Here is a 55,227-nt window from a genome sequence, read left to right as displayed (position 1 = left end):
TTAAGTATTGTCCTACTCGTTATCGTGTCAATGAGTCAGTGAGTGAGTGGTAATTGAGCTATATATAGTATAATATATAAAAGGAAAAGGTGACTGACTGACTGACTGATCTATCAACGCACAGCTCAAACTACTGGACGGATCGGGCTGAAATTCGGCATGCAGATAGCTATTATGACGTAGGCATCCGCTAAGAAAGGATTTTTAAAAATTCAACTCCTAAGGGGGTGAAATAGGGGTTTGAAATTTTGTAGTCCACGCGGACGAAGTCGCGAGCATAAGCTAGTAATATATAAAAGGAAAAGGTGACTGACTGACTGATCTATCAACGCACAGCTCAAACTACTGAACGGATCGCGCTGAAATTCGTTATGCAGATAGCTATTATGATGTAGGCATCCGCTAAGAAAGGATTTTTCTCAATTCAACCCCTAAAGGATCAAAATAGCGGTTTGAAGTTTGTATGAAACTCTGTCAGTTTTGAAGTTAGAATTGCGAAATTTTGCAATTTACACTAATCTATATATATAAAAGGAAAAGGTGACTGACTGACTGACTGATCTATCAACGCACAGCTCAAACTACTTGACTGGTGGTGGGTAACCCTAATGGTGTTAAATAGGTGTTTGAAATTTGTGTTGTCCACGCGGACGAAATCGCGGGCATAAGCTAGTTCAGTATAAATTACTAGGTGATGCCCGCGACTTCGTCCGCGTGGAAATAGTTTTGTGAAAATCCCGTGGAATCGATTCAATCGATCGAATCGATTCCACGGTTCCATTGATTTTCCGGGGTAAAAAGAAGCCTATGTCACTCTCTAGGTCTCTAACTATATTATCCATGCAAAAATCCATACTCAATATTATAAATGTAAAAGTGTGTCTGTCTGTCTGCTTTTCACGGCCCAACCGTTCAACCGATTTTGATGAAATTTAGTACAGAGTTGGCTTATATCCTGGGAAAGGACATAGGCTACTTTTTATTCCGGATAATCGAAGAGTTCCCACGGGATTTTTAGAAACCTAAATCCATGCGGACAAAGTCGCGGGCAACGAGTCTAAATATTTAAAAGGAAAAGGTAATGTAAAGGTATATGATACCCCACTTGATATAGTTATCTTAGTTCTAAAATTGAAAATACTAATTATTAGTTTATGACCACAATTTAATTTTTTTTGTGTGATGTGACCACAAATTCACAGTTTTCAGATTTTTCCCCTAAAGCCAACTATAAGAGCTACCTACCTGCCAAATTTCATGATTCTAGGTCAACAGGAAGTACCCTGTAGGTTTCTTGACAGACAGACAGACATTTCAACCACAACAACTGGTGAATTGTAATGAAATCAAGAGACAGACAGACAGACAGACAACAAAGTGATCCTATAAGGGTTCCGTTTTTCCTTTTGAGGTACGGAACCCTAAAAAGGGAAAATCTTGGACAAAATTGATTTTATTTCTATTTTATTCAATTATTTTCAGAGACTGCTTTTAAATATAAATAGTTATTCAAAATTCATTATATATTTTATCTGAATTTATTATAATATCTTTCTATTTGTACAGCCTGGGGCAAATTTTGTCCATCTCGTTTGGCTCTACCTTTTTGTTTTTGTAACATCTCCACTGTTTACCCAGATTCGCAATAAAGAAATTTGTATTTGTACAGTCCTGCAAGCGCTGTAAGCGTCATTCGGAGCAAAAGTTTAATAAGTTAGAATTTTTTGTAAAAAGGCGAGAATTGACTGTTTGTTTTAAATTATTCATTAAACAAAATTGCTTGGCGACATGGCATTGCTGGTAGGGTGGAAACTAGCCACGGCCGAGGCCTTCCACCAGAAAAATACATAGCAAAATACATAGTACAATTTATACTTTATTAAAAATTAATGAGTTTCATTTTTTAGAAAAGCACTATACATGCATCAACCGGCAGTGCTTTACTGGTGTCATGTTATAGACATCCTCGTCAAGTCTAATTCACGCTCAACCAGAAAATACTTACTTCTCAGTCTCATGCAGTAATGTACTGTCTGTCAACTTTTAACTGCCCATCCACATAACCAACTCTGACAAAATTCGGTACATATTTACAATATTCAAGAGATGGACATAAGCTACTGTTTATTCCATATAATCTAAGAGTTCCCATGGAATCTTTAAAAATCTAAATCCACTCAGACAGTCGCTGGCATTACCTAGTGAACAAGTGGAACAAATTATAAATACAAAATATATAAAACAAAACTCCTACAACACTTACTGCTTATCTTTGGTTTCCTTTTTTTTTTGGTTTCAACTTCTCTGGAACAGAATAAACAAACATACACGTCATATTGTAATCAAACTGACAAGCAAATAGCAATCACGTTGCATCGTACCGCGATGTTGTAGGTAGGTATTTATTTCAAAGATACGGCCGAGTTACATTACTGTATTAACTTTACCGTGCCATAGACTTATTATAGTAGGTAAAGACAAGGGAACCGGCATTGCTCCAAAACGCAACCGAATTTCTGATTTTTTTTTACACAATTTGTATGTGTAAAGGTAGTATGTAGGTACCTACTTACTATTTATACCATCAGCAGCCATATTCCTAATCATTTTTATTTTAACAATATGTTTGCATAGACCAAAAGGCAACCAAATCTTAGATCAGCCTTCACGGGGTTTATATATTAGCATAACTAGAGCTTACTTATCACACCATCACCAGCCACATCCATTCAATTCTTTTTTTTGGCTCCATATAAGCAGATTTTTTGAACCAGCATTGCTCCATAGCGCAACCAAATTTTTAGTAGGTTAAGTTTTTACCTAATTTAGATGTGTAAGGCTAGCACTTACTTTCTACATGAGCAACAGCCCTTTTTCTCGATTTTTAGGGTTCCAAATTGTTACCAAATTTGTTGTGACCCGCCGGACTAATAGTCTATCCTCTGAACCCAACAAAATCCATATCGATGATGGTTACCAAATTTGTTGTGACCCGCCGGACCAATAGTCTATCCTCTGAACTCAACAAAATCCATATCGGTGATGGTTACCAAATTTGTTGTGATCCGCCGGACCAATAGTCTATCCTCTGAACCCAACAAAATCCATATCGGTGATGGTTACCAAATTTGTTGTGACCCCCTAATCTATTACCTATCAAAGATAACTGGATATTATAATAAACAGATATGTAGTCTGTAGATATCAAACTAACGGCGGTAAGCGTACTTGTATGTACTTTGCGTATAATAAATTGTTTTTTGTGCTTTTTAGAACAAGAATCAAATTATTAATTACCTACACTCCAAGGTTAGAGTTTTATAAGTTATTTTCTTGCAAGATAAAGTGTATTATTATTATAAATATTTTGATCCTTCACCAAAGTATCCCTACTTATAAACAATGATCAATTTCAGCAACTTGAATTATTATTCACTAAAAATGGCCAGTTTAAAGAGATACAGCTGTGATGAAGAGACAGGAGAAGTTATAACCTATCATGTAAATGACGAAACAGGAGAGCGGGCAGTGATTAATAAGCTACCTGATATATATATTGTTGACCGATTGTGGAGTACTCACAAATTCTTAGGATTTACTCGTGGCTATGTAAGCAAGACCAAAAAGTTTCAAGATCTCAAAGAAAAAATAATTACAGGAGCAAACACAACAAGTCCACGGATGCTACTTTTAATACCCACGCTTATGATTTTCCCTAGTCTTGTCTGTGTGATACTAATGTTGCTGGAAATATTTTTGCATATCAGATGCCATAAGAAAAACAAAAGTTTGAAGGAAACAAACTTATATTACCGAAGTCCATTCCATGTAATTACTAGCACATTCTGTGGCTGGTGTCGTGAATGTGATATGGCATCCAAAATTGGACAAATACAAGACAAAAGGAGATACAAATATGATTATCTTAGAGGTGCACTTTGAATTAAAAATGCACATTTTATTCAAATTTCATTTAATATATAGGTACATTGTGTCATACTGTATCAAGGAGAAATTTTATAATATTTGTTTCTTGTTTCAATCAGTGGTTTCAATACATTTTATTACTATGAACAATTTAAAGTGTAATTCATTCAGTTCTTGCGAATCAAATGAACAATGAATAATTTGTTTAATAGAATTCTTAGGTTGAGTCAATCATTGCTGTGTTGTTAGTTAGTTGTATACATGTTTTATATTATATTATTTGACTTGATGAGTGTCATGAGCAGTGCTAACAGGGCTTCGTACGTCAATACTTAGGTGCAGTGAGCATCACCAGTGGGGCTTGGTGGTAGGGTTTGATTTTAATAACTACTGTAACCTTGTCTGTACTGCCTATATGATATTAGTATATTGAAATAAAGATAATTTTAATGAAACGCTTATCCTTCTGTTAGTCCCATATATCTAAATTTATAAAAGGAAAAGGTGACTGACTGACTGATCTATCAACGCACAACTTAAACTACTGGACCGATTGGGCTGAAATTTGGCATGCAGATAACTTTTATGACGTATGCATCTGTGGTGTTTTTCTTTAACATTAAATCAAATGAACGACCAGCTTTAAAACACACATATCTAACTCCAAAAAGTTAGAGGTGCGTTCCCGAGGTGGAACCTCGGGCCTCAGACTATGAGGCCGTCGTCTTAACCGCTAGGCTATCATAACAGTGTGACTACTCTTAAAAAATTATAAAATGGAAAAACCGAATCTGAAATGAAAGTAGTTTTCTCTGACTCTGAATCTTTTTATGAATTAAGATTTCATAATATTTTTAATTAAGTTTAATTCATCATCATCATCAACCGATAGACGTCCACTGCTGGACATAGGTCTGTTGTAGGGACTTCCACATGCCAGTCTTGCGCCGCCTGAATCCAGCGGCTCCCTGCGACTCGTCTGATGTCCGTCCACCTAGTAGGGGGCCAACTATGTGCCCTGCCCATTGCCACTTCAGCTTAACAACCTTAACGATTTAAAGAACAAACATTGTGAGGAAACCTGAGAGTAATGTTCTGTGAAGTTAGTCAATTGTCTTTAAATCATATAGTCTATTTTTCCGTTTGAATGACCATTTAGATACGATTTTCAAGCCTTCACTATCCTTGAGTAGTAGTAATAATTGTATAAAGCCTATTATTACAACGAAACAGTCATACATAGACATAATAGAAAGACGACTCTTAGTATAATATATGGGTCCTAAAGATCTTTCGTTCACGAAACGCCGTAGCCGTAGATATGCATTTTTCGCGTATAGATACAGACGGAAAGATGTGGCACAGTCAAGTTGCCATCAAATAAAAAATACAAGTACCTATAAAATGTGTAACTTTATTTTGCAATTTCGTAAAAAACATTTATTATTAAAATATGAACGAGACGAGACGAGTTTCTGTAACTGTAAAAAATAAGCTTTAATAGTTTTGAATAAAATAAATTTATTGTAAATGATTATAATGTAAATCAAGTCAAGTAGTCAGATATATATAAAAAGCTTTGGTTTTGAACTTTTTAAGATGTCATAGTTATTGTCACCGGAAATGTTAATCCTCATTGTATACAAATCCTAGGAAATGAAGGAATCCCTAAAATCAGTAGGAAAAAAGTGTTAAATAAATTTTAGCTACTTGTATTCATATTTATATACTAAATTTCCTAGGAAATGTATGCAATCAAAATCTTGTGACAAGTTGTTTAACTCATTTCCTAAATTGGCCAGGATTGTAGGTATAATATTAATATTTTCTAGATTTCTGGTAACATGATAAATATTTATAGACCAAATTTAAAATTAGATGCGTACAAAATAATGCCGTGATTTAAAAAAGTTTAAAATCCTTGAAGTACGCATATTTTTTTAAGTCAATGAGTTTTAATGCATAAAAAATAATTTTGAACAAGTTTAAACACTTAAAGTTATAGTACGCATGAAAGTAGATGGCCGCACCTTAGGTGACACATGTATACAGTAAATCAAATTTTTTCCTGTATAAAGGGATGAGCGAGACAATGATTGACGGAGGCCCGCTTCGAGGGGTCCAACATAAGCATTCTCTCGAGCAGGTCTTTAAGTTGAGTGATCTTCTTAGCCTCAGGCGCCGGTAAGCGGTGATGGGATGGTGCTAGCTCCGCTTGTAGATCGCGCGTAGGCTTTATACTTGACATTATTACTATTTTTTCCTGCAACAATGAAAGAACTCCTTATTACCTTATCCAAATGCTAACAGGAGACACACCTTTTCAAACCAAAAATCCTAAAAAAATTGACAGAGCATTGCATCAATTAAACTTTTACAAGTACTTCTGACTCGTCAAATGCATTTACCACTGGTTCGGAAAGCCTTTCCTACTGAGAAGAACCATTTTTTTCCACACAAAAAAAAACCACTTATAATATTGGTTTCTTCGTGCTTGTAAGCACTTGGCGGCTTGTCTAAGCACTGCACATTCCTCTGTCTAATATAAACTTAGTCTAATATTCTAGGTTGCACTCATTGAGATTGCACATTATGGCTTCAGTACATTGGGCCCCATGCGTGCCAGCCAATGTGTAAAAGCTGTTTTCACTTTTCAGAAACCAACATATTCAACAAGAATTTAGAACTCATTAAGTATTGTATTATAAAAATATTTTTTCTAAAAATGAAATGAAATGTGCACATTTCATACTCTGTAGATTGGTTCGAAAGTTTAACTTTCCGGACAGTATTACTACTATACAGAAAAGTAAGTATGGAATTTAATTACATATCATAAGTGTTTGAATTTGGAATAATGTTTGTTCCTTACAACTGTCCAGAAATAAGTAGGTAACTATGATATAGTACATTACTGCACGAGACCGGGAAGTAAGCATTTTCTTTTCTAATTCGCGCCTTTTATTAATATGGCCACAAAAAAATAAGTATTTGATCCGAATGACGCTTACAGCGCTCGCAGCCTCCTCGCATCGCTGTAATAAATCCGATACGGATAACCGTGCTGTGTACTGAAAGCGCTATTCGGTAGAGTTCCGAATCCAAACTATAGAAAAAAAAATGAATATTAAAAATATACAAGATATTCAGGAAGAAAGATTATTCCAAATTCTGTTTTCTTTAGCTTAAATAGTTTTAATTACGAACTCTACCAAATACAAGTTCGTTTTAAAACAAGTTAGCTATTAGATAAAATTGCTTCAAGTGAGGATATTATGATTTTAATTGCATACCTCCTAATTTGAGAGTGGAGGTCGAATTAGAAAAACGTATTTTTTTCAAATTATTTACTTGTTAATTTTTTTTAGAAAAGCACCATACATGCCTCGACCGGGAGGGCCTTTCTGGCCTCGTATTATATAGACGCCCAAGGCTCGGCCGTCTAACTCACACTCAACCAGAAAAAGCTTACTTCCCGGTCTCGTGCAGTAATGTACTATTGTTCGTGTCAGATAACAAAGTAAAGGATTTGAACAGACAATTTTTTTTCTACTTACCCTTTCTGTAATTTTGTCCAATTCATGGTACAAGAAATTGCAATTACTATCAAAGTGTTGTTCTTTGAAATGTCCCTTTTTGACGATTTTATTCGGTAGTTTTCCTTTCAAGTCCATAAAATATTTCAACATTTCATTATTGGATTTACCGCTGAACATAATTTTTCCCGTCGATAGCTCGTACACAGTGCATGCTGTGGACCACATATCGATGCCATGGTCGTACGGGACGCCGAGGATTATCTCTGGAGATCTATAAAATCTTGATACAAGGTATGGCGTTATTTCATTATCAGACACATGCGATGCAGCTCCAAAGTCACACAATTTCAAGATCAATTTACTGTCGTTCACTAAAATATTGTCCGGTTTTATATCTGAAAGTAAAATAAATATAAGAACCAAAAACTCCAATAAATATATTAAATATCCACAGTACATGTATACGAATTGCCTTTGTACATTAAAGAAGTTCTTTAAAATAAAAATATTTCTAACACTGGTTCATCTTGGTATAGGAAGATCATTTTGAACCTGTGTTAGACATTCATTTGTCGATTCGAAAATACTTTTTTAGTTTTATTTGAATAAGAACTTTTGTATCACAGTACCCATAAGGAAATATTGTACATCAAACTTTAGAAAGAGATAGCGGTTTCGTAGGTAGGTATAAGTGACAGAGACAACGCTCTACGAAGTCGAAATCTCTTTCTAAAGGTCGATGTATAATACTTCCTGCTAGCTACTGTTTATTGTGTGTGCCCTTCCACAATGACAAAGATCAAAACCGGTGAACTACTGAGGAATAGACATAATCGTTACCTGCATGCAGGATGCCAGTCTTTTTTAACAATTTCAATGCCAAAAGCATTTGTTGCGTGTAGCTCCTCACAGCTTTTATGTGAATTCCGCTATTTTTCCCATACTTCTTAAGCACTTCCCTTAAGTTCATAGAAAGAGGTTCCATAACCATACAAAGATGGCGCTTGTGAAAGAAATGGCGGAAGAGACGAAGACAATGGAACTTGTCATCGGGGTCCGAGTCATTCAAACGCTTGAGGATTTCCAATTCCCTCAATCCAGTTTTATGCCTGAAATACAAAACCATAATGTTACAAAATATACAGAAAATTACAAATTAATTATAAAATAATTAACATGTATTAAAAAGTTACTGGTGGATGAAGAAATCCTATATCCTAATTGGTAACAAAGCAAATATTTATAAAAATGTACATTGAAAATTGACGATGTATAAACTATCAAAGCAGTTCAAAAATGCAATAGTGAAATAGGTATCGTAAAACAAAATATAACCCTTTAAAAAATTAAAAATCCACGATCCCTTAGTTTGGGGCGATCCACTACTGTACACTTCCATTCAGAATAAGCTCAACTCTCGCTAAACGAACTCACATGATTTCATTGTTCCTAATGATTTTGACAGCGACATCAGTGTTCCCGCGAGCTTGATCGCGAGCTCGGATCACGTTGGAAAACACGCCTTGGCCCGTGTAACCGTACACAGTGTATCTGTTGTCCAGAGTTTCACCTATCCGTACCCTGGAAACACAGAAGTTTGTTTTCCATGCTTAATATTTTGAAGAAGCGTTCGATGCGGCTAGATTATTGCTTGAAAACATAATGTATTTTTTCACTGCAGGCTAAGTTGTGTATCACAGCCACAATACATCTACATCCGCGCGTGAATCGTGGATGATCTTTACGCGAAAAATATGTTCCTCTACACTCGAGAAGGTTTCGTAGTCCCATTTGCGCAGAAAACGAGACGACGGGCGGGCGTCAAGGTGGAGAACGCCAAGTACCAAGTAGATGATGAACGCGACTTCAGGACAAAAAGTAACCTATGTCCTTCCCTGGGATGAAAGCTATATCTGAACCAAATTTCGACAAAAACGGTTAAACAGATGGGTCGTGAAAAGATAGCAGACAGACACAATTTCGCATTTACTATGGATAAAGAATTATTATTATCATCAGTTTATCACATACCTATAATAACCTTCGGCGTCATCCCAGTTATCAGTAAGAGACGGATTTTCCAAAGCATTTTTACTTCTGGGTTTTCCTGCAGTTGGAGTCTGCAATGAGAAAACATTATAGTTAAAACCGGCCAATTTAATCACAAATACAATAGATATAATTAAACTATAACATACATTAATATGCAACTCATAATATCTATGTACAATAATAATTAACCTCGAAAAACAGATCAACTTTCAACCCTACCCTAACCCTAGTGAACCCTACTTAGCCATGATAGTTTTCCTTTAAAATTGATTATATATATGTGGGTAAAATAAGGCTAAACGGCCTTCATGAAGATGATGATGATTGATGACTAACCGGATAAGTCAGGATTACAACATATTAGATTTAACCGAGCCTTCATGGGCGCACTAACGATACTCTCGCACTACGAGAGACTACCCTCAATAACTATAGCAACCCTCATTTATGAATCATGACAACAACGTCTCCATGACTAGACAAAGTAACACTACCTAGGTCCCTACCTACACCGGCTCCTCCATCCCCATACCGGTCCCAGACCAACCAATACCTAATTATTACAATATCAACTAGTCCATACAAACAGGAACCTCATTAGGCAACAGCCACAATAATAATAAAACCTGTCGACACACACAGTGTCTACTGAGAAGTGCCCCTGGCAAGAGCCAGACAAATAGTGAATCACTATGCACAGCGTGTTCGATTTTATAGATGATGATATCACAACAACGGTGAGGACGATGACGTGATGTTTAGTGAGCAATCTTTTTACGATTATAATACGGCCCTGCAGACATATACTACTGCTGTGAATTTTTTCACGTTCTATATACTGCCATTTGACTGATAGAGGGGGGGGGGGGAGGACACACTGGACTCTAATAAAAATTAGCACTTTAAAACATCATATTTTACAAACGGAAGAAAAAAAAATCATCCCCACTTTACATGTAAGGGGAGCTACCCTAAAAAAATATTTTCACAATTTTATTTCACCACTTTTTCACATTTAATATTTATAGTAGCACTAATAGTCTCTGAAATTAACCAAGGACGGACAGACGGACGTGGCGAAACTGTAAGGGTTCCTTGTTTACTACGGAACCCTATAAAAGGGATGCAAGCTATTTCTGTACCAATTTCAACCGATTTTAATGAATAAAATCGGTTGAACGGTTGGGCCGTGAAAAGCTAGCAGACAGACAGGCAAACACACTTTCGCATTTATAATATTAGTATATTAATATGGAATGAAAAACTTACATCAACACTATCGAAATTGTCCTGATCCGCAAACATATCCCATTCACTGCCTCGAAGTGATTTTTCCAATTTGCCGCCGGTTTTGGATTCATTCTCAATGTTTCTTATAAATGCAGTGCTTGTTTCAGTCTTCAGTTCGATAACGTCTTTTTTAGACTGTACAACAGTTGTAGGTTCCTTAGAGCCCTTAGTTTCAGAAGTGGCTACTTCAGTTTTCTTTATGTCAGATGCTGCCTGATTCTTCTCTGTTGCAGAACCGCTGTTATTACAAGCCAGTCTCTGAAAATATTTGGTTACTTTAAAATATAAACTTCTGTGAGTGGCATACTTAATCTAGAGATGTTACGAACATTACAGCATACAACAGTATCCACATTAATTGAAGCTGACGTTTGATGTTGTTCGGGTAGCGACATGGCCGCAGGGGGTGGCGCTTAAGGTATGATTCCGAACCACGCTGCACGCGTGCACACTGCCGCAACAGTGCTGTCACCAGCTGTCACAGTCCTGTGATGATGCGGCAGCGCTGCTGCGTGCAGCGTGGTTCGGAATCATACCTTTATGGTAAGTTTTGTCTTCATTACGTTCTCACCACTCATCAGTTTTTGTGTGGCATTATTCGGGAACATCTAAATCGCTTGGCCGCACTGGCTAGTCCACACTAGCCGCTAGCTACAGTAACACCAGAGCACACCTGAGCAAAGTTAGAAATTATAAATTCCCTATCCCGCCAGGAACCAAATACGTAGTCTCCCAATCACGATTTGCCCGTATAGGTATACTGCGTACAAAAACGGGTACGAGTGAATAAGTACTGGCTGCTGATAAGTACTGATAAGTATGCGTTTTGATTCTCTGATAAATAAATACCAGTGTTCGAATAAGGTTCCCATGGTTGTGCTAACAGCTATTGGAACTCCATTACACAAATCTAAAAAAAGACTTAATAATATACTATAGTTACATTCCCCAAAGCGAAACAAGCACAAACCTTTAAGAGTTGTTCCCGCTGTTTCCTTCTCCTTTCAATGATTTGTTCTTCAGTTTCTTCTTCATCATCTGTGTTAATAGATATGTCTAATTCTTCATCACTGGAGCTGGGTACTATTTGAGCTACTTCGTTTGTTGTGGTCTGAAACAAAAAAAAAAGGCATCTTAAAAAGCTTAATATTTAAAGTTATATGTAATTAATAATGATTAGCCTACGAAAATAACTATGTTTTTAGAACTCAGTCAAATTAATGAGTTCTAAAAATACAGGTATCACTAATATAACGTATGGTTACGTTGTATTAGTAAAGCTATATACATATACCTATACATACTGGACAGAGAAGACACTGAATATTGAAAATTGGGTGAATATGGCAGCTTTTAATCACATCTCGTGCTACAGGCGATGTGCGGCATTAGGGCTATCACGCCGGCACCCCAACACGGCGAGCTACGGCGAGGTCGATATGTATTGTACTTGATACTTACTATATGTCTGTCTTTATGTTCTGATCTAAAATCTTTTTCTCGGTCTCGCGAACGAGGTCTATATCTATCTCTACTTCGTTCACGTGACCTACGATCACGATCAGAGTATCGTCTGTCGCGACGCGCAACAAGTGATCTATCCCTGGACCGTCGTGTACGCACAGTATCCCTATCACGACGTTTCAGTTCAGAAGAGCGTTGGTCTCTATCGCGATCCTTATCTCTGTCACGCTCACGCTCTCGTTTTCTTTCGCGATCTCTATCGCGTTCTCTTTCCCGCTCCCTCTCTTTGTCACGCTCTTTTTCTCTCTCCCTTTCCTTCTCTCGATCTTTTTCTTTTTCTCGCTCACGTTCTCTCTCTTTCTCTGCTTCAGCCTTTCGACGCTCTCGCTCTTTGCGTTCACGATACTCTTTCTCTTCTAATCTCTTTTCCATTTCTTTCCTACTTTCTCTATTAATAATTTCTCTCAAATCTTCTTGTCGTCTAGATGGTCGCTCTTTGCCATACTTGTGTTTGTTTCTTTTCATTTCAGAATCAAGGTCTTTTTTATCCTTCTTATGTGTGAGAGTTTTAGTTTTTTCATCATTAATGCAGATCACATCAATACTTTTTTTTCTTCTTGTTTGTTCGTCATCACTTTTGTCTGAGTAGTAAGCAACTAACCGAGCTTGCAGAAGTTCTTTCTGTTTCATCAATTCTTCAAGATCTAGATCGTCCTCTACCGTTAGTTCGGGACTAGCACAATCTTCCTGATAATTTTCTGTTTCGGAATTGGATGATATAATTTCTAAAGTTTCATCCAATTTCTGTGTAACGTCGTTTCTACTGCTGTTACGCGACGTCGTCATTGCTGTGTTACCATTTTTAGATTTAGGAGTTTTTATACTGTCTATCAAGGGAGTATCCAGTGACGATTCTTTTTTCGCTGGCTTGTTGCAACGTCTAGATTTCTTAATTAATTCTTCAACATCAGAAAGGGATGTTTCACTTTCAACCTTAGAGTTTTTGTACTTTTCCTTCTTGGACTTCTTTTTTTTTTTAAAGGCTTTTTCATCCTGTTCATCTGTCACTCTTTTACGTTTTTTATGTTTTTTAGTCTTTTTCTTTTTTCTACCGTCGTCATCATGGACATCGCCATTAGTTGACTTATCTAAGTCAAGTTTAGTTCTGAAACAATATAAATTATAATGTATGGTACTTACAATATATGATGCAATTCTCCCTTTTTCCTTTTCATTTACAATACATTGCACAACTCTGTAATATTATTTGTATATTATCAGCTTTTAATAGTTATGATGAGAATAATGGGTTTTTGTCTTACTATTGAAACACACCTTGTTTTTACAGTTGGTAGATTTTTAATTTTAATACTAATATCGATGGAAAAGTTGGATGCAATCATGTTTATACAAGTAATGTTATTGTTCTTTGTACCACATGTATTTGTAGATACAACAGATAAAACCACTGATGAAGTAGGTGAAATATAAATGTAAACAATTAGCATATTATTGAAAGAAGAAGAACAGCAAATATTTTGCATAGTACTTGCAGTTTTACATGACACAGTCAAAATAATGATATTTATAATAGATTTTTAATAGACTAGTGATAACAATCAATTAACTACAGAGTAAAATAAAGACCAATCAATGGAGCCTGATATCTATTAATTTTATGAATGACATGTAAACATCATATAAACGCGTAAAATTTAACACCTCACACGCCATTTCAACTTTTTGTGTCAAATTTCATGTCGAAGTACAGAAGTTAGAATAGTTAAAATGGCGCGTGAGGAGTCATTTTGTATGACCAAATATAGGTATTATTATTATTACATATTTATGCATGTACATACAGCTATGTATAGTATTGGGCTAGGAGCCTGTATCCGAAATAGTGAGTTGGTTGATAAAGGCTGATAGACTGGATAGCTATCTCTGCATTAACATTTACCTGTTTATGGTAAACTGGTCCTGCCAACCAGCTAGCTTTGTCACTATCAAGGTAAATCTATACTTATAACTAAATCTAAACTTAAAAACAAGCTGTATTTTAAAAATAAGGTGATTTAAACTTTATAAAACTTTATTTTTAGGGTTCCGTACCTCAAAAGGAATAACCCTTATAGGATCACTTTGTTGTCTGTCTGTCTGTCTGTCAAGAAACCTACAGGGTACTCCCCGTTGACCTAGCATCATGAAATTTGGCAGGTAGGTAGATCTTATAGCTGACATTTGGGGAAAAATCTGAAAACCGTGAATTTGTGGTTACATCACACAAAAAAAATTAAATTGTGGTCATGAACTAATTATTAGTATTTTCAATTTTTTAAGTAAGATAACTATAGTCTTCACTTGTCCATTCTAAAACAGATTTTTATTTAGTTTTATGTATCATAGTTTTTGAATTATCCTGCGAAATGTCGAAAAAATACGACCGTAGTACGAAACCCTCATTGCGCCAGGCTGACTCGCACTTGGCCGGTTTTTTCTTCTATTTTTCTCTAAAATGCATTACATTAACAGCCAGGATCAAGTATATTTGCGTTTTATATTTTGTTTAATAATAAGTAATGCCCATGTTTTCGAACTCACACGTTGTGAAATTATCATTTGTGATGGCATGCTGGAGCCATTAAAAATTAAGCTGAAAAATTATGATCCACTCAAACACGGGCATTTACCACATCTACAGATGCCTAATTTATTTTACCAAACTGAACAACTGCAGAAGATCTAACCATTAACTATTATCAAGCACCTTTTCATAATTTCTTTTGTGGCTTTTGGGCTACTCTATTAATTTTGGCAAAAAATCAGATATTCACAGTCAAACAATGGTCAAATACTATTTTGATGCCGTATTTAAATGAAATTAGCTATCAAGAAGACTGTCATGTTTCAGCTGCATTGTTTTAAATTCATTTAAGTTTTACCAAACAAAGAGTATGTAAACACTATGTTTACCAAATATATGCAGCACAAGAACATAGCAAAATTTTTTCTAACCTAGAAACAACTTAAGATCTTTTCAAATGTATAGTTAGTATGATAATCTTCTATAACTAACTGGTGAATTTAAAAATAAAAAACTAAAATAGTGTCTAGTTTGAAACATATTCTAAGTTAAATACTTACTCTTTGCCCATGTTTCTCTAAAATAGACTGGCGAAATCTGGAAAAGAAATTTTTTAAACAAAGTAATATATTATGTCAAAAGGATTACCAATGTATATCTACTACTTTAAGATCATGTAGCTAAGCTGATTCGTAGCTCTATGTTTTAGGCAGACTGAATCATTGGTAAAGCTGTAGATTATTGTTGTTGTAAAAGCAAAATGTCAATTGATAATAACTATTTTTTTACTAGGGAGGTTTTTTTACTTTTACTTGTTACAGTAAGCAGTACTGCACTTTACTAATGAGAAAAATGAAAAGTGCATGGAGATTTTTAACTAAGAATTTAGAAGAGATTTTAAAACTAGCTGCCTCGGCGAACTTCGTACCGCCTAACAGTCGATTCAATTATTTTAAATTTTGCTCTCTGTAAGAACACTAAGAACCGTCCTCGTAGTTCAAGGAATATTATAAAAAAAGGTGTTCTAGAGATTTGCGATCAGCAACACATTTAGCGATTCATTTTTATATACATAATAGAGATTACCATCCAAACTGACTTTTTAAGTGAATATTCCAAAAAACTTCTTTTATACAAAATGTTTTGACATTTATAAAACAACAAAATCAGCCAAATCAGTTGAGCTCTCAAGGTATGATTTTTATACATGCAGTTAGTAGCAATTGATTATTATTTATATAAATTTTAACAATGACAATCATCAGCTAAGCAGAGCAACTTGCCAATCTGCAGTTGGCTACTGTGGTAGACTATGGCTAAACCCTTTTCATTCTCAGAGGAGACCCATGCTCAGTAGTGAGTCAGTGATGGATTGATGATAATGATGACTCAACAGCATTTCAATCATAAATTGTTTAAGGGCAGTATACAACAGATCACATTAAGCATCAAATTCCTCGGTGCTGTTTCACAATTTCCTCTATTAATCATTAACGTTAATAGTAAACTGGGTGATAATAATGGAATAGGCTCCCAGATAATATATGTATGCAACTTTTTTTTTGTTTTTTAACGCATTACAAGTTAGCCATTGACTGTGAGCTTCGTCTGGTGGTAAATGATGATGCAGTCTAAGATGGGAGCGGGTTAACTTGGAAGGGGGTACAGCATTTTTAATAAACCTTATATGTTTCTACAATGTATTGCACTGGAATACTATATTACTTGGCTGCAGAGCTTTGTCAGTAGGGTGGTAAATAGCCACGGCAGAAGGAAGCCTCTGCTATTACATATAACAGACTTGTATTACATCGATGCTTGTATTATTTGTTTCAAGTGTTTGTGTTAATTTTTCAAATTCGTAATATACAGTATAAAGTTATTGTTACATTGTTCAACAGTCTATTATGCCGAAAACACAATTTTTTAACATCTATAAGGCTGTGTTGTGTTTGAACTACCTATGAATCCAATCACGATAAAAACCTTGTAATCACAAATTGCGACCTAGCAAATTTTTACACAAAACGTTAATACTTGTTAGTTCTACGTCGATATACACTAATTTTAGATCATTAATTTAACTATCTAGGTACTAAGCATAGGGGTGCAACTCTAGAACATTAAAAAATCGCAAATTGAAAATCGCTTGTGGTGCCATCTAAGCGCGAGCACGGCTAAACAAATAGAGAACAGTTTACAAAAGACGTCAATAGATGGCGGGCACATTGGTGTAATTTTAATGACGTTAATAAATTATAACCTAGTTTTCATGTTTTCGTGTGCTGTAGTAAATATTTATATTTCTGTTAAATTTATCTGACCCTGCTTTAATAACAGGACTCTGTAGTCTGTATTTCCTTTCACCACCTCGATAACTATATTCTAAGGATTGATTTAGTGACTCGATTCATGCCTGAACGATCTACGGATTACGGACTTGTTTTTGCTTTGTGAAATGATTTTTCTGTGAATATATTTGTGCAGAAAAATGCCACGGAGATCTCGATGTGTGTCTGGATGTGACTAATTCGGTAAGTATAAAATCAGCTTACTCGTAATCTAACTCAAAATTACTTCAATGAGTCAAACTCTATCCACCATTAAGGCACCATTAGCACATTAGGTATTTTATCATGATACTAGGTATATTTGTTCCTGCAATTTCGTCCGCTCGAAAAAACTATTTTAGAAATCCCGTGAGAAGTCCAATTTTCCGGGATAAATGTGGCCTACAAGTTACAACCGTCTGATGCAAGCTATCTCTGTACCAAACAGATGATGACCACCACTTTGTCTACGTGAATTTAGGGTTTTTGGGAATCCCATGGGAACTGTTTGAGTTTTCCGTGACAAAAGAAGCCTATGTCCTTACCTGGATGCAAGTTATCTCTGTACTAACTTTCATCATAAACGGTTACACAAATTTACTGTAAAAAGCTAGCATACAGACAGGTTGACACACTTTTGCATTAATTTTATCATATTGCTATGGATTATTAACTACTAATTCTGTAATTTTTTTGTTTTGTAATTAAGTGTACTTACAACATTTGTTTTGAACTTTATTGACTAAGTTATTTTTATATTATAGGTATCAGCTATCAACTAATTAAGTACAATAAGTAAGTATAGACTAATGCATATTTTATGTTATTACTTTTTCAGATGTTTGCATGGCTTTCCAAAACCTGGCTACTCCTCTCCTTGAAACCATTTAAACAATGAAAAGAGATAGTAGGAAAACATTTAGAAAGCAAGACTGATAATGAAATAATATATAGTTACGAATTATCAAATTTGCAATCACCAGTTTGAAGATCGTTGAAATACACCAGTTGTGGTAGTAATATGAAAGTTATGAAAAGTAAATAACCAAAAATTTTGGATTTGAGCGTTACCTATTTCACAATCTCGTGGGTCTTGAATTTGGGTATGTATTTTATGTACCTAGTTACGAATTTATGAAAATAAAATATTTTACAAAACCTTAAAACCTTTTTATTTTATTTCTATAGTGTTTTATAATTTAGTATCTTAAAGAGTCAGTCTTGTAATATATATTTTTAAACATGTTTTAAACAAACGTTAATGGAATTATTGATGTTTTTTTAAAACATGTTCAAAAATATAAAATATTCTAGTAAAGTACATTTAAATAGCATTTAAATTTTCGCGCTCTCGCACGCCTAGCGCGCTTTTAGTGCCCTCTAGATGTGAGCACACGCGTAAGTTTGAAAAAGAAATCTAGAGTCGCACATCTATCTCTAGTATATAGTAGATAATCTATGGTACTAAGAGAGAAATAACTGAGTAGGTACCTATAATAAATTACGATCAAACTTGGTCAAACCCAGTCAAACCTCCATTGCACAGACCAATAACATGCTCACCGACCAGAAATAAATGAACATGCTCCATTGACCTAAGATCACCGACCAGAAATAAAAGCCTAGATGCCTAAGATCACAGAGTACATACCACCGACCAGAAAAAAAAGGTACATACGCCTAAGATTATAGCAGATCATAGAGTGTAGACACACCTCCTGTGGTTCTGGATTAGCTCTTTGATTTGATTATTAGGTACCTACCTTAGCCCATAGTAGATAATCTATGCTTAGCCCTTAGATGAATGCCTTAGCCTTAGAGGAAGACATAGATAATATACTAATACGGGAAGACACAGGAAGAGGCTCTTCCGAAGAGCCATCTAATCTATAGCTTTCCTGTATCTCTATCTATAGCCTTCCAGCAATGTAATACTTATAAATTTTATGATGGTAGTCTGTTATTGTAGAAAGCATATTTAGAAAAATTATTAAGAAAAGAAGAAAATATTGGTACGTAGGCACGTAGTGATTATAATATTCCAACAATGCCCCTAGCCCTCTAGCGAAGCAGAAGTCTTTTTCGTGTTCATTTCGTTATGATCATTATGTCATTATAATAATTAATTGCAGGTCTCACAAGTCATTACTCATGAAAAAATTTATATCGAGAAATGTTCCCATCGGAGCACGTTGCGAGAGTAAGACTCCTTTACAAGTTAATATTTCGTGTGCATCGGGCATTGCCTGGCGAGTTGCGTTTACTGGGAGATAATTATGCCAGAGAAGAGTTCAAACGACATAAAAACTGTAATCCTGTTGAAGCCAAGATATTTCTTACGGAATGGACTGTGAGTAGATTTATTACTTCACTAGCGATCCACCCTGCTTCAAAGGTAGGATTGATCATCTATACCTACCTAAAAAAAAAAACCATCACCATCTCATTAAAGAGTACCTGCTCTCGCCCCTCACCTCTCAGTATGAGAAGGGTTTAGCCATAATCCACCATGCTGGCCAAGTGCGGATTGGAGAGACTTCGACAAGACTTCACACACCTTTGAGAACAATATTATGGAATACTGTCACGTATGCAGGTTTCCTCACGATGTTTTCCTTCACTGAGTGATATTTGATCCAAAGTGAGTGATATTTGATGTCTTAAAATGCACATAACTCCAAAAAGTTAAAGGTGCATGCTTGGGATTGACCCCCAACCTCCCGAATAAGAGGTGGACGCCCTAACCACTGGGCTATCACATCTATCTATACTCTATATGAATAATGTGGCTAACTCTGTTGTACACAAACTCTAAACTAAACTTAGATGAGACGTCTAAATCTATTCCTATCCCTTTCATAATGTTGCTTGCGGAAAAGGATAGCACTAGATTTAGACCCGTTAATTTAGTTTAGTTTAGTTTAGAGATAGAGACAAGAGAATCGGCTTCACTGTATCAATAAATTAAAATTTATTATGTAGTTTTTTTTTAATTATAACCAAAAAGCCCTTCATATTCATTATTTAGTTATTTTATAAAATTATGACTCATTAAATACTGTATATGTGGAGGCCAAAATAGATCTTTTTTGAGCACACTTCCCAAGAGAGTAGAATTTTTAGAGAAATCTGTTGAGTCAGTTTCTTTTTTTGAAAAGAAAATAGCTGATGCAAAGTTTGTTGAGATGTGCAAATTTGGCGATTGTCAGATTTTCATTATCTGAGCATTGTGCTTACAATTTTTCAAGATTTTCCTTGTTATCAACCAAAAGACGTCCACTGCTGGACATAGGTCACTTGTAGGGACTTCCACACGCCACGGTATTGCGCCGTCTGAATCCAGTGGCTCCCTGCGACTCGTCTGATGTCGTCCGTCTACCTAATGGGGGTCTTCCGGTGCGAGGTCGCCATTCCAGCACCTTGGCACCCTAACGTTTATCGGTTGTACATAAATTTTTCCTTGTTATAGGATTATGCAATTAATTTGGCGAAGCAAACGAAACCCCTGCATCAAGCCAAGAAGAAGTCTGTTGGTAAATATCTAGAGCCTAAAATGTTGGATTATATGAGCGATGAACAGTTGGTGCAGTTGTATGAACTACACAGGGCAGCCTCCTTTGATGCTGAGAACGATTCTAAAGAGAAACAAATAGACAGTGATAATAATAGATAAATAATTCATTTTTCCTTTTTACAATTTTTACAACGAAAAAGTGAAAATTCAAGGAATCCGAATGTTATTCTCGCTGACTGAAACGGTTTGTCACTTAAAAAAGTTTGGGAGTAGTTGCTCTCATTTATACATGTAAATAAAAATCGACAAAAACGAAAAATCATTAAGAAATAATAAGTACAGTAGCCTGCAAGAAATATTGTACATCAACCTTTAGAATGAGATTTCAGCTTTGTAGAGTGCTGTCTCTGTCACTCATACCTATGTGACGTTTTGTCGTCACAAGAATGCTCTAAGAAACTGCTATTTATTTCTTAAGGCTATCATTATTTTAATATAATTTATCAATTTATATTTATTTTATCTAAATGTAATAACAGCATAATTTTTGTGATCATTGTTGAATTATTTTAAAAGTGTATTTTTAGCAGAATTGTAGATGTAGTTTAATGTTAAAAATAAATAATTAATAAAAAACTGGTTAGTCTAAGTTGTCTGTTTTAGACAATTTTTGTTACATAGTCTATCTCAAAAACTAAACTTGGAATTTCGGCTATTGTGCATTATGCTGTATTGACACAACAATACTATAGGTAGAGCAGAATCTCATTAAATGAAATTCCAAAGTTAGCAACACTGTACTCTGAATATCCTATGTACATAGTACTCTGTGGTGAATATTCATAATTCACCACAATATTCACTACATACCTAGCACTTTGTACATAGGATATTCACAGAGCTAATTTTGGAATTTCATTTCCGTATTTTTCATAAGATTGTGGTCTGCCTATAAAAACCTTCACTCATTAGGCACTTGTTACACCGGCGACAGAAATAGTCAAAGTGACTAGTTATCGACTATTTTCTCGCTCAAGAAACACACAAACGATGTATAATTCTGTGTAATTAAAAGAGATAAATATGTAAAGCGGACCAGAAAAATAAAATACATCGTCATATTGCTAAACCTACTAACTACTACACTAACTAATATATATAAGATCATTATACTTAGTGACCATAGATCATATTATACTAGTGGCGTCCCCAGACCAAGTTTCTTATATTTCTGGTCAGGCCTATTAATAGTTGGTCGCTGACTGTGCACGCTATTGGCAAGAACTCTCTCTCTCCACTAGGTGCAACTATAGTTTGTCGCAGTGACAAGAGCTGTTAAAGAAAAATACTCGCTCAGCAGAGCAACGCTCTCTTCTCGGTCAAAATATTGGCGTGGTTTGCGCAGAGATTAAATATAAACGTAGTGATTGCATACTCTTTGAAATGTATATCTCGGCCGCCTATCTTAGAGTAATAGCGGCACGGCCCGTCGCACTCGCAGAGAAGTATCCCAACTACACACTCAATTCTCGCTGCTCTCCAACTCGTTTCTAGATTTTAGCTCGATTCGTTTCGGCGATGGAACAAGTGTTTAATGAATTTGAAGTTGTGACCACAAAAATTAGTCACATGTACGGAATCCGGAGGCCCGACTTCCACTTAGCCGGTTTTTCTTTATTTTAAGTAGTTTGATCTAGTCATATTGAAATAAGTAAGCTGATGAAATAAATCCTTTTTTTGGATTAGTTTGCGTTTTATTTATTATTAGCTGATGCCCGCGACTTCGTTCGCGTGGAATTAGGTTTTTTAAAAATCAGGTGAGAACTCTTTGATTTTACGGCATAAAAAGTAGCCTGTGGCTTTCTCCAGGTCTTTATCTATACCCATGGAAAAAATCACGTCAATCCGTTGCACCGTTGCTAAGTGGTTGAAGGACAAACCAACACACCAACAAACAAACACACTTTCGCATTTATAATAAGGATAATGATGTTTTGATATGACCGTACCAGCAATATGCGGCACTGCAATTGCTTTTTTATATACGTAGGTACTAGCTGATGCGCGCAACTTCGTCCGCTTGGATTTAGGTTTTTGAAAATCCTGTGGGAATTCTTTGATTTTCCGGGATAAAAAGTAGCATAATACGTCACTCTCGTGTCGTACCCGTGCAACCCGTGCAATTGGGTAGAAATATCGACAATTAAAAACATCAAATTAATCATGTTATGTACCTTACCCGTTATTTAAAATATAAACATTACTCGTGAAATGATAAACCCCGTATTGAATTGCACCACAATTGCACTAAATTTACTGACATGACAGTTGACCCATAGTGAAAATGGCGCGTAAGGGGTATTGTATTATAGTATTTTGTACGGACTATAGGTACGACTACTATAAACAAGTTTGATATCATTGGATGTAAAATTTATTGCTGGTAATAATTTTCTTGGTTCCCTAGCATTAAAAAAAAATGTGTTTTCAATCGGCATTCAAGCCGGCTTAGTAAAAAACTAGCTGCTGCCCGCGACATCGTTCTGGTGGATTTAGATTTTTAACTTCCCGAGGGTACTCTTCGATTTTCCGAGATAGCCTATATAGGTTTTAACTATAGCGATGCAAAAAATCACGTTGATCCGATGCTGCTTGCGACGTGATTAAAGGACAAATCAACAAACCAACACACAAACAAACTTTCGCATTTATATTATGGGTAGGATATAAGATGAGGAAGTACAATGTTAACAACATTTCTTAAATAATCTTTATTCATTATTTACACAGTTTTTATTAAATGCAGTCTACACTCTAGATAAACACTATTTACAGTCAAGCTAAGCGGAATCGTTAAGATATGTTGTTTAGCCTAGAATTAGCATGTCAAAGCCGACTTCAGCCACTGAAACAAAAAAAGATTATTTTATTACTTGTTTTTTTTTTAAATATAAATTAGTGTATATGTTCTGAGAGTGTATATTTACGTCAGTGACTATTAGTATAGTCTGCGATATGTTGAGATGGCAATCGGGGTATGTGGCAGGGGCACGCCTCACATACCCGCATGTACCTGCGCTCGCCCGCACCGGGCAATCGGAGGTCGGGCGTTCGATCCCGGGCCTCTAACTTTTCGTAGTTATGTGCGTTTTGTGTATTTAAATATCACTTGCTTTAACGGTGAAAGAAAACATCATGAGGAAATCTGCATGCCTCTGAGAGTTTCCATAATGTTCTTAGAGGTGTGTGAAGTCTGCCAATCAGCACATTGTCAGCGTGGTAGACTATAGCCAAAGGCGAGCGATAGGTTGATCATGATGACGATGCTTGTTGCGTTATCGGTATTCGAACCGATTCGATCTAAGTAATGCAACAAATATCGTATTTTTCGTAGTACGTACTCGTGATTTCGAGTTAAGTATAGTTTTGTTTAAAACCCCAAAATAGGCGTTAAAATATTACTACACCGTTTGTTCGAAATTCCCACCACATCTGTTGTCGACTATAGTTAACTACTATTTATTTATTTTTTAATAGGTGATGCTTGCGAATTCTCGTGGATTTTGGTATTTTAGAAATCCCGTTGGAACTCTTTGATTTTCCTGGATAAAAAGTAGCCTATGTACATTCCCAGGGTTTAAGCTAACTCTGTTTCATCCAAATCGGTTAAACTGTTGGGCCGTGAAATGCTAGCAGACAGACAGGTTCTGTCTGCTACACACACACACTTTAACATTTATAATATTAGTATGGATTAGTCTCACAAATAACAATATTTTTTTATAACTATACTAACGTGTGCTATTTACCTAATATTCAAGATATTTTCCGATTTTTAGGACATGTAGTAGTTTAGGAAGTAGAGGCTGGACATTCAACTCGTAAAATTCATGGTTGAACCTTTGGCGTGACTAGTTAGTACCCTACCAACCATGCCGTCAAGCGATTTAGTGTTCCAGTACGATCACGACAGCCGTTCCAAGTTAGCTTGTTTCCATCTTAGACTGCTGATTTAGGGTTAAATTGTATCGGTTAAAAAGAAAAACTGCCACTTTGTGGCTTATTAGTTCGTAAACGATAGATTTTTAGAAAAAGTGGCTAAGAAACCCATAGAAACCTCACTGATTTTATTAAATAAAAAACTTGTCTATATAGTGAAGTCTCACTTTAAGGAATATGCCATAATTTTTTTAGACTCACTTTTCATTTTTAGGTGCGCTGAAAGATTTTTTCCGAACATACATAGCGGTAGGTATAATGCGTAAAAAATTACTTTTCACACGCAATTCTAACTTTTTGTGTCAAATTTCATGTCAAAGGTACGGTTTTAGTCCCTTTTTAAAAGTGAACCGTACTTTAGACATGACAGTTGACCCATAGAGTTAAAATGGCGCGTGAGAAGTCGTTGTATGGACTCTAACAGGTTTTTATAATTTAATTTGAATTAACGGCTGATCTAAATGACTGATTCACAGTGAGACGGACTAGATTAAACTATAAGGTTCCCTTGATTTAGTACGGAACCCTAAAAAAGCTCAAGTTATTTTAATGGTTATTTCGTGTAGGACCTACCTCAGCGAAAGTTAAATTAACTTTGAATGAACTCGTAGAGCAGTTAGTGAAGAACATATCTGAAATGTGACATAGCTGTATTGTAAAGGGCATCTCTACTACGTCTTACGAACAAATACCAACGCATTATACACGATTTCAAACTTTGATTTATATGCTCTGATTTTTATGGTAAAGTTAAAAGAATTGTTAAAAGATTGGCCGTTCAGGAAGTCAAAATTTGAAACCTTGTTTGAATGTGTTAGTAGGTACCAATTGGTAGGTAAGCATATATATCTAAATAAAGCAAAGCAAAGGTATGGGTTAGCGTCAGGTTAAAAGAACTCTGGAGTCTGGAGTAAATGAGGCTGCATAGTTATGTACCTACAGCATGCGAATCGATAGGTTGACTGACAAACCAATCACGCGGAGGCACAGACATCTGCGACGCGTCTCACTTAGTGTCACCAAAGTTAATCGGTCTACAAATCACCCACTGCACAGCTTCACCGTCAGAGTTCTTTTCCCTGACGCCCATACCCTATTTAAAATCTACAGTAAATTAGGTATTTTTAATAGATGTACATAAGCATCTAAAATTACTTACGAAATGCTCTATGAAGTAGGACGACTGCCGATACAAAGTCACCGAATCGAAGCATTCCATCTTTTCTCATGTACTTTAGTACCAATAGAGACAGCGCTCGTTCTGGTATGACGAACCCAACTTCGCGTAACGCGTCGCGAAACCTCTCGATCCTCAACACACTCATTTTTTCCGGCGCGTGCGATCGAAATACCATCTGCCAGTGCTTTAGGCTGCAAATTAGATCCTTGAAATCGGAAAGAGTTATCCGACCGGAGCCGTCTTTCTGAATCATTTGCTGAGGAAATTTTTGCATTGAAGAAATAAGTACATAGTTACCTACGTGAAATTTAAGATATTATTATTATTACTATTTAGCCTCGTAGGTATAACATAAAGGAATGCATAAAAGGGGTTTGTCAGAAGAACAAATAAATTAAGTCCCTAAGTAACTGAAGTCACTTGTGTGCAATGAGTCAACGCTACATTACCTAATCGTGAGCACTCACACAATACCATTACATTTTATGCCTCTAGGTGTAGCTAAGTGACTCTAAAATAGATTTATTCCTTACTAGATGATGATCGCGACTTCGTAAGTTGATGTTTTTATTTGTCGATATGTCAACCCAATTTCACCCGTGCTATTGGGTTGACAATTGAAATATCGACCAATAAAAACATCAAATTAATCGTGGTATGTACCCGTTATCTCTACTTTAAAATAGCTTAAAATCATTAATGTTTATAAGTAGGTAGATTTTAATAGGCATAACACATGCATACCCATAGTTTGTCCATATCACTAACCATAATATATTATTATAAATGCGAAAGTTTGTTTGTTGGTTTGTCCTTCAATCACATCGCAACGGCGCAACGGATCGACGTGATTTTTGCATGGATATAGTTAAAGACCTGGAGAGTGACATATGCTACTTTTTATCTCGGAGAATCAAAGAATCCCCACAAGATTTTATATATATACAATATATATATATATATATATATATATATATATATATATATATATACTAATATTACAAATGCAAAAGTCTCTCTGGCTGAGATAGCTTGTGTACCGTACCTACCATAAATAGATATAACTAGGATACCTTTTATTCTTTTTAAAATCCCATCAACGGATGGGATTGGGATGGTTCAACGGAACCGATTTTGACGAAATTGGATATAGCGACACCCCAGAGACAAATTTAGTCCCTGAAAATTTCAGAGTTACCGCCGTGGTTTTAAAAACCTAAAACCACGCGTACGGAGTCTCGGGCACCATCCAGCATTTTATAAAAGGATACTTCCATTGATAACACAATTTGTCTGCATGTTTCCATCGTTGCACAGCTCTTAATATAATCGTTGGGCAAACATCTTTCCAATAGTTCTTGAAGTTCGAAGGCATTTATCGTTTTATGCTCGTCTGCTAATTGAAGGAATTGCGATTCGTATTGGGCGAAGCTATTCGATTCCATTCCAGGTGGTGCTTTAAGTATTGCTGCTTTTAACATCTGTGGGGCACAATCTAACACTCTCATTTTGAGTTGTCTGATTGAATATATTCTTAGGGAAAAGTTCGCTTCCTGCCTCGGCTCAAATGTAGTCGGTATCACCAAGTAGGCGCCGGCATCTAACAGACACCTAAAAATATTTGGGTAGGTACAGTAAATGAAGTATTTTATTTGTTTCCTGAAAATACAAGTAGCTAAACAGCAACTGGCATACCCACTTAGACAAGTACGCTGGAAGAGGTGTGCCATACAATATGATTTATTTTTGTGTCGATTCGAAGCGCCCAACCGGGCGTACCTACCGAGTATTAAAATTGAAACGCTTTGTATCAAATGGCGTTGACGCTATAATGATAGATGTATCATTATACATTATACATTATACATTTAGTTCCGAATACGCTCACATGACGCTCAGCTGCTATCAGCGTCAAAATGGCGAAAATCTAGTTGCTTCTAAAACAGGTCAGGGATCGCAGATCCAGCGTACTTGTATGAGTTAATTTTGCTATTTTTTTTAAATAGATATAGCGAGCAAACGAGCAGGCGGGTCACCTGATGTTAAGTGATTACCGCCGCCCATGAACATTTGTAGCACCAGAGGAACCGCCGCGCGCCGATGCGTTGCTGGCCTTTTAGGAATTTGTTGGTCCGCCCCTTGAATAACCCCATGTTATAATCTAGTGGGAACACCGCCGATGGGAGTTGGTTCCACAGTTTGCACGTGCGTGGAAAGAAGGATCTGGCGCAGCGGACGGTCGAAGTGCACCAGACACCCAGGTGGTGAGGGTGGAATTCCTTACGGGGCGCGCGGTGCGGTTGTAGAAAAAAGAGGGTGGAATGAGGTCAAAATGCTCTTCAGAGCACTCCCCATTATACAGGCGATAGAACACGCATAGAGAGCTAACGTCTCTGCGGTGCTCCAGGCTTTCCAACGAGCCGGTTAGTTTGGGATCGTCCACAAGTCGAACAGCCCGCCTTTGGATCCGATCAAATGGAAGGAGTTGGTACTGGGGTGCTCCAGCCCAAAGGTGCGTCTATTATAGGTGCGTATTTGCGTCTAGTTTTCTGACATACCTCTCACTAACTTGTCGACTATTTGTGTACTGCGAATTTATTGAACTCCTCGTCTTTTTGAAAAATAGTGGTGATGCAGTTTCGGTGAGACATTTAGAGATTTTGTAAATACTGAATCCTATAACTTTCGGTTCCATGATGCTGTGCTGATTCAGTGATATAACGATAGTGTCTGCTTCATTGAGTACTATTTGTATTTGTGGATTCATATGGAAGAAATCTGAAAGTAATTGTGATGGGCGATTATTATTTTTAAATTGAATAGGTAAACTAGCTGACTTGCTACGGCTTCTCATGGGTGGTCTTATAATGTCCGTGAAAACAATACTTAAAATCAATTACAAAATCCAGGTCTTTTAACTTATATTAATCAGTACCCTTATTATAAATGCGAAAGTGTGTTTGTTTGTTGGCTTGTCCTTCAATCACGTCGCAACGGTGCAACGGATTGACGTGATTTTTTGCATGGGTATAGATGAAGACCTGGAGAGTGACATAGGCTACTTTTTATCCCGGAAAATCAAAGAGTTCCCACGGGATTTTTAAAAAACCTAATTCCACGCGGACGAAGTCGCGGGCATCAGCTAGTTAAGTATAAAATATAAATAACTACGAGTGGATATGCCCGCGAGTTCGTCCGCGGGGGGTTTAGGTTTTTAATAATCCCGTGGGAACTCTTCGATTTTCCGGGATAAAAAGCCTGTGTCCTTCCCCGGGATGAAAGCTATCGCTGTACCAAATTTCGTCAAAATCGGTTGAACGGATGGGCCTTGAAAGGCTAGCAGACAGATAGACACACTTTCGCATTTATAATAATTAGTATGGATTTACTTACTAACGTGATTTCTGCAACCACCTGCAGATACGCCTTTTTTCCACCGCCCTTGGTGGCTTTTCACTTGCCACTTCTGTTTATCGGCCAACGAAGTTTCTGCTTTACTCGTTTCAATGTCGAGATGTACCATTTCCACTCGAGAAAACATTGACACAAAGTCACTGTAGAGCATCCAGAATCCTTTAGTGGTAGAAGTCAATCGCTCTCGTTCGTGTACCGGTATAGAACTCCACCTGGGTACCACGGAATAAATTATATGTAAATCATAATATAATAGCTACCCACTACCATATTCTTCTGTACGCGTGTTTGTCTCCTAACTCCTCCTAAGCGGCTGGACCGATTTGGATGAAATTTCAATGGGTGAGATGGTTTGAAAACACAGTTGAACTCGATAGGTAACACTGCTGTTTAATGTGGCACTGCTTTTCCGGGCAGGATGACGTCTGCCGGGTCCGCTAGTAGTTTTATAAAATACTAGCTGACACGCCCCGGCTACGCTCGGGTGGAGTTTTGAAAATTGAGGGGGGATTTTTCTCTCCGTAAGAACCATCCTCGTACTTCAAGGAATATTATAAAAAAAGAATTAGCGAAATCGGTTCAGCGGTTCTCGAGATTTACGATGAGCAACACATTTAGTGATTCATTTTTATATTATAGACTAGCAGATACCCTGCGTACGCTAAAAAGAAAGATAAAGAATGTGCCTAATGCATTGTTTTAGTGGCCTAAAACCATCTTCGCATTTTTGCCTTTCTAATGAAACCAGTTTGGGGCACATCGGTTGGATGGTTTTAGTCTATAATGGACACAGATAGAAACATTTTGTTTTTTATGGTTTTTTTTGACCAACAACAACGTTACTAAGTAACTTATCAGCAGATTCCAGATAGATTTACATACTATATTAATTTCAGCGGTTCGGCCCTATATCAACTAATTAGTACATACATTGCGTGGTCTAATATAAAGTGCGTGATATGTGTATCTCCAGGAGCCAAAGGCCTTGTTAGTCGCACTACATATATTGACCCATCTGAGGTATCTATCTGAAAAAGAAAATACTATTAAAGTTCTGTACTAATTTCTACAAATATAATCTCATAATTAATTAACTTAGTGGATGGATTGCGTGAAAGAGGATATGCGTGTAAGAGGATATGTATAATAGCGGGGTAGGTATAATATATCGACGGATGACAGGACTAAGTGGAAGAAGAATACAAATGTTGTGCTGACCCCACATAGCGTGGGATAAGGTCAGGAAGAAGAAGAAGACTAATGATGTCTGTCTGTTTGTTATGGTTTATGCTTTCGCAGCATCGTTCGTCCGATTGTATTGTTGAAATAAGAAATGTTGTTGAGAGTTGTGACTTACGGGAAGGTTTTTAATAGGTAGTAAATAATATTAACGTGCATATTATGTGACGTGAAAGACGCACTCCAACGCATCCCGGACATAAGCTAGTATATTTTTGATAAACCACGACTCTAATTTTTTTTAAAAGAGTATTAGCCATGTTAAATGACTAACGTTCCCCTTTCCTCTCCAACTAAGCGTAAAGCTTGTGCTAGGAGTAGGTACGACAATAGTGCAACGGGTGGGGTTTGAACCGTCGACCTTTCGGTTTTCAGTCCACTCCTGTACCCGTGTATTGAGGCTCTTAAACGCTATTGATGCTATTAAATTAAGCATTTATTTAATTAATATAGGTCGGTCAATAGTGCTAATTCTGTTGTACAAAATCTCTAAATTAAAATGACAGGTTTACTTAAATCTATTGCCATCTTTTTTAACATGGAGCATTCATTATGTGTACAGCAGAGTTAGCCACAATCTATTTATTTATTTATTTATTTACACTTTATTGCACACAACACAAAGTAAACATTGAAAAAACACAATACAGGATCTTAATCTAATAGCTGTAGCATGCAAAGGCGGTCTTATCGCTAAAGCGATCTCTTCCAGAATCTATATCTATCTATCAGATCTATTTTAAAAGCTTACCCTTTCTACGTTATAAAGTCTGTAATTCATTCCTGATTCGATACTTTTAACCGAGTGTGTTACCGCCTGGAATCAATGGATACATTTAGAATAGAATAGAGTAGAATAGAATATGTTTTTTATTCATGTAAACTTTTTACAAGTGCTTATGAATAGTCAGGTAGTTTTAATTTACCACTGGTTTGGAATGCCGTTTTATAAAAGTAGTAAAAAGATAATAACATAAGAAGCATCTGATTGAGATCATTCGAAAATACTTGGAACATAATATAAATAACTAGGTAAATACTTATGTACGTGCGTACCGAAGTGTATTTACTTTGATACTAAGTACCTAAAGAGATATGATGGCTGTTAGATAGGCTAATACGCTGGTAATAGTAGCCCGCCCAGCCAGCTATGGTTAGCAAAAATATAATAGACTCGTACGTACTAACATTAGGTAAGCGATAAGCAGTGACGATGCTGGTGGTTTTCATAATGTTGTGGAGAGAAGCAGCGTCAGTCAGGTCTGCTAGATTCAGCGATTCTGTGATACCGCCAGTAAGATCCGCTAGGCCATCAAGCAGGTTGCCATATTTCAGCGCTTCATACGATCCGTGCATTCTATGGGAAAAAATGTTTTTAACACAGAAACCAAACTTACCCTATCTAGTACCTACGCTAAGTCTCTAGATTACGAGACGTATTCTAGTTCCTACTTTTATAATAATGATATGCGCGTTTGGAACCCTCATAGCTTTAGTTTTAAGTTTAAGTAATTAGTTATCACTGTTATAACATTATCTTACAAATTCCACAATTGACGATCAAACAGTGTACAATGGTACCCAATTTAAATAAATGATAATTTGCGTTTTATCTTAGGTAGTTTATAGGAGAAGTAGCTACGATTTATTTATTCCAGTTCAAGTAAGCCCTTGACTGCAATCTCATCTGATGGTAAGTGTTGATGCAATCCAAGATGGAAGTGGGCTAATTTGGAAAAGATATGAGAGTTTTTATTTAAACCACTTATCACTTTCTACACAGCATCGTACCGGAACGCTAAAACGTCAAGGCGTCTAAGCCCGTGGTAACTAATCACGGGCTTAGACGCCTATTAGACCAGACCAGTGACGATTTAGAAATTATAAATTCTCAAATTCTCACTGCCGGGAATCGTACCCGGCACCTCCCACCCACAGCGCTCAGCACTGCGCCAAGAAGGCCGTCAAACTTGTACGTATATTCTTCAACCTATATAAATAACAATAATCCAAACAGCAATGTAGGTATTATAAAAGAAATACGTATGATATATTTTATGTACGATTTTTTTATTTAACATAGGTACTAACTTTGCATAGGCCTTCTCGAGTAGCGCCGGCCAGAGTTGCTCCGAGTTGCTGCAATGCATAAAAGCTAATTTGCCATGAACTGTTGGTAATCTGTCATCTACTAGTACTTCTACCCACTGCCCACACCACCATAGACGAAATCTGAAAACAGGAATACCTCCGTCAGCTATGATTTAGGATTATGTTTTGTAGTAGGTAAGTAGGCATCAGTCTAAATACCTAAGGTAAGGTACGTTACTGACCTGAAAACACCAGCATAATTCGTGTCTATCCTTTGGTCAGCCGGTACCACTCTGTAGAAAAGTCCTTTGCATAGATACAATACTCCAACGCAAGATAATAGCCATTTGTCCCCTAAAACAAACGATTGGTAACTGTAAAGTTTAAATGTAAAATGGGTTTAATGAGACTGCCGTACCCCTTTTGAGTTAACACGCTACTATCTTAGACTGCATCATGACCTACCACCAGGTGAAATCGCAGTCATAAGGGCTAACTTGTACCGAAATTTAAAAAAAATGGAGTGTAAAATGACCACTTATGTAAACCCATAGATAAATAGACTAATATTGATCTATACTACTATTACTGACTTATATCTACTTATAATAAAACTGTCTCTAAGTGGACGACGATTTCTATACTTATTAGGAGAGAAAAAATTAAAAAATTGCCTGAAAAAGAATCGACTGTTAGGCGGTACGAAGTTCGCCGTGGCAGCTAGTATATTAATATTTTTATCCCGAAAACAATAGAAATGAAATGAAAAAAATGAATTTTTATCTATGTTGAAGTCTCCATAACTCCGTGAACCAATTTTTCAATCCGTTTTCTTTACAAAAGCTGTCTCGTTTGGTAATTGCAAGGGAACCGATGAACATAGCTGCTAAACACTATACCCAGCTAGTAGTTACGTAAAGCAAGATAATATACAATAGACACTTTTGATCTCACTTAAATACATAATGACTTCGCCTTCTGCATTGCTATCATTAATTATATTATTGTAATTTATATTTAATAATAATAAATTATAGACAGTATGAATGAGCTCCATTTTTATACAATATCTCGTCATTAGACTGATATGGCTCCCTCCTCACGGTTTACCTTCTTATGATGATGTAGATGACTGATGGTTTTACCGATAAGATTATGTTTTATATACCCAAAGCTAAATCATAAAATAAAAAATATGGTTAATTTTATGTTGATCTAATTGAAGGAAAGATATTTTACTCTTTGAATCATCATCAGCGTTGAAATAACAACAGTAGGTGGTAAATTGAATTCGCAACGGAGATTCGAAAGGTTGTGCTAAAAGGTTCAGTATGATACAATCGCAGTGCAGTTAATAAATCAAAACCAAACCAAAGTTCGCTGTGCGTAGGTATGACAAATATGGAGATTGGTTAATATGGCTCTTTAGCATTATGTAAATAATAGCCGATAGATGCATTATATTACATAATATAATACCGAACAATCGTAACACACTTTCACTCGAAATATACGCCAGGCATAAATATAACGGAACACTACATCCAAGTTTAGCAAGTAGGTATGGTTAATTAATTGCTAGACTTGGAAGTTAGATGTAGGTGTTCCGTGTTGTAATTACTTCTTTATGTTCTTATGGGATAAAAATAGCCTATGTCCTTCCCCAGGATATAAGCTAAGTATGTACCAAATTTTATCATATCATATCGGTTGAACGGTTGGGCCGTGAAAAGTTAGCAGACAGACAGACAGACAGATGGACAGACAGACAGACAGACACACTTTCGTGTTTATAATATTAGTATGGATTTACTAAAACTAGTTTACGATAAGTATCCAAAGAAAGTGTTGAACTATCAATATTTAATAGCAATTGAATGATTAAATTCATGATCTTTTTGATAAATGGGACGGAAAAGTGTTTCACGCAATATTTTTAATGGAATCTAAGAAATACATAACAATGAACGAATTATCTTAATTGTGTCGTTTTTGTTTAGTGGTCATTTCAGAGTTTCACATTTCGAAAGTGGCAGGAAGCAGGAAGCAGGTATTATCATTCTGTCAACTCACCAAGCCTGCCGGTGACCACGTCGAAAGTGTCATTGCTGTCCTGAATAAACTTCGGATTGGCGTACAATTCCTGTGAACAAAATTACAATGTGTTTTCAATTCTTTCCTATTAGTTTTGGTACATACCTAAACTTCTTTAATACCTAAACGTGCAATTCAATGAGGATTTTATTATCATTCAGAACATTTCACGAGGAAGATTAAGAAGAAGATTTATTTAAAATTTAATATAACACATCACATTCATATTGTAATAAATAGGCTCTCGTCGGAGTTCGGAAAAAACAATATAATTATCAAATTGATGCATAAAATTGACAATGGAGCTATGAATCAGCTTAGTTTAGTAGTTATAACATCTAAGTAAGAAGGATATCAGTATTAACTGAGGTGATATTTGTTATCCAATTTTCAAAAAGTCTGCTTAAATGAAACGTGTAGCTAGAGCTTATGATAACATCTTATAACCAATAAGGATCTAAGTATAATATTTGGTATGCAATTTTCAAAAGACTGCTTATTTCTGGTTTCTTTTTTTGGAAAATTCTGGTTGATCTTCATATTATTTTAAAGCTTATGGTAAAGGTTGTGGATTCCATTCAATCCACAACCTGCATAAATATCGAGAATATACACCCGCGACAAACGTCAATCAATTCGAGAAGGTCAACGACTAAGACCTTGAGTTTGACTACATAAAAATCGAAATCTTTTAGACGGCGCTTGCGCACCTACGTTTGTCCAAGCGTATAAAGAAGTGGAAAGGTATCTCATAGAACACAAAATCTACAAATTGTAGCCTTGCTGCGTTGCTGCGCAAGTGTAGGATGTGGAATAGTTAGGCTATACTATTTCATATCCTAGTAAGTATAGATAGATCAATCCAATCAATCTAGATCAATACCGGGATAGCTGATCGTGATTTGTCTAAAGATAGGTAAGTACGTATTATTCGAAGAAATTAATAAGAGTGCATTATAAAAAGTTAATTTAACAAGTGACAAATTTTAACCATGTGATATTGAGGATTAAGTAAAAAATACACAAGCTTTTATTTGAGCCATGTGTTAACGTATGCGTTAGGACAAATCCAACGACTCTAAATACGGCGGAGTTATGTCGAGAAGTTGAGTTCCTTCGATCTCCTCCCGGCTCAATCATGAGAACTTGGACCTGTTCTAGATCTAGAATACTTGTTAAGACAAATCCAACGAGCCCAAACACGACGGAGTGGTCGAGAAGTTGAGGAGTTCCTATGGGCATGTCCCGGCTTCATCATAAGACCACTTTTATGGTAAGTACCATATTATCGCGCAGTTATCAAAGCTACAAATGCGTTCCCAGCTCAATCGGTTCTAAAATTAAATGATTCACTAATCTAAAATTCATTTGCAAGATTTGACCACATATATCTACTATTACGGAAAGTTAAATAAAAACTTATAAATAATGATAGTAAGTTTACTCGGGCAGTAAGAAATAAGAATGTTAAAGTTTTCATTTATTTTCGTCAGTTATAGCGCTCAACAGAGCAGAATTTAATGTTGAAACGCTTAGTAGCGCTACACGGCTAACGGTATAGCTCCAGTTTTGTTCGCCACACCATGCTCTTTCCTTTTCTATAACGTGTGTGGAATTTGTTATACATTATTCGTATAAAACACTCGAACATGAAGTACACAAACTATTGTTGTATAGAATTACTTATAGAGAAATTGATTATTTTCCTATACATATTTTTTGGCAATCTATAATATTATATATAAAATTCAAAGTCCTGACTGACTGACTGACTTATATATCAACGTACAGACTAAACCACTGGTCTTAGAGACATGAAATTTGGAGAGTGTGTTTTTTGTAAAGGGTAGGTATCCATTAACAAAGGATTTTTTGAATATCCATGAAATTCCACTTACCACTTAGGGCTGGAATTTCGAAAAATCCTTTCCACACAGATACACAAGCTAAACTTATAACACCCATCTTTTTGGGTCGGGGGTTAAAAAGGGGGTTGTCAGTCAGTCTGTAAGTCAGTCAGCTTTTCCATTTATATATACAGACACACAATTTCAAACTCCTGTTTTACCCCTTTAGGGATTGAATTTTCGAAAATCCTTCCATAGTGGATGTCTACGTCATAATAGCTATCTGCACATATCTGCATGCCAAATTTCAGCCCGATCCGTCCATTGGTTTGAACCGTACGTTGATAGATTAGTCCACTAGTCAGTCAGTCAGTCAGTCAGTTTTTCCTAGATTTCCTAGTAGATTTGGATAAAACAAAAATCTCTAAGCATACGCCGTTAAACCACTTTAAAAGTTTTTGTTTATAATTTATTTATGAATAAACATGAAAAGAAAGGTGAAAGTAATCGAGTGGCTACTGACCCACATAAGATGGTAGGTCGTTAACACAATATTATGTTGGTATGTTGGTGGCCATTTTCTCATAGTTTTGGAACCTATCGTAACGACTTTTCGTGCTTGAACATACCAAGTCAATAACAACAATAACATCTCTCTATTTTATAACTTAGGTATTTTAAGTAAAAATGTATTCGTAGTAGCAGGCTTCTAGGACATCCACATTAATGAAGTAATTTATAAAAGCGAAAGTATGTCAAAGTTAAATGCATTTATTCAAAATAGGTACCATTGTACACTTTTTAATCTGTCTGTCTGTCTGTTAGCTTTTCACGGCCAATCCATTTATCCGATTTTGACTAAATTTGATACTGAGATAGCTACCATCCCGGGAAAGGACATTGGCAAATTTTGAGCACAGAAAATCATGGGTTCCTACGGGATTTTTACAAAACCCAAATTTACAAGGATCTTGCATCCTGGAATCGGACGTTGACTATTTTATATTCCGAAAAAACAAAGTATTAAAACGGATAGGTGGTGAACTAAAACTGGTGACAAAAGGGCTGGCTCATTTTTTGCGCAGCGGATCAGCCTGGCTGTCCAGCGCGGAAATGCAGCCAGTATTCTTGGCACCATTCCACGCGGTCATGATTTATATAGTAATTAGATAAGGCTAGCTTTAAGTTTTATTGTATTAAAACGGATTAGGTCGTGGACATCATCTTATAAGTACTTAATTAGTGCATTAGCCAACACATAATATGCGTACATGTTAGTTTTAAGTTTTAACGCTATTGTATGTTTATATATTCTTTATTGCACCACAAAACACAAATGACAGGTTACAAACTTACAAAAAAGAAATCTAAATCAAAAAGGCGGTCTTATCGGAAAACGAACAAAATATGGACAATGGATTGTCGCATAGATCTGGGAGCCCATCGCTATCGCATTATTATCCCGATAAGAAAACCTTGTCAACCCAAAATATTTACTTACTTTAGCCCGTTTCCATTCGAATGTGAAGGGCGGGACTTGATGGTAGAACACAGAAGGCTGCACTGCAGGAAAATCTGGATCTTCCCAGAGCTCCCGACGTTGTAGGCAGCCTGCTTTGATGAGTTCGTAATCCGTCATTCTGAAATTAAACCGAAATTGCTTTTAATTTAAAATAAACCACTTTATTTATTAATACCTTTTATTTCTGTAGGTTTCTTTTTTATATAGGTATATATTTAATTCATATGCTAAGAATGATTTATTAACATATTATTTACCTAATTAAAATATGAAAATCTTGGTATTCAAAGAGAAAAGCTGGTCTCTATTGTGCTGAGTTGAAACAATTGATTGTAGTTTGTACTCAACGAAGGAGAAAACTTGAACTGTGCGCATTGGTGACACATCACGAGCAAAGTTTATTACGATACTAGCTGATGCCCATGACTTCGTCCGCGTGGATTTAGGTTTTAAAAATCCTGTGATAAAAAGTAGCCTATGTCACTATCCAGGTCTTTCACTATACCTACCCATGCAAAAAAATCACGTTGTTCCGAATTATACTGATCGCTATCGATTTGCTGTTACCCGTTGAGGAGTTCATCCTCTATTTCCGAAACTAGTCATCAAATCTTTATCAAACTTACATGGTTCCAACATGACAGTACAACCTTTATAAAAAAAAATTGTGAAAATCGGTTCAGATTTGACGGAGTTATGGAGTAAAATCGATAAAAATTTGATCCCGTATCCCAAAGAATTCCTAATTTTTTTCGGGATAAAAACTATCTTATATTTTAACCCGGAGTATCAAATGTACCAAATACCGTTTAAATCCGTTCGGTAGTTTTCGCGTGATGCAGGCACAGACAGACAGACAATTCCAAAAAAATTTTTGGGGGCTGTATCGATAATAATGTTTCCTCTGATTGAAATTTTCAAAATATATTTAATGTACAGAAATCGTTCAGTTGCAGTTTTATTATAAGTATAGATTGCATAGTATTCAGCATATATTCAGCGAATAGGTGAAATCTAAGAACGTTTTGTTGAAATACGAGTATTTTGTAATTACAACATTGGCACGTGTAAAAATAGGCAATGCTAAATTAAATTATTTATTACTAGTTGACCCGCCCAGGCTTCGCTCGGGTGGGTTTACGTATTTCATAGATAAAATATGAATGTGTTATAGTCATAAATTCATATTAATATAACAAATGGGAATGTCTGCCGTCCATCTGCTAGCCTTTCCCAACCTGTTCCTTTAACCCGGGATCGGGAAGCTACTTTTGATCCCGAAAATCAAAGAGTGTCAACGGTATTTTTAAGAAACAAAGAAAAATGTTTAATCGATGCATTACCGAATGTCCACACGCAGATTTTCAGTGGCCGCCTTTTTTCCCAAACGCCAAACACCATTTTAGAAGCTTTAATCCATGCGGACGAAGTCGCGGGCATCATCTAGTATCTATATATATATATAAAACAAAAGCTGACTGACTGACTAACTGACTAACTAAATGATCTATCAACACACAGCACACACTATTGGACGGATCGGGATGAAATTTGGCATGCAGATAGCTATTATGACGAAGACGTCCGTTAAGCAAGGATTTTTGAAATTCAACCCCTAAGGGGGTAAAATAAGGGTTTGAAATTTGTGTAGTCCACGCGGATGAAGTCGCGGGAATAAGCTAGTTACACTATATTTAAACCTTCCATTTGAAATGTTCTGAATGATAATGATTAAACCAGTATTGAATTGCAATGAGATTTTTAGAATACCAGTTTTTCTTAAATTGAAACTGTAAATAAATAAACCTTTGTACACTTATTATAATATAATATTAGCTTATGCTCGCAATTTCGTCCACGTGGACTACAAAACTGGTCATTATTATCAAGTATTGGATAAAAATATACAATAATGTAGAAAATTTTAGAATATTTCACTCTAGCATTGCGTTCATTTAAAGTTTTAATATAACGACCGACTTTTGAGTATCAATATTTGAGTTCGTTTTAAAGCTGTTTGCGTACTGTTAGCTGTGTAGAGCTGTTTAAAGCTGTGTGCGTAATCTGGGAGTGCTAATAGACAACCATTATAATATAAAACTAAAGGTCCGTAGATAAATTTTTATGTAAGTAGTAAGTAAGTTAGGTACTCGGCAGGAAATATTGCACTTCGAACTTTAGAAAGAGATTTCGGCTTCGTAGAGCGTCGTCTCTGTCACTCATACCTATGTGACTAAAGTTTGATGTATAATATTTCCTGCCGGGCACTGCATCGTCTCTATGTGTGGTAGGTATCTGTGAATGGATGAATATAATACAACAGTTTTTCCTATTTTCATCTCATATTGTTCGTGCTTATTGAGCTTTTAATGAAGGGTCTAAATCAAGTCTTAAATTAGTAACTGGTTTATCTATGAAAACCTGATTGAGTAGAAAGTTGCAAACAAGTCTTTTGTGCCTAGATGTGAAACTTTATATATTTATTTAAACTATTGATAAAATATATGTAATATATGTACCTATTTACCTAACCTATCATAATTCTTTTGTGATCACGATATATTGCAAACTAGCTGACCCTGCGAACTTCGTTCCGCCTATAAACAACTTAACCTCCAATCCGGGTTTATTAGTCTTGGGATGACCCTAATATGAATCAAACGCAGTTCCGATGTCCACAGTCTTATATTCAGGTACACTTGTAACATCCACTTAGTTTATATCTAGCTTAATTAATCACCTAGTACTTATATCTCGCTTAATTACTTTTATCTCGTCCATCTTTTTCTCTCACTGCGTCCGTCCGACGCCGCTACCACTGTCACACCTCCACTCACGGGTGACAGATGGCAGGTTTTCTGTGTTGCCTACAGTCGTCCATCCTGCTCCAGATATGTCCTCATATCTGACCACTCGGCCTTCCAACCGAGGGTAATGCCCTCATACCCATAACTCAATAGGAGCAACATAGAATACCTTAACAGTCCTATATTATAATTAATATGATTAGTATAATAATTCCTCTAACAGATCAAAGCTAACATTGTTAGATTTAACAAGTGCACAAAACAAGTGCCAATGAGACCTACAAAATACTGGTATCAATAATCATTATGTACATTGCAATCAACATCTTTAAGTCTAATTCTTATAAATACACAACAAATCACACTGAGATAAGTAAATAGTAAATACTATAAGTCATTCTGATTTAAGCTTGATATTAAGAAAATTGTATGATCTAGTTATTGTTAGTGATATACGTATACAACCCATTCACAATAGTATAATCAAATATTGAAATCAACACAATTTATGTTAATACTTAATACAAGGAAATTATAGTGAAATCAATAATTTTATTTTTAAATATTATTATGAACTACATATTCTTCAAGTTTGTATTTGTATTTAGTAATACGTGAATAAATATTTGCATGGCAAATGTGGCAATACTAATTATGAGAATTATAAAACATCTTTGGTAATTTGCATTTAAAGCGAATAAAATATAATCAACCTTAAACAAAACAACAACGAGGAAAGAAAAGAAGGATAGTGAATTATCACCAACTTGAATTCTGAGTGCTAAGTACTCTATGATTTTAAACAATGTCACTATCAGTTTTCAATTAAAGTAAGTTTGTTTGCCCTTTCCTTCTTACCACTGTAATGACATGAATTCTAATCCTACATAATGCTCTAATGCAACACAAATTACAATATTTTCACTAGTATATACATTTTAAGAGATATGGTAAGAGTTGTTGGATCCCATTGACCATTACTAACACTTTATACAAAATTAATCACAAAGTTTTACAATATACTAATGAACCTAACTACTTCTGTAGACTTCATAATTTCTTTAAACTTAAAAATAAATTAAAAGAATATCTTATAATCCAATGTTCTCATACAATTGATGAATATTTGATATGAGTTGACCTTGATTATAATGTCTTTGTAGTGTTTCATGCATTACCAATTTGACTATCGTGAATTGACATTTAATTATTCTCAAGTGGTACCTACTGATTGACACCGTTGAAAAAAAAAATAAAAAATATATATATATATATTACAATATAAGTATGTAACGTAAAACAAATAATAAGAAAACAATATGCCAATCTTTAATTGCATATATGTAGTATTATACTAAGCAATATCGGTAAGTATATGAATAATGATTGTAAAATAATTTTGCAGACCAGAAAGGCAGAGATGTCGGCACAGATATTATGTGACCATATTTTGTACTCTACTTGAATAACAATAAAAGATAATTACCTATCAAATTGAGTTATTGAATATTGAACCTATGTCTACGAAGTCAAGATAAATAATATGGTTAAATGTAGTTGTTATTATTAATAAGTACTAAGATCGAAACAAACCACAATGTATTCTAAGGAGACCCCAATAATCATATTATTCCAGAAATTTAAAGAAACATGAATCCACTAATTGATAATGATACACACAGTACAGATCACTATGAGATCTACAATGTGTAAAATGTAATCCTATATTTTCAAATAACTGAGACGACTGCCTCTGACTGTATCTCGATTGTAGCACAACAAATACTATTATTAATATAACAAAATAAGTCACAATGATGTTAGCCAAGGTATTATTGTATTATTATAAACTCGTTACCTGTGATGCCCCATATCATCCTTGCACTAGGGGCAGATGCATGCATAACTGTGTCTACCATAAGCCCCGTAAGTGCGATAGAGAGCGCAACAGACGGCGTTTTGTTGCCCCATTTTATTGTCTCGCAAGCAACGAGTCCTTCATGGCACTATAGACTTAATTGATGTAACATACAATAAAATCTGATTTCTGGAAACTTCCATTCTTGTACATTCTTGAGCGCGTAAGGACGAACGATGCCAGAGACCCTCGTCCTCTTATGATAATATGGTTAACTTGAACACGGTGATTGAGGACAAACAGCACCAAACGCTGCACCAACCCAGCGTCATGCTGAGCCGTGAATTGCCGCATCGGTCACCGTTGCTTGTCTCGTGTCAGTGTGTAACAAATGAATGACAAAGATGTAGGAAATTATTTCGTGATACATTGGTGTACTTATACGCTTTAATAACATATCAGCGATCCATACATTAATACCTAGCGAGTGAAGTAAGCAAGCCTTCGTGCGCGAACTGCTTATATAGTCTATTGGAATAGATGTTACTTGAAATAGTATTTAAGAATTTGCTCTTTACTGTGCTGTTTCCACCAAACATCAACGTAATACAATGAGTGACTGCGAAGATGTACATTAACATGAACCGATATTTAGCATTTACAATCAGCATGTCATTTTAGATCTACTTTAAAGGGTCTATACAACTTCTAGCTACTACGTACCGAATTCAGCAAGACATAATTAATATATCATAACGGAATACGTCAATTATAAGAACTTTAATTTGAATTTAAGTAACCCTTGAACATTAGTGAGTATCTGCTAGAACAGGTAAAGTGATTTCCAACCATGATATCTACTTCTGTACCTCTATTCTGTAGATAAATCTATTATTATTAATAAAAAGGATACACCCTTTCCACTTGCCGACCCCGAATTAGTCTGCTTGTTTTCCATCAAATTAACTAGACTCGCTCTTGTCACCATCGCGACCCGATCAGTTGCTGAAGTTCATACTGAAGATCACCGTCCACTCGCATCGGGATTATCGAATCAGGTTTTACCAGACTATTATTGTTCGTCATTTTTCAGACGCTTCGTCAGCCGTTTTCCAATTCGTTTGTTGGTTCTTACTAGGACCAGCTTTTGTCACCGGAATACGATCCATTGTTTACGTCAGTATTGCCACCTTCCATTTGTCATTCTTGATTCCTTATTCTTAGGTCTATATTATAGTCAATGCTGCCCTCCTTTGGCACGATTGCTACAAAATCAAAAATTTCCACTTGCTGTATGTCACAATTGGGACATGAATTAAATTTTCCAATAACAATATGTCTCATTTGGAACATATAAAATAGACAACCTTTGACACAATTGGGACAAGTTATATTACATAAACTATTCTCAGTAATTACCGCTTATCACACCAGGAATAAGTCCATACATAAGTCGGTATTCTTTTCTCCCATTTGCCACTTGGTTCATCATAAAATATTCTCAGGAATCACCGCTTATCACACGAGGAATAAGTCCATACATAAGTCGGTATTCGTTTTTCCTATTTGCTTGTTGGCTTATCATAAACTATTCTCAAGAATCACCGCTTATCTCACCAGGAATAAGTCCATACATAAGTCGGTATTCTTTTCTCTCATTTGCCGGTTGGTTCATCATAAAATATTCTCAGGAATCACCGCTTATCGCACCAGGAGTAAGTCCATACATAAGTCGGTATTCGTTTCTAATATTCTCAGGGATCACCGCTTATCGCACCAGGACTAAGTCCATACATAAGTCGGTATCCTTTTCTCTTATTCACTGGTTGTCAGTTCGTTTAGAGTCTAAAAATAATAATCACATTCATAACAATGACACGTTATATCATAACAATATTAAACACCATTTTTTTTTTTTTATTAGCTTCCCCAAGACAGCCACCAGAAGCGATTATTTGTGTACAGTCAATAGAATGAATATTATAGTGTCAACGTTTATGGCAAACCCGCTAAGTGTTTGCTCCCTTAATATCTCATTTGATTAATCTTCTTCTTAATTTGCTTTATGGCTTTCAGTAATTTGATTAATGATTTGAAAGACTAGTTATCGAGACTATTGAACTCAACACTCAAATCGATATTCTCAACTATTTGTGGAGTATCTACAGTAGTAAACATCTTTAGTTCACCGTGGGCTCTACCGCGGTTGTTTGACAGCTACAATGTCACGATCGCAATCATCTCTGATTGGTTAATGCCCGCCCACTACTGGCCACAATGCATTGCTGCAACAAGAATCGCACAAATTCAGCCAATCAGAACAATAATGATTGATGCAGGTTTTAGACAATCGCCCTACGTGTAATGTCTGCAGGTGATAATAATTGTGCAACTCGTTTGAAATTTTAATATAATTTAAGGGCACACACACAAGAGACAAATCCGTCTTTTGTTTATAATAATTATATTAATAATTTATTTATTTAGTAAAAATATGCATCTCATAAGCTCCTTTTTCCAAAGTCAAATGGCTAGTCAAAATTTGGGCAGTAAAGGTAGGGAATCCGTTTCTCCACTATTTATCCGATGGGGCTTGCAAGGTTAAGATTTACACTTCTCTGTATACTGACAATTTCATTTCTTATTTCAGATCTAAACCTAAGTCAGAGATCGAATTATTCGTGCATTATTTATACCCGAGAAACAACGATATGATAAAATTATGTGTTAGTAGGCTATATAAAGAAATACAACAATCCAGACCCTGTTATACATAACATTGCCACAGTCATTGCCGCTTCATTTAATAACACCTTCGTAACTCTCTTTTGTTATTAGAGACACATGTTTTAAAGTTTCCTTTACTCGTACATAAAAATTGAACTTCGTAACTTAGTATTTCTTTCTAATTTCTATTATTACAGCAGATAGTATCATCTATTAAGTTGGTAAGCCAATCCAATAATAACAACAGTAAATATGATGTACTTGGTAGTTAACCTGTTGTTCAGTGTGTGTTTTTCCGAGGTAGTAAGTACCTAAAGGCTTTGATTTATGAAAGCAGATTGTACAACAAGGGCACCAAACAAGCCACTTGAGCCGAGTTATAAACACTGATTTTCACTTCGATTGCGAGGAAATGTAACAATATAATATTACTATAAGTACATATCTATAGATTGACCGAAAAGAGTAGGGATTAAATGAGGGTGCTGTAATGAGTTTGTAGGTAGGTATAGGTCGCAACCTCAATACAAGTGCAAAAGTTCACTGGCACCATAGAAATTACATAAATTCTTTCTCATCCATATGTCATTCAGAGAGACTGTTGTTTACCTCTAAATACCTTGTGTATAACAGCATGAAACGCACTTTAGTCCTCTTATAGCCTGCGTAAAATAGAACCTTACGAGCATGAGAAGTGGAAACGTGTTTTTATTTTATTATTATTTTTATTTTCCAAATTCTAAAAATCACGAATGCATGTCATCTATTAGTATAAGAGGATGTCAGCTACTAGTGACTTTATATGAATGTGATAGCTCACATAATTTTACCTTTTTTAATTATAAAACTCTAAGAACATTTGAAAGAACCACTGTTATGCTGATAAATAAATATTTTAATTCAAGTCCATTTATTTATTTTCATCTGATCTGATCAGTTAAATTCACTTTAGGTTAATATAATAATGATTCAATTCATTTTCCTTTCATAACCTCACCTCTCCTTAAATGGTGGTTGCAGCAAATGTAATTTATAATTTCCACAAGGGTGAGCAAACGGAACAAAAGTACATACTAGCACTTAATATAAATTTTATTGGTATAAGAATCAAATAAAATTCCAACATCCACATGGCTACTTTCGTGAGCATGAGTGTTGTATGTCTTTCTGTTTCTGGTATGTACATAGTTAGATTAATTCAAACCTGATATTTCATACCCTATACTTACTAGGTATTCAAAGTAATCTAATAACTCTAATTTGGTCGAATAAGTAAACCTACAGATTCAAAATAGGTTCAATGTTACCTACTTTATCTAGTGGACCAATTAATTATTTATTAGCTGATCCACCCCAGGTCTAATTTTCCAAAATCTTTTCTTTATGTCCAGTAGTAGCTTAGTAGAGAACTCAAATCATATTTGATTATGCAGGGCCTGCGGGTTGATCTATGTCTGTCAGTACATAATACAGACTATTCAGTCGGTAGATAGGTATTCAATGGGTGCATCTGGCAATCGACTCTATTAGTCTCCCTATCACTGTCTATCATTCTCACAACCATACCATGCCTACCATAGACCCAAATCCAAAAATCTTACATTAAATGGTAGGTAATGAAAACACATGCACCTGACACATATTTCAGGCATTCTATCCTTAAATTGTACTAAAATATTACTATGTGTATAGTTAAGTATGTAATTATTTAATTAAAGAAGAATAACTACTCATATTGAGACTATTCAATTCAAAGTTTTAAGACTTTATTTTAGTTACTAGGTAAACTAGATTTGCCTCAATTAACCATAGTAGTATTCAGATGTTTCTTACCTTCTTATTACTGTATTACATAACAATACCTTGAGGTTACAGCCTCCATCATAATGAGGCAGGCCGGGATGGCTTTTTTTTCTTTTGTATCATTACAACAGGCCTCACACCAAGAGTTACTGTGTTCTTATCCGATCCATGCAGGTACATGACTGCTTCCAATCACAACTTGAAGGTTATGTGCACTTCTCCACCACAGATGCAGGCCAAAACCACTTGTTCATCTCACATTCGTCGACCTCATCGTCAAGTCGGGGTCACAGGGTCGTGGACATCATCAGAAAAGTTGTCAAAACATGAAAAAAATGGTAACAGTTGAATAATCTCGGAAATATTTCATTTAAGTGACACCAGTATCAAGTACATACCTACTTGATTATATCAGACCCCTGTATATAACCCAAATTTTGCACTAAAACCATTGATTGACCCATTGATGTAGATATGACCGTTGTTATTGTAAGATTATTATTTCTATTTTTAACTAAAGCACATGTACATATTTCTTTTTTTAAAATGATTGTTGAATGATTTAAATTAAGACTTGAATAAAATTATATTGTTAACATTACTTCCTAGATAGATAAAGTTAAGTAGATATTCATTCTAAATTTTCACATTTTATTATGCTATGATAATGTACTATAGGTAATAATTTACACACTCAGTTATTGGTTGAATGTGTTAGATCAAAACAGATTTAAGACCAAATTGTACCACATTCTAGCAAATAAACTCTATTTTTTATATTTCTACACTAGCTCATGTATCAAGTACTTACCTACATAATAATCTAATTGTTTTCTTGATTCTACTTTAATATAGGTAGGTGCCTATTTGGTTTAAAGTATTTCATATCACTTATTACCTTATTTCGATTTTAAAATACAAGGTGTTAGTACTACTCTACTATAACTTCATAGATCAAATCTTGGGCTAGGTATGTCCCTACATAATAATCCATTAAAGCAGTCAGAACAAAACTATAATCCCTTACTTTGAACTCTCAAATAAGTCATAATGCTGATATCTACTTACTATTAATAATTATAGCCTTCACTTACTCTGTTCTAAAAGTATCAATTGGTAATATTGTAACTTATCAAATACCTACTTAGGTATTTTGATGCAGTAATCTAACATTAGGCACTCTTAATATTCACCCATGCTTTAATGAACATCCACTGTAAGAAGGTAAGTACACAGATTCACCGTTTCAATACAACCTATAGATGCATTGGACCCATCGACCTACGTACTTCTGCTTGTTCCAGACAGTGCAAGGTGCTTTCCTCAAACCAATCTCTTGAGTAGTTGCGTTGGAGACAAGCCCTCCAACTCGATACAGGTCTACTCAAGTACTCCCAAAGTAATAGTGTAGCACCATTGCAGTTTGTATATATTTCATTTTCACTTTGTTATTCGTTCAGGTAGGTTTCTTCATATAATTTCCGATATAAGTACCTAATAAATATGTTGCTATGCGTCTTGTACAGGCACTTTTAACATCTTCCAGGATAGACCCGCATTTTTGGGCATGAATCACATCCAATCTTCTGATATAAACAACTTAACCTCCAATCCGGGTTTATTAGTCTTGGGATGACCCTAATATGAATCAAACGCAGTTCCGATGTCCACAGTCTTATATTCAGGTACACTTGTAACATCCACTTAGTTTATATCTAGCTTAATTAATCACCTAGTACTTATATCTCGCTTAATTACTTTTATCTCGTCCATCTTTTTCTCTCACTGCGTCCGTCCGACGCCGCTACCACTGTCACACCTCCACTCACGGGTGACAGATGGCAGGTTTTCTGTGTTGCCTACACGCCTAACAGTCGATTCAAATTTTTTAATTTTTTTAAAAATATCAATTCACTATCAGAAATTCTAAAATCCCCACGATTTAGGACTTCAGTACTTTGCAGCATCAGGATTGAGGAGTTAGGATCCGAAGTTCAATGATGTAGCCTATGCTTGGTACCTAAAATAATTTTGCATCATCCGCAGTTCCTGAAACATTATAGTTTAGGAGTGCTGTACCCTACATCATCAGGGTTGAGGAGTTGAGACTTGAAGTCTGAGAATAAAGTCGTTGCTTGGTACCTACAATATGAATTCACTGTGAACACTTCCTGAATCTTGATAACTCAGGCGGGCAGTAACCCTGCAGCATCAGGATTAAGGAGTTGAATCCAGAATTTTTTATGTGACCACCACGAAAACTTTTTTTGCTGATTTAAAAAAAAAAATTTGCAAATCGGTCCAGAAACCTCGAAAAAATCGATGTAGAAAAAAGAACCACCTCATTTTTGACAGTCGGTTAAAAACCGATTACCTTGAAATATTTACGGAACAATTTTTAAAATATCCCCTTTCTAACAAAAAAAGAATGAATGAAATCGGACTACGCGTTAATGAATTACAACTCAGTATACATTTTAACTTTTATCCCCTCTCCTACGGGAACCATGCTGAATTTCGGGATAAAAAGTATCCTATATTCTTCCTCATAGTATGACCTCAAATCGTACCAAGTTTCATTGGAATCCATTCTGTAGTTTCAGCGTGATGCGCGGCCGTGATACAGACAGACAGACAGACAGACAGACAGATAGACAGACAGACAGACAAAAATGAAAAAAATTACAGTTTTGTGTTCAGTATCGATTATAGAGTGCCCTCGAAAAAAAAATTTCAAAATATCTTCAATGTACAGAATTTGACCTGTTACAGTTTTATTATAAGTATATTGAATTGATGATGAAACATCTGACTGATGCTAGAGGTCAACGAACGTTCCATAAGTAGGTCACTCGGAGTCATTGCCACGTCATAGATAGGGCGTTGACCCGAGTTTTGCACGCTATACATTGCGGGGTTGAAAAATACTAAATCACCAAAACTACAAAATGAGGCAAATGGTTATTGGTGTTGGATTGTGTTTAGGTATTATAACGATAATACTAAGTTTTTGCTAGCGTTCTGGTTACACCCTGTATAGAAAAACCGTACTGCCTTCGTCAGTAGATTATTAATCACTACCCATACTATAATGAATAATTATATGTGCGAAAGTGTGTTCGATTGTTGGTTTATTAGTTTGTCCTTCAATCACGTTATGACAAAGCAACATATCGGTTTGATTTTTCGCATGGTTATAGCTTTTAAAGACCTAGAGAGTGACACTTGCAACCTTTTATCTCGGAAAATCAAAGAGTTCCCACTAATAAAAAAACTAAATCCACGTAAACGACGTCGCGGGCATCAGCTAGTTCAATATACGGTTGATGTATGTGAACAATATAATTTCTTGGAAGAAATCTCTTGATTGATAGGTATAAAGGATAAACGTCAACTAAGGTAAATTTCAGAGGAGACCTGAATCCAGGCTTCCTCTAAAGGATTACAGCGCCACAGCATTATTCGAATATATTCATCGGGGAATATCTAAGTATGTGTGGACTAAGTCTGTTGTTGCGGGCGAAACGTCGTACAACATCCACGCACATACCAATGAGTAGAACAAGTTTAACCGACCCACTTGTTCAACTCTCCACTCCGCATTGGCGTGGAAACCGAGCTAAATGCAGGTAAGTATAATGTAAGTATAGCTACACTTAGGTGTATAGTATGAATTGCTAATCCATAGCTTGTTTATTTTAGCATATGCCTATCAAACCATACTAACATTATAAATGCGAAAGTGTGTCCGTCTGTCTGTCTGTCTGTCTGCTAGCTTTCCACGGCTCAACCGTTCAAACGATTTTAACGAAATTTAGTACAGAGATAGTTTGTACCCGGGGAAGGACATGGGCTTCTTTTTATCCCGGAAAATTTAAGAGTTCCCACAGGATTTTCAAAACCTAAATCCACGCGGACGAAGTTGCGGGTATCATCTAGCTTAAGATAAATGTTAGGTGCGCTTCTCAAATCAGACGAATCTAAAGACGACGCGTTTATTGAAATCTAACCATCAAGCTACAGTCAATGGCAATATTTTCGATACATACATATTTTATACTAAGTAGGTAGATGATTCCCGCAACTTTGTTCGCGTGGATTTAGTTTTTCAAAAATCCCGCGGAAACTTTTTGATTTTCCAGGATGCAAAGTAGGCTATCCTCGTCTCTATGATGCAAGCTATCTCTGTATCAAAAAGATGATGCTTGCGACTTTAGTCGGGTAAAAATAAAACTAATGTAAAACTATGATGTAGGAATTTGACCTGTCAATCTACTTTCTACGTTGATATGCTTTCGCCTGCATAGAGCTAGAAAAATAACACGTGCTATGTGTTTTTGAGTGGAGATAGTGTAGTGGTTAAGACGTCTTACGTCGGTCTCCTATTTCTGAGGACCGGGGTTCGATCCCGGGCACACACCTCTAACTTTTAGGAGTTGTACGTTTTATACAATCACATATCACTGGCTTTAACGATGAAGCTGAACGTTGTGAGAAAACCTGCATATCTGAGAGTTCTCCATAATGTTCTTACAGGTCGTGAAGTCCGACAGTCCGCACTTGGCCAGCGTGGTAGACTGGCCTAAACCGTTATCATTCTGAGGAGAGACCCTTGCTCAATAGTGGCAATTGGTTGATGATTTGTTTAAGTAGCACTCACTAAAAGACAGCAATTAATTGGATTTTCATAATCTAAATATATAAAAAGAAAAGGTGACAGACTGACCGATTTATGAACGCACAACTCGAATTACGGGACGGATTGGGTTGAAATTTGGCATGGAGTACCTACTACTCACACCTCTTGGCCGGAGCACCACAGTACCGACTCCTTCCAGTTGATCGGATCTAAAGGCGGGCTATTCGACTTGTTGACGATTCCAACTAACCAGCTCGTTGGAAGGCCTGGAGCACCGCAGAGATGTACGCTCTATATGCGTGTTCTATCGCCTTTGTAATGGGGAGTGCTCTGAAGAGCTTTTTGACCTCATTCTACCCTCCTATTTCTACAACCGAACAGTTCCTCTGGTGCTGAAAATGTTCATCGGCGGCGGTAATCACTTAACACCAGGTGCAGGTGGGTGTCTGCTCGTTTGCTCACTATCTCTTTTAAAAAAAGAACTATTCGATTTTCCGGGATGATACGTAGACTTTGTTGGTTTTGAGATGCAGGATGTCTCTCTACCAAATTTCGCCCAAATCGGTTAAACAAATGACGCCTTAAAACCCCATGGGAACTCTTTAATTTTCCGGGATAATAAAATAGCCTATATCGGTCCCCGGGAAGCAAGCTACCTCTGTGTCTGTGCCAAATTTCATTACAATTGGTTAAAGGGATAGTCCATTAAAAGCAAGCAGACCGACAGACAGATACACTTTCACATTTATAACATAATATATATTAGTATATGGATGTATACAAATCATGACTCATATTTTGCTTCTGTAATTCTGGTATAAATCATTTTACGTGATACTACTTATCGCCAATCAATCCACTGGAAAACAGTGTAATGGGTTATGCTCTATAAACTATGTCAGTAAAAGAGAAAACTTTACTCTCATGGTTTGCGTCTCAGTATTCTATTTAGACGCAAATCTATCCAAGACTTGGTACATAGCTGCATACATAGTAAGGTAGAGTATATATTTATGACTATAAGTACCTACCTATATAAGTAATGTACCTGTAAGAATCTACAGTTATTTTGTATCAAGTATTTCTATTGGCATCTGTCTCTATATAGCAAACAATAAAATAGGTAGGTAGCCTAATTATTATTCAGACCTATATCAAAAGTGATACTATCTATTAAGTTTTGCAGTTTTGTTACACCTATAGTAGGTAGGTATCTAACACACATCTAGTTATTTATTTTATATACTTACTAAATTCAGTAAACACTACAAAAATGTATAGTGATTACAGGAAACGTTAGATTTATTTCACAATGCATTAATATAATAATTAATTAATTAATTTTCAAAATAGGAGGATATTATGTCGAATAATATAAGTAGCCGAACGACTACAAATGTCTTTTATTTTATAAATTAGGAGTAGACAGATGAACAAAGCGATGGAACATAGGCGTTAAAGCAACAACTTAAATGGTTGTAAAAGTTCATTGATCAACTACTTACGTGACTATACCTACCTAAGTACATAGATCTTTCAATCGTGACGTTGTTTTCAATTTGTAAGTTACGATAAAAGATAAGCAAGATATTACGTCACTTACCTTACTCAGTGCAATACATTGTCTTGTCAAACACTGCACTTTTCACAAGCTGTACCTATTACCAAAAACCACTCACGCGCACGCCACGCCGTCGCGGGGTAACTGGTTTTCCACTGATCTGAACTTCTCGAAAGAGGTTCCCCTCCTTCTTGTAAGACAGTGAGTGAACAAGATTAAAAGCGGAAGTTTTCTATTTCGGTAGACATGTTGCTTCTACAACTTTATTATTTCCACAATAATACGTTAACATAATACTTACTTATTATAAAATTCATACTAGGTAGGTAAAAATTATTATAAATGTGAAAGTGTATTACTATTTACTATTTAGCTAATGCGTCTGCTAGCTTTTCATAACCCATCCGTACAACCGATTTTGATATTTGGTACACCGAGTTAGCTAGGTATATCTATAATATACCCCGGTGACGGACATAGGCTACTTTTTATCCCGGAAAATCTTTCTCTGCACCAACTTTCATAAAAATTGGTTAAAAGGATGGACCGAAAAGAACCCCGTGGAATTAAAGAGATCCCACGGTATTTTTTAAAACCTCGTGAAGTCGTGGGCATCATCTAGTAATTACTTATATTCTACTAAAGTAGGTAGGTATAAGCATTTTTTATCATTGTCAGCTAGGTTTTTCGACTGACTGCATCCATATATAAATGGTCAGTTATTTTACCTTTACTTAGGTATTTATGATTTTAATAATGGAAAAATGGTACTTACGGCTTTAATTTTATTTTCTTGATCTTCTTACTTGAGATTTATGTAAAATGCATGAAATTTTATTTAAGTAATTTCAATTAATTGGATTACATACATAAATATTGATGTAAAAATAATCAAAAAAGGATTTATTTTTATTATTCCCATTTACGTGAGCTGAAAAATATCCTTTTTATGGAAGAAGCTGCCTGTACGGTGACAAGTAGAGTGACTCTATTTTGACTCTTAACATTTCGATAAAAGTTTCCGCTCACACTGAGACTTCCTTTCGCAGAAAATTGTAGTACGTTGGCTTAGTATTAGATTTTACATCACACCAACGTTGATAAAATTCTAGCGTCGAAGCACTTGGGCGCTAAAGTAAAATTGACCTAAACATATTTGTTTTAAAGCTCAAGTTCATCCAAACATCTTCAGCCAACGCTTCATGCGGAAACCTGCGGAAAGTCAAAACCGACTTTATATCAAGAACCTTAAGAAGAATTTTGTCTGGTGGCAGGCTTAAGCCGTTGGCTACTTACTTTTATACTTTTTATTCCGGAAAATTAAAGAGTTCCCACGGGATTTTTGACAAACCTAAATCCACGCGTCGCGGGAATCATCTAGTAGTCTATAATCAATAGTCAATTTATTAGTAACATCATCATCATGATCAACCCACCGCCGGCTCACTGCAGAACACGGGTCTCCTCTCAGAGTGAGAAGGGGTTTGGCCATAGTCTACCACGCTGGCCAAGTGTGGATTGGTAGACTTCACACACCTTTGAGAACATTATAGTGAACTCTCAGGCATGCAGGTTTCCTCACGATGTTTTACTTCACCGTTTAAGCAAGTGATATTTAATTAATTAAAACGCACATAACGATCGAACCCCCGACCTCCGATTAGAAGGCCGACGTCCTTACCACTAGGCTATCACAGCTACACAACTAGGCTATCACAGCTATACATATGTATCTTAATAAAATAT

General features: G+C 35.9%; 3 protein-coding genes and 1 long non-coding RNA gene across 9 annotated transcripts; 2 read left to right on the top strand and 2 right to left on the bottom strand.

Moving 5' to 3' along the window:
• The first annotated feature begins 2,577 nt into the window (after positions 1-2,577).
• Positions 2,578-4,077, top strand: LOC117995928 (uncharacterized). Its single transcript, XR_011238403.1, has 2 exons — positions 2,578-3,309; positions 3,417-4,077. It is a non-coding gene; the product is annotated as an uncharacterized lncRNA (long non-coding RNA).
• A 344-nt stretch (positions 4,078-4,421) lies between these two features.
• Prp4k (Pre-mRNA processing factor 4 kinase) lies at positions 4,422-18,793 on the bottom strand. Of its 4 annotated transcripts, none has more exons than XM_034983946.2 (10): positions 18,678-18,793; positions 15,417-15,453; positions 12,270-13,437; positions 11,779-11,919; positions 10,788-11,066; positions 9,498-9,586; positions 8,901-9,047; positions 8,307-8,575; positions 7,485-7,861; positions 4,422-6,190 (listed from the first exon to the last, which is right to left on the bottom strand). In XM_034983946.2, exons 2-10 carry the CDS (start codon positions 15,425-15,427, stop codon positions 5,984-5,986), a joined length of 2,688 nt encoding a protein of 895 aa, XP_034839837.1. In that variant the 5' UTR covers positions 15,428-15,453; positions 18,678-18,793; the 3' UTR covers positions 4,422-5,983. The 4 variants fall into 4 exon arrangements, with proteins under 4 accessions (XP_034839837.1, XP_069364627.1, XP_069364626.1 ...); XM_069508526.1 differs by lacking the exon at positions 18,678-18,793 and adding an exon at positions 16,818-16,904; XM_069508525.1 differs by lacking the exon at positions 18,678-18,793 and adding an exon at positions 16,746-16,839.
• Positions 18,794-19,020: 227 nt separating this feature from the next.
• Positions 19,021-22,445, top strand: Sdhaf3 (Succinate dehydrogenase assembly factor 3). Its single transcript, XM_034983724.2, has 3 exons — positions 19,021-19,198; positions 19,319-19,536; positions 20,656-22,445. Exons 2-3 carry the CDS (start codon positions 19,360-19,362, stop codon positions 20,857-20,859), a joined length of 381 nt encoding a protein of 126 aa, XP_034839615.1. The 5' UTR covers positions 19,021-19,198; positions 19,319-19,359; the 3' UTR covers positions 20,860-22,445.
• Positions 22,446-23,458: 1,013 nt separating this feature from the next.
• CalpC (calpain C) lies at positions 23,459-53,646 on the bottom strand. 3 transcript variants are annotated; one of them, XM_034983948.2, is made up of 14 exons: positions 53,524-53,646; positions 38,066-38,204; positions 34,697-34,766; positions 32,866-32,977; positions 32,624-32,764; positions 31,721-31,889; positions 31,284-31,349; positions 30,224-30,321; positions 29,273-29,505; positions 28,438-28,657; positions 27,151-27,490; positions 25,859-26,123; positions 25,273-25,331; positions 23,459-23,605 (listed from the first exon to the last, which is right to left on the bottom strand). In XM_034983948.2, the coding sequence occupies exons 2-14, from the start codon at positions 38,201-38,203 to the stop codon at positions 23,579-23,581; spliced, it is 1,938 nt and encodes a 645-aa protein (XP_034839839.1). In that variant the 5' UTR covers position 38,204; positions 53,524-53,646; the 3' UTR covers positions 23,459-23,578. The 3 variants fall into 3 exon arrangements, with proteins under 3 accessions (XP_034839839.1, XP_034839840.1, XP_069364630.1); XM_034983949.2 differs by lacking the exon at positions 53,524-53,646 and adding an exon at positions 38,344-38,476; XM_069508529.1 differs by lacking the exons at positions 25,273-25,331; positions 53,524-53,646 and adding an exon at positions 38,344-38,476.
• Between the last annotated feature and the right edge of the window lie 1,581 nt (positions 53,647-55,227).

Source organism: Maniola hyperantus, chromosome Z (genome assembly GCF_902806685.2).
Source record: "Maniola hyperantus chromosome Z, iAphHyp1.2, whole genome shotgun sequence".
NCBI lineage: Eukaryota > Metazoa > Arthropoda > Insecta > Lepidoptera > Nymphalidae > Maniola > Maniola hyperantus.
Note: the sequence above shows the minus strand (reverse complement) of the source record. Positions and strands in the feature narration are given on the sequence as shown.

What these genes read in the sequence shown, in the direction of transcription:
- Prp4k (XM_034983946.2), bottom strand. An exon ending in AGCGGGAACAACTCTTAAAG is followed by an intron (nt 11,067 to 11,778) that starts GTTTGTGCTTGT and finishes AAATATTTTCAG; the next exon opens with AGACTGGCTTGTAATAACAG. An exon ending in GACTGGCATCCTGCATGCAG is followed by an intron (nt 7,862 to 8,306) that starts GTAACGATTATG and finishes TTTTACTTTCAG; the next exon opens with ATATAAAACCGGACAATATT.
- Sdhaf3 (XM_034983724.2), top strand. Translation starts at nt 19,360, where the DNA reads ATGTTCCCATCGGAGCACGTTGCGAGAGTAAGACTCCTTTACAAGTTA. An exon ending in TATTTCTTACGGAATGGACT is followed by an intron (nt 19,537 to 20,655) that starts GTGAGTAGATTT and finishes TCCTTGTTATAG; the next exon opens with GATTATGCAATTAATTTGGC.
- CalpC (XM_034983948.2), bottom strand. Translation starts at nt 38,203, where the DNA reads ATGACGGATTACGAACTCATCAAAGCAGGCTGCCTACAACGTCGGGAG. An exon ending in CGTGGTCACCGGCAGGCTTG is followed by an intron (nt 32,978 to 34,696) that starts GTGAGTTGACAG and finishes CGTTTGTTTTAG; the next exon opens with GGGACAAATGGCTATTATCT. An exon ending in AGTCGACAAGTTAGTGAGAG is followed by an intron (nt 27,491 to 28,437) that starts GTATGTCAGAAA and finishes AAATATTTTTAG; the next exon opens with GTGTCTGTTAGATGCCGGCG.